Source organism: Rhea pennata, chromosome 7, assembly GCF_028389875.1.
Source record: "Rhea pennata isolate bPtePen1 chromosome 7, bPtePen1.pri, whole genome shotgun sequence".
Taxonomy (NCBI): Eukaryota; Metazoa; Chordata; class Aves; order Rheiformes; family Rheidae; genus Rhea; species Rhea pennata.
This window is the reverse complement of record NC_084669.1, coordinates 2,457,500-2,529,588: the sequence shown is the minus strand read 5'-3', so window position 1 is coordinate 2,529,588 and position 72,089 is coordinate 2,457,500. Positions and strand designations below refer to the sequence as shown.

General features: G+C 43.5%; 1 long non-coding RNA gene across 1 annotated transcript; it reads left to right on the top strand.

Moving 5' to 3' along the window:
• The first annotated feature begins 34,863 nt into the window (after positions 1-34,863).
• On the top strand, positions 34,864-40,990 carry LOC134143035 (uncharacterized). Its single transcript, XR_009959008.1, has 3 exons — positions 34,864-35,359; positions 38,628-38,820; positions 40,771-40,990. It is a non-coding gene; the product is annotated as an uncharacterized LOC134143035 (long non-coding RNA).
• The last annotated feature ends 31,099 nt before the right edge of the window (positions 40,991-72,089 follow it).

The following is a 72,089-nucleotide window of genomic DNA, read 5'->3' as shown; positions in this document are numbered from 1 at the left end:
GCATCCCACTTCGAGATGCCTTAGCTTGAATTCTTGCCAGATTCAGGACAGAGCAAGAACAGTCAGCCGAAACGCAGAATATCCATATAGTAGGGCTTCCTTACTTAGATTTACTTACGCAGTGAAGAAATTCATCATGCAGCTCAAAGACAACTTATCCATTTTCTGATGGAGTATCAATTATTCTTAACTATTGATAATCTCTGTAACCATTTTGTCTTTTTCTGAGCTTTATCGAGCTATACCTAATATCTTCATATTGTATATGTATCTATACGTCACAAATTTATATATATTATATATATATATATACCCAAAATATAGATAAAAATATATAAAAATCTTTGCCCATGATCTGGAGGTTCAAAGTTCACATGTAAATTTACAGTTCAGATTTCTGCCTGTTGTGAATTATTCCTAGATAATTTTTTAATCAGTGCAGGGCGATAAAGTGTGCTAACATCCTACCTCTCTTCCTATACTTCAAAGAGATATTGTGTATGATGCTTGCTCTGTGCTTCCTCTGAGGCACCCAGCAAGAGATAAAGACTTTATTGCAAATTAGTCGTTGACATGTTCTGCTGTCCGTTTTCTCCTAGGCCTATCTCTGTCCTTATGTTACCTTCTTTACATTTATATTTGGTTTGCTTACGGACTTTCCCTGCTTCTGACTTCCGTGGACTAAAGCTTTTCTTAAGTTATTTTTGCATGCTTCTTCAGGTCTTCTGAATAACATTGATGAAGTTTGGGTTTGTGCTTTATTCGAAGGGCACGTGATTTCCTCAGATGAATGCGTCGGGTTGCTTATTCCTGGCCAATCTTTCATTCAGGACTGCTTTTGGGAGAAAGATGAGGGCTCTGTCCTGAAGCCAGGTGACCCTTGAGCTCGATTCCAAATCCAGTTCATCCAGGTCAGAGCTGATTAAAAGTTCTTCAGGAGAGATTTGTTTTGTTTCTCTGGGGACGTATTGGTTCCTTGCCTACAGTTCAGCCTAGGGGTTAGAGTTCAGAGAAAGAGAAAACGCAGAGCTACAGCTGAATGGGGCTGTTAATGCAATTTCTGCTACCTTTTATCTTTGCTAAATGGAGTTTCTGCTGGTAGCTTTTTATTGTGATAACAAAGGATTAAATGGTGGTAGCAGTGGACCCTCCTTAGTCTTGCTAATATCAGTCAGTAAAGATTGAAGACTATCAGCTGCAGTCACAGAGGGTATGGGTATTCGAAAAGAGTCTGATCTCTTTGCTCCTGGGGCAAACAGTCATTCAGAAAAAAAGTAAAATTCTATGAACAGCCTAATAACTCTGGGGAAGTAGGAAGGAAGAGGTATTTTTGTTAGGGTTGGGAAATAACCACCTCTTTCATTTGGCTTGCAGAGTTTTCTTATGCCCCTTGTTCCTTCTTGAGGACTTGTGCAGCAAGCAGAATCACAGCAAAAAGCAATCATACATTCAGGAGTCAAAGAGACACCAGGTACTATCTTGGAGAGCTATGTGAAGATAAGGCAGCTCGTTGATGTTCTGCTATTTCCCTTCTTTCAACAGGTCAACCGTTCTCTCTTCATCCCTCCTTTTCTTTTACTGTTTATAACTATTTCACCTTTTAAAGTAAAAATGCAGAATGAATTGGTTCATATAAATGTAAAAAGAACCCCTGTTTTCCATATGATATTTATTTTTTAAATAGTCGAGTAAATGATAGATGAAGTAACAATAACCTATATAATATTTTCAGGTTATGGAGGCTTTTCAGAAGACCATTGTCATTTTAAATGTCTTTATACAATGATCTTGAATATTGTTAGTCTGTGATTCAGACTATGTCCTTTGTGTATTCAAAAAAAAAAAAAATTAAATAGTCAAGTCACAATTTTGTAAAGTGGCTGCTGTGAATAGGGAGTTACTATATTTTATCAAAAATGTAATGAGTTTAACGTACCTAGTTATAAAACACTCGAGTGGCTCTTCAGATTAAAGCTGGCCCAAAATACATGTTGACACAATAGGCTGCGGTTGCTCCAGTCCAGTCCATCACTGCAATATCCTACAAATTGATTCTGAGCACATATTGAGTACAGATCTCCAGAGAGCTGCACTTTGGTGCCTGTTCAAAAGCAGTAGCAAAAATGAAGTCTGGTACTTGTGGCCAGAACATAATTTTTGATCACATAGTTTTATCTACAAGCTAAATTTCTGTAGGAATTCAAAATATTGGTCCTCGGTGATGGTCAATACCAAGGTTTAAAAGTCAGTTTAATTGTTCTGTGCTCCAAAGAGCACTTCAGGAAAAAAAATAAAAAAAGTGTTTTGACATTCACCTAAATGAAAACTAGGCCAGATGAATTAAAAATCTTTGCAGCAAAATCATTGGTCAAAGGTTCTATGTTCATAACTAGGTAGTATTATGGGGATTTACAGACTTTTCTGTTCTTACTTACTGCATCTAAGCGGATCATGTAGGGGCAGCAGGGCTTTATGGAGAAGGTCATTAGACCAGAGCTACCAGGCTTTGAGAGTGATGCCCAAAGTGCTTCTCAGCAAAAGCAGGGAGATAAAAGCTGGGTCAAGGTTGAGGTGAGTCGCAGGACAGGCTCACCACCAGCTGTGCTCTCTTCAAAATCATAAAAAATTGCCCCCCTGGCATATTTCTCCCCTCTTGTGTTTTAGCAGGTCAGTTCTTCCTGTTCCCCTACACTTTAGCATTATCATTCAATGCTTTGTGCTTATTTTGTGTTTTCTCGCTCCTTAAGTGTTTAATCTTTGTGTTATAGGTAGCAAACACTAACTTACTAAATGTTGTAATGTAGCACTCTAATGATTAGAGATGTTAGGAAATAAAGCACAGCCTGGAGGGAAAAGATACGTCGAGGGAAGTGGCTAGATCTGTTTAAACAGATCCGTCCTAGCTGTTATACATGCAAATCTGCTAAAATCTTGGTCTTAAATGTCTTAAATGACAAATCAGATAGCTTGAAGTACAAAAATAATGTTGACACAGAGAATAGGATTGTCTTACATATAATTTAGTTTCCTGCAAATGCATGTGCATGAAAAATCATTAGTAATGTGGCACGGTTGGTAAAATTGTTGCACTAGGTAGAATGAAATTTTAGTGATAAATAGAGGACAAAATGTTTGTGTGCATTGGTGTTGGACACTAAAATGTGGCCACACAAGCGCATGCTTAGGTGGTGCTGAAAATGCACAGAACCACGTTGGTATCTGATCTAAGGTAATTTATGCCAATATGCCCAGATGACGCCTGAAGGCTTAGTCTATGAAATGTTTCAGGGCTGTATTACCTTAGTGTATTAACTGTTGGATGTTGCACCCTGAGTGTTATACAGTTTACTGAGGTTCCAAGAAAATACTACATAGTTCAACTTCACTGGGTATTTTCCATTAATCCCGAACAATTCAATTAAGAAATAGTAACTGAGATCTTGATGAAGAACACTTTTTATTATCATCAGAAAAGTCTGTGATTATATCCTCGCAAGTATCTGAAAGTGGTGCTTCAGGATTATGTTCACAGAAAAACCGAGACAATGAAAATTTGTATGTGGGTTTATACCAAAGCTGAACAAATATGTCCAGTATCCTGCTGTGATACATGGATACTATTGTCAACCCCTGTTCCAGTTTCATCATAACATTATAATGTTTGGGCACTGTCTAGGGATAATCGAGGGTATGATCACCTTTTCTCAAGTAAACACTCTATGCACTCAAATCAAAGTATGTGAGTTGGTCAGATAGTTGAAATAAAAAAGGAGAAATGAGAGCAACTTTTCCTTCTATTCTCTGACGTGGAATTACAACAAAGTCACTTTTTGAAGCTCTGTAAACATTGGTGGAACCAATACAGTTGCTCACAAAATGCTCAACCTTTCAAAGCCCAAAGAGGAGCAGCTTGAGAGCTGAACTTCCATTTGCTTTTCTTCTTGTTCTCGTGTAGTCTCCTATAGTAGTTATCCCCTCAGTTGTGGGGACAGACATTGTGTGTCTCCAACACAACAGCAGAAAATTATAAGCAAATGGAAAAGTGGGATAGAGAGCTGGAACATTTCAGATACCTAGCAATTACTATCTTTGATGGATAAAATAACATGCATTTCCAGGAGTCAACTCACAGTATCATTCGATGCTTTAGGTCAAGGTGAGTTTAACTGAAGGCAATATGAAGGCAATGGAGTGACTTCCGGGGCTCTGTACGAGATCCATGAAATCCCAGTGCATTCCAAAGAAGAAAGACTGACTTAGGATTTGTCTCATGGGGAACCTATAATATAGTCTAGTGTTCACAGCAGCCTTCTGCATATGCGTTTATGTGCAGTGGAGCTCACAGGTTTGTGTGTGTATATATATGTGTGTATATATTTATGTATATGTATATATATCTATGTATGTATGTGTGTGTGTATATATATATTTACAATTGGAAGTACAATCCTTACAACATAAGGAACAGCGTGCATTTCATTGAACATATACTATTTTACATGATCTGTTTTTCAACCACCTGTGCATCTTGCAACTTTCCACTGATGGAAAACCTCTACCAGAACAAAAATCAGTTTTTTTCATTAGTGAGGCTGCTGTAAAGATTCCTGCAGAAAGTCGCTTCGGCTTTCAGTCCTACCTGTGAGTTTTGCTGCACTAAGTAAAACCTTCATTATCAATAGACACAAAAGCTTCTGCAAACCTCTGCACAAACTTGGGTGCCCAGAAAGATTGCAAAATATTGTTTACTTGTTCCTTTATTGCAGGTGATAATCAAATTTGATCTAGGCAAAGTCAGAGTTCTTACAGTCAAACCAGTGTAAAACAGGGCTTGTGCTGCGTGTGGTTAACACCTACTGCTCTAGAGACAACTGATATTTAAAGCCACCTGAAGGCAGAGTGAGACTCCATGCCTGTCACAGGGCAGGTGGCCTTCAAGAGCAGATCTCCTGGCTGCATGTCAGCTGCACACAGACCAGGCACCTTGTGCCAGGGCTGGTGCGTGTATAGCCCAGTGGTCTGAATTTAGCGTGTGAAAGCTAAGGCTTGTATCAGACTGCCGGGTGAGAAGAGCCTTGAGCAATCTTACAGGGTTGATAATGCAGGAATAAAACCTGTAGATAAATTTTGCTATCTCAAAATAAGGCATAATCAGTGATAAGACTATGCAGCAGATTGAAAGAAAAAGCAAAACAAAAGAACCCCAGCAGCTTCAGGACACTAGAGGAATACATGGTGTGAAGTCAGCGGCACCTGACTTCAGATATAATACACACCTATCGTCAAGCTGTCATCACTGTTCTGTATGACTGTGAAATCTGCACGACTACAGTCGTTACATTAAGCTCTGTAGTTGTTTCCATGTGTGTTGTCTTCATGCCCTCACATGTATGAAATGAGGTCCTGGCGATGTATGCTGACAAGATCAAGAGCAGCAACATGCTAGAGCTACAAGGCAGCATCAAAACCATGTTTGCCTAGCTTCAGCTGTATTGGTCTAAACGTCTGGTTTATGTGTTGGGAGGCCACCAGAATCCATTCATTATGGCTAGTTAAAATACAGCGAATGTCTGGCTGTAACTGAAATTTTACAAAGGCAAGCTCAACACTCATCGTTACTGTGGTATTAGTCCCACAGCATGGAATTAAACTAAGGCAAAACTGTCAAACGGGGACAAAAATATGTTTTGAGGCCACCCAGTCGGTGCAAAAAACCCCTTACTGTAGATGTTCAGCTCAGAAGGTGTTTGAGGAAACCAGCTGTAAAGAATGCAGAAAGCTATACTGTTGTCACACGTGGCAAAAGCTTCCTGCGAAGCTTCCTGCAGCTGCTGGGTGTGAGATTTTCCTAGGAACAAAGGCACTTGTTAGAACTTGTTTGGGTTAGAACTTGTTTGGGTAACTCTGCGCCTAAGATGGGCACTTTTTAGGCTACACCAATGAAGAAAAGGAATTTTTCATGAACAGGGCTGGGAAGTACAATTTCTGGTGTCTTCTTCTATGTGCATGATTATTAATCACTAGGCTCATATCATTCAACAAAGAACTTGTGATATAAAGAGAGATTATATCTGGCAAAGGCAATAGAAAAAAGAAGTGCTGAGAAAGTTTTAGAGGAATCTTACCTCTGTACTTCCTTACAGCTTTATTATTATTATTTTAACTTTAACACAGTTAAATACTTTGCGTACCATTTTCCTTTTGTTTCTCCTTATAAAGAAAAGCTGAAAAGTAACACTGGAACTTCTAGAGCTATTTGGTTTGATATTTCTGAAACTTAGTTTTCCCCTGAGTACCCAGGAAATCTCTTAATCTTGATTTGGCAACTTGTATATTGAAAGATCAGGTTGGATAATTTTTGCACATTTAATACCTGGTTAATTCCTTGGCACTAGCTGAACACATTTTCATTAAGTACAAGTTGTGGTTGTGTTGGTCCAATTAACTATCATTCCCTTTCAGTGTCATTTAGGCTCCATCTATTTCCTAGGAGGTGTCTCCTCAGGATAATATTCAGTTCAGCAGGGTGTACTGCGATAAGATTTTACCAAAGGTTAGCACAACACCACCTTGCATTTTAACAGTCCTTTTCTTTCCTCTTTACTTACCCATTACAAGTGAAGCTGGCCACAACTGTTTCTTGGGGAGGAGAGCGGCGACCCACTGATGTGCAGGATGCTGTCTAAAAACTAGCAATAAAGGAGTTTTGCACAGGGGCAGTGCTGCAAATCCCTTCCTCTTACAAAAAACACCATTTGCTTCCTAAGCCCTACGGAGCAGAAAGACTTTCAGTCTATATGACAGTCTCTGGAAAACGCGTGTCATCTTCTGTACGTAACGTACTGTATCTGGTTGGAGGAAAACGACCGCTTTGGCCCTGCCAGAGGCTGCAGCTGGGGCTGCTGGGGCGGGCAGGTATTAGAAACCAGATGTTTAGAAACCAGATGTTCTGATGACCCGGCCATCCGTCGTAGCGAAGGGCTGGCCTGGCACAGCGTGTGCCGCCTTTGCTGTCTTCCTAAATAAGCTTCTGCCTCTGGGAAAACATCTCCGCTAAGCTCCTCCTGAGAACGAGGAGCTCCGTGTTTGCTTCTCTTCGGACCTCTGGGCTCCCAGGAGAGGGTGGTAAGGTTTCCCGCTTTCCCCTCCTTCGTCTGTTGTTTGAAAAGCCTAAATATTTGTGTGTTTTGCTGTAAGCAACAGCCAGGTGAGTTTCTGATTGACCAGCGTTCCCGGCTGCAATCTAAATCGAAAACCTGGCTGAAAATCCACTAATGGCAATCACCTTTCCGACAAACTTTGGGAGAACTGTAACGTCAGACCTACAAAGATACTTTCCTTTAAACTTTGCTCCTCGTAGCCACCGAGACCGAGGGAACGGTCGTTCCGTTCAATGCTCTGTCGTTGAATTGCACGTGGGCAAGGTTTCTGGATTGCAGTGCTAAGTAAAACTTTCTCTCTAAACATTTGCGGAAATCAGAGCAGGCTCTGCTGACTCTTTCAACAACTAGCTGTTCGCCTCTGGGCGGCGAGCAAACACGGAAAATTTCAGCCCCGCAGGGATTTATCTGAGAAAACTAAGAGCGACCGAGTTAGGAGAGCTATAATCAAAGTTGTATTTCGGCTTTAAACGTCGCGTTTGCCGTCGCTGCTGCAATGCGTTCTGTTAAGACGTGAAGACTTAGTGCGCTTTGGCCCCGAGAGCGAAACGGGGCGCTGTGCCAGCTATGAAATGGAGGTAGGACCTCCACCTGCTCTCCACCTGACGCCAGGTTCGGCGTTTGCTCTCCCTGCTCCGCGCCAGGCGGGGCCGTTTGCTCGAGGACGCCGTTTGTTCGGGTGACAAAAACGGGTCAATAACGTGGAAAACGTTATTTATCATTTAAAGCTGCAGCAAGCTGTTTGACAGCGGTTCAAACTCTTCCGAACGAGTCTCGCCGGGCTTGCAAAGTCGCTGCTGTTTAGGCTGCTAGGCTTGGGTGAAATGCAAATCTGAGAGGTGCCAGAATTTGTGTGCGGGATTCGCAGTGGGGCTCGGATGAGAGAAACGGAGGAAAAGGCATGGGGAAAGAGAGCAGCGGTTGTCTGTCTCTGTCAAAGCAGCAGCAGCAACGAAAAAAAAACCCATCTGGTATTTTTCGCAAGATCTCAAAATGTTTGCATTAAAGCAACAAGTGATACTTAGCCCGTTTCTAGACAGAATTATGAATCACGGTCCTTTGGGAGCGCTGGCTTGTGCACCTACGAAATTCCAATTTGTGCAGGCTTGGAAACGAGCTTACTTGTAATACTTGTGTTTTATCCCGCAGCCTAAAGAGAAAGGTCTTGCCCGCACATGAAAATTGCAGCGTGCTCTAGAAGTGATCTGTTCTTTCCCTTCCGAGGGTGGAAAAATGGAAATCTTTGCTTTCAACCTGTTCTGGTGTTTTGTTGACTTAATTTGGCAGCTGTTCAGCTAAACATATTAGCTAATACATTTAGCTAAGGAAACCAACCCAAAGTCTATGGCGTAACGTGGGGCGGACGGATTGTAGCCAGGTTGCCAGGGAGGAAGGTACTCACTTCGTGCTCCACTATCGATCAGCAAAGCACGCTCGTAAGAAAAGCCAAGAATGCGATCGCATTGCGATTAGTTTTGTCTTTCCCAGTGGAAAATTCAAAATCTTCTTCCTTGAGAGATAGGTAGCATTTTTATTCCCACGTTCTTTATTTTGCTAGTGACCATCCGGTACTTCGTAGACACTTTACTGAGGCTGGATTATCATTTCTGTAATGATTCCTGTGCAACCTGGCTCTAATTTTGGAATCTTTCTCTGTTTAGAAAGTAGATTAGATATTATTTTTTTTATGTTGGGTCAGATCACTTCTTTTTTCCTACGTGGTGAAATGAGAACATACTTACACATAAACAACTACGCTCTTAGAAAAAGAAATCACAAAAAATATGTATGTTAACAAATAGCAACAAATGCCATGGAAATTGTGCTTTCACTTGTTGTACTACGTGGGCATCTAAAGTGCTTTAGTAAGAGCTGCAGCTTTCCACAGGTTTCTCAGCCTACCTGAATGCTGAGGAGCAAGAGCTACGTGGCCCTGGGCTCAGGGCACTGTATGCTGGCAAAAATACAGATTTTTGTGGAAACGTTTTTTAAAATATTTATGCTGCACAGTTCCGTTTTATCGTTCCTCCATCAGTATTGAAGTTTAATGTCAGTATTAGTAGGAAGTGTCTGTAAGAGTTTGGAAAATAAGAGCCAGAAAAGATCAGATATTTTATTTAGGCACGGTAAATTTTTCAAGTCTCTCTTGTGTTTCAATTGAAAATGCATATTACGGAACAATTTAGTTAGAGAAAAACTTTTCTCTAAGGTGAGATTTATTAAATATCCACGACGGTCAGATTAAAACATGGGCAAAGTTAAAGCCGACCTTACCTGCCTCTCATGCAGGTTTAAGGGTCTCTGCCACGCTGTTTTTTTTTTTTTTTTTAGTTTTTCTGTTAAAAGGGGCGATCATTGCAAGCTCCGTTCGCACACCGTGGCAGGCTGGAAGCAACGTGCCTTTATTAATCAATGCTAAATAGCATATTCCCTTCACCTCCCAATGTACGCTTGAACACAAGTTAGTTATAGGAGGCTTTTGGGCAGTCCCCGGGCTGCCCACGTGGGACGTTTGTGCCTTGCCCCGGGTTTCGGGGGCACGCGTGGCCTTCTGCTTTCCATCGTGTGCAGCTCTAAAGGGACCGGCCCCGTCGGCGTCCTTCCCGTCCGCTCGGTATGAAAGGCTTCAAAGCCTTTTTTTTTCTTTTTTTTTTTTTAAACTTAGTAATGATTTTTTGGCACCGAAAACATCTCCACTTTTCCCAGGCGGGCACCTTTAAAGCACCCACGTAGGCATTAAGCGCGCCGCTTGCGCTCTTCGCTGCCACGGTTGTTTATTGGCATGGAGAGAAACAGTCTGTGATTAATCAAACTGTTCATTATAGCCATTTATTGTAAGTGGGAGCACCGCAGAGGTGTTTACGGGGGACGGGGGCAGCACTGCGTGCTCACGATCCCCGTCCTAGGGTTGGAGTATAATGATATAGAACCGCGGTTATTTGCACGGCGCCAGGAAGCTGCCGGTAAATATTAATGGATTACTTTTTATTCATTTAGCTTATGTTTTTGAAAGATGCCTAAAAAACAAAAAGATCATATCTGTATGTTGTTGTTTAATTTATTTTCACCTTTTTGTCTCCTTTGGAGACCCCTAGTGTATCAGCACTTTGTTTACCACAAATTAAACCTTAGCTGATTGTTTACCAGACTGAAGACCCTTGTGCATTACTCTAGCACTTTCCCTTTTTTTAATAATCACAACCTGGGATTCATTTGCAAGAGGCCCTAATCTGCATGAGAATTATACAATTAACTTTTGATTAACCGCCTAGTTCTTTTGGAAGCCACAGTGTATAGGATACTCTGCATTTAAATAATTTTCCTTAAATTGGGAGCAGGCCTTTCATTAAACCGGCGAGTTTGACTAAACAACAACATTTGGAGATAATCAGGGTCAAAACAATAGGCGAGGCTGCGAGGCTAGAATGTCATCTTTAAATATAACAGCTGAGATAAAGGCACCCAGATTGTGCCTTATCAAAACACAAAAAATCAAAGCGCGCTCTTGTCTGTGGCAAAATACGAGGCCCCAGCGTTTCGGGCGCCCATTGTTCGGGCCTCCGAGTGTGGCAGGATTTGCATTCAGAGAGCCGGTTCTAACACACATTACATCACGTAGGGTCCTTATCTCGGAGTCTGACAATAATTATCGGGAAGAATATACTCAGAATGACTTTTTTTGTGATTTTTATGCATCCCCAACACAAGGAAGGGGAGATAACAGCATTAGGAGAAAGGGGAGAGTCTCAAAAGGCTCTCCCTGGAGCTGCGTTCTTCGATTAAATTTGCTATGCCACTCTGGTGTGCTGAACAAGTGGAAAGAAAGACCATGAGGCTTTTATAGAGGGTAATAATAGTGCTGAACACAGCCCTTACCAAAAGATAAGATCCATTGTCAAAACAAACAAAAGAAGCGGTATTAAACACCACTTGAAGAATATATATGAGCAAAGTTTTAAATCCTTGGATTTTTTTTTTTTTTTTTTTTTTTAATACCTCGAACCTGGTTCTGCCGCGTGGCCATGTTCTAACCAGACCCCTCGGCACGCGCGAGGTGCTTTGCAGCCTCTTCCCCTTCCACCCCCCGCGCCGTGTTTTGCAGTGGAGCGTTTCCGCGATTCCAGGAAAGGAGCCTCAACCCACAGGAGCCCGAGCCCCGGGTCTGCGCTGATCTTCTGACGTGTTTGCGGACGGCTCAGTAGCCAGCCTTTGGTTCCCCAAACGCCCGCGGTGAACGTCGCTGGGTTTTCGGCAACGCCCGGTTTCAAGTGAAAGCGGACGGGGGTCCTGAGTCTGATCCCAGCCGCGCGGCGTTTGCGGATTTGGCAGCCGGATGCAGCCTTCCCCAAACGCGCAGGGGTGATGGTTTGCCCTAGCTGTGCAAAGGAAACGTGCTGCATGTTACGGATCTGTATTGGGAAAAATCGCTACCGCAACGGCCAAGTCATAAATCTCGTAGGAAATGTAGCAACGTGTGAAATAAAGAGGAGGAGGATTATTTTTCAGGGGCCTCAGGGCAAACGTCCATCACGACTGCTTTTGGAAACTACAATCCTGGTGGCTGCGTGAAAGAGACTGTCTGAAAACGAGCGCTCATCAGCACCATCCATTTGCACTGCGAATTCATTTACCGCCGTTATGAGGGAACTGGAATTTTTCCAGGGTCAGAGGCTGTAGTGGCGCAGGGTGGTGGCCGAACAGTTTGCAGAGGTTGAGAGCTCTCGGTACCGTTTGTCCAGGCAAACCAGAAGATGCTGATGTTGGATTATCTAGGAGCAGCTGTGAGCCGTCGGGCAAACACCGCAAGGTGACTACCGACAATTTCCAGTAAAGAGAAATATACCCCAAAGTTTTTCTAACAAGAAATGCCAAAATTTGCTATTGCTTTTATCTCTTTATTTCCTCCAAAATTAGCAATGGGATGTTCATCTCAGAAAGCGGTGTGTGCCATTCAGAGGCAGGATTGGCGGAGGTGTTCTGCCAGCATCGTGCTAAATGCGCGTGAAAATTTTTTCTTGTATTGCATCTTTTCCTAAGTTATCCCTAAGTGTCTTTGTAAAGGTTTGACCCTCTCCAATCTTCATTTCATCCTTCTCCTGTCTCCTTATCCTCTTTCCTAACATAACCAGCTCTCGTTGCTTTCACGGCACCCCTTTCATCTCCTAAATTGAATCCAGGACCTCGCTTCTGTTCCCTTCCCCCTTATTTTACCCATTTTTTCCCCCTGCAGACTATGTACCTTTTTGTTAGCCCGTCGTCAAGTTGCTTGCACTGTTCAAAGCCTCCTAATGCGCTATATGCCGAGGACAGAGCGTGTCTCATAACGCACGAGCAGGCCTAAGCAGTCAGGAATTGAGGTGAGTCTCTCCGGTCGTTGAAGAATAGGATCGTAAAACTAAAAATGTCTTTGGGTTCTCTGTATTTGACTTTTGTTCTTTTTTTTTTTTAGCCTTATGGATACTTAAAAAAAAAAAGAAAGAAAGAAAAAAGAAAGAAAAGGAAAGGAAAGAAGTCTGAGATGTATAAAAGCACGGCTTTGTGAATAACACGAAGTATCCTGGGGCTCGTGATTAAATCTGTATATAACGTTTGAATGGAGCAAGAGAATATACTGTATTTTGTAAGTAAATCAAAGTGCTTTGATATGGAATAAACTGCAAGAGCGTATTTATACACTGCTCTTGGCTGCTCCTCTACAGCATCATGCCCTCTCCAGGGCTTATGGGTCTTACTAACACCTTTCAGGACTGCCTCAGGGCAGATAGGTCCCTTTTGGGGGGTTTTGATTGACCTTTTTGATGGTTGACCTAACATCGGTTCTAAAGATGTTTGTTTAGCTGCGCTTTACAAATTTTTTCCATGATACCATGGTTTTTCTGTGTTTTTTTTCCTTTATTTATGGAGGGATGAAAATCAGGTGTTCTAATGGCTTGCAGATGGCCCTTTGCTCTTCTAGTGATGTAAAACCTCTTTTTTTTTTTCTTTTTTTCCCCCTAGTTTCATCCTTTTACTCCAGTCCAGCTTCAACAGACTTAAGCGCGGAGGCTTCTGAACCCATCAGTGCTGCTTCTCGCATCTGTCCGCTGGGCATGTCCTCTCCTGCTGTCCGACGGCGGCTAGCGCACTTGCTGCAATTTGAGTTCTTCCTCTTTCTGCATTTTCATTTACTTTCAGATAAAGAAATTGCCACTTACACTACTGCAAACACTGAATACTGAGTTATGGTGATGATGACGTCATCTCACCAGGACCTCAGAGAAGACTCATGTCTGTAATACTAAAAGCAGCACCTGTTTAGAGAAATTTGACAGAATATTGGGGATATTAGCTGAAAGAATCTATGTATTAACGTTGCTCTACTTTATTGCATATAACTCCTTGATCTGGCCTGTCTGGAGTTGTTTTACTGTTTTGTTTTCTCTTTTTTTCCCCTCAGATAAAAGCTCATCTGCAAGGAAAGCCAAAACGTGAATGTTGATAAAACTTTTCTGCAAAGTTATGTCTCAATTTCAGGATGAAATTCACGCTCGAGGTATGAGAACACAAGAACAGCTCTGTGGTCGGATTACTCATCTTGGAGGCAGGAAACTCCACCTTTATGTTTTTTTCATCTGAATCAGGCAGATCGCAGGACCAGACTTGAGTCCCTGCAGCCCAGATGAAAGTCCTGATCGTTCAGCAGTAGACAATGCTGGGATAAGCTGTCTTTTTCTGTAAAAATATGTGAAGTCTTGCTTTGCACTGGCAACACTGCTGGAATCCCAGATGATTCTTTGATTGGAGAAGATTTTTCAGCTCTCCTCTCAGTTTTCTTTTGTGTTTTCTAGGAAGAGCTACTTTCTTTTTATGCAAGCACCCAGAGTCATTGCGAGTTCATCTAAGCCAGATGTACTTGCACTGAATTAAATGAGCTCGCTCAGGTGATGTAAGACTTTAATTTGTCTCATCTGTGCTAGGTATCTTTGCAGGTATTGATACATTCTCTGCAAACCTGCTGTCAGTGATTTCACAGGGAGGATCTCTGCCCTTCGTGAACTTTGAGCGCTGCTCTTTGACCCAAACGCAACTCAGCCAAGACAACTTTAGCTAATGCTCCTCAACCAGCTGCAAGTCCTGGCAGGCAGCAGAGCGTGTGTTTCCTCCATTGAAAGACAATGCCTTAGTTCATTCCAGAGCTTAAATTAAAAAAAAAAAAAAAAAAAAAAGTTAGAAAATAACATCTTGCACAGAAACAAGATGCTCACTTATTTTCTGACAGAATGGAAAAGCCTTTGGGGGATCTTGAAAGCGTCTACAGCCAGAAGGCATGTGCGAGATGCAGCAGGAGGACGGTCTTGTGGCTTCTTCACATGGCAGAGGCTGGCAGTCTAAGTCTGTAATTATTATGTTTAAAAAACTGTTGTAGCAAGTAGGTAGAAAAACACAAAACCTGGGAGATAGTAGAGTAACCGTGATTTTTTTAAAAAACGTTGAAGTGAGAGTTTTCACAAGAATTTCTGCTGAGGCTCACTAACCCTGTGCTAACAGCCAAGAACAGACTGTCGCTGCGTATGGGAGGGCTGTCGCGGGACTTCGGAGGCGTACTCTCCTTTCCGTGCCAGTCCTTGCACCAATTTCCTTGCGTGGAAGAGCTACGTTTTTGGCTAACGATGTCCAACGTTGTTTAACGTTTCCCCCTTGCACTTGGCTGATTTATTCATTTTTTTTTTCCTCCTCTGTCTAGGAGGGAATAACACGTGGGTGTGGATCAGGGAAAGATGTGATAGCTGCTGAGACCCCACGGCGTGTGAACCTACGCTTTGTCGATCTACGCTGTCCTTAACAGTCCAGCAAGATCCGGATCCGAGAGAGTCTGGGCGGAGGAGTACCGATACTGCTCCCTTCAAACATGGGTGGTCAGTTAGCTGATTAACGATATCTGTATTAATTTAATTTTGTGGCCGCACGTCTGCGACCTCAGTCAGGTCCCCGTTGCGAAACGGCGTAGAAAGTTGGAGGAGTTTCGTTCTCACTCGTTAATACCGCGTGGAGCTCGCCTCCTCTGCAAGCCCTTCCTGGAGTAGTAAAAGGATTAGGTATGCATGTGGTTAATGTGAATGCATTACCTTTCTAAAGGTTCAAATCTAGCATATAAACTTTCATGCTCCAGGCTATAAACCATCCATTAGCATCTTCTTGTAATTAGGGACTCTCTTAAACCTTTTTTGTTAACACTTGACATTTTTTTCAGAGAAGTTATGGGAAATCTGTAGCGGTTTCTAGGTTTTATTTCCACATTTTAGATTTAGCACGTCCGGGTTTTAAGGCTGAATCTCTGTATTAATATAACATTTTTCACTGGTAAAAATCAAAGTTCTTACTGAGCGTGGGTACATTTGCAAATAATAGCACGGATACTCATTATCTTCATTTCTGTCATTCTAGTCACCATTAATTGGCTAAAATATTAACAGTATAATGTCATCACTGATGACCACATGCATTACAGGTCTGAATGACAGAAACGATGATGGTATTGACAGGGCTGACAGTGAATCCTGGAAGAAGGGTGTCTTAAGAGGAAAGATCAAGAGTCCAATTTTGGTCACTTTACATTTGAGTTTGCATGGAGACATTCAGAAATAGATGTCAAAAGAGAGAATGAAAGGCAAGACTGAATGAAAGTTGACAAGTTATGACTGGAGAGGTGGATCGAAGAGTAATTTGTATAAAAATGGGCATTAAGCTGTCTGTGTGGATAAGCTCCTGAGCTGTAGACCGCGTTGGCAGGGAAAGCAGGAGGGCCATTCTGCAGGATAACACAAAGAGGGCAAAAGAGGGTGCCGAAGAGGGGGTGGAAGGTGATAACTGAATGGGAAGAGGAAGAGAAGAAGAAATGTCCAGAAAGGCTGATCAGTCTAGGGATTTAGTCAGCTGGCGACAGGATTAGAGAACCGGCCCTAGTTTTCCTGAGAAAGAAGGTCTTCCCACTGATGTACCGCGGTGTTGACCCATCCTGAGCCCCACTTCAGATTAACTAACAGACAAATGTATGGTGCTGCTTCATTATCTGGGAATAAAAGCTTCGAGCTATTGCTCTGGGTGAACTGGATGACCTCCAGAGGTCCCTTCCAACCTCAATTATTGTGTGATTCTATTACAGATACCAATTATATATGATAAGGCTGTTTGAAATCCTGAGCGGCTTCTGAGCCATATTCACATAGATTTTCTTCTGTGCATTTTTTAGAGAACTATCTTCCACTGCGGGAGAAGGCCATATCTGTATTACACAATACCTAAGAGGGTTCAGGAGAGGTGCTTTCATGTACTGTCCAAAGATAACCGATGTTGACCAGTACAGCACAGAGATGAGGAAGGAATTATTACTGTCTCAGTCGCGTAGATAGGGAAAAGGGATGAAGAGAATAAGTGGCAAGTGCCAGGTTGCATCAAAAGCCCAAGACAGTGCCGGAAAACGAATTAAGGCTCTTTATGCCAAAACCTGTGTGTTAGTAACGTCAATGACAACCTTGCTCAGCTCTTTTCCCACGCATGTTATCTCAGTGGGGAGCCTGCACCTTTTCAGAAAGCTCGTGAAATCACTCCTGGAGTACTACTGAAAACATAAAGGCAGTGGTAACGGCACCATTTTGCAGTTATCGTTTAATTTTGGCTAAAATGTAAGGGAACGAGCGGTGCTGATGGCATTAAAAAGAAAGATGTTCATTGCGGAAATAAGTTGTGATTGAGGCTGACTCATATTGTGTGCTCTCGCAGCTATAAACTATCTTGCCTGGCCTTAGGCAAGTTAGCAGAGAGCAGGTGATGTATTGCTGATTGCTGCCTCTTAGTTTTGCAAAACAACTCCGAAAGCTGCTTTGGATTTGTTACAGGACCATCACTTACAGTGGAGATACTGCCAGCGCTAATGAACAATAACAGATATGATAATAAATGATTTTAAAGAATCTGTTTTGCACTGCTTCCAATCTGACAGAAGGGGAAGACAAAAGAGTCGACAGATCGGCTGCTGAGCAAAAGTTGTTGCTGAATAGGTGAATTCACAGTGTTTGCTTAGTTTTGTACTGCATTTTACATCAACTTTCATTTTTGACTTCCCAGGTGAGAAGAGCCTCATTCTGTTGCTAGCTCTGGCTGAAAACTGTACGGTTACATTTAGCGGTGTTAGAATAGGTCTTCTCATGTGTCACCGCATTAATTTTGCTATCTGTCCAAGAAAATGGACACTTGAGTCATCTTCTGGCATATATTCATTTAATCCTCCTTTTAATTTAGCGCTGGAGAGTGCTGTTAGCCTCTACTCACGTATGCAATAAGATAATATAACCTGATACCTCCCAATCCATTATGGAAAAGTGATAATACCGTTTTGTTTCTATATGGGAGGATCTATTGAGTTATTCTCCTCACCTGTGCCTATAGCAGCTGCTGTCGTCAGTGCTATATGCCTTAACAGCACCTCACCTAGCCGGAGTATTGATGAAAACTCCCTAGCAAGGGCAGAGACAAAGACACAGGTAATGTCTTTTGTTCTAAAAAGGAATCCAACTCTTCGCTTCTAATTTTTATTGTGTGTGTTGAGGTATCCTGCAAGGCGAAAGCTCTCTCTGCCGCGACTTGCCGTTCTCAAATTGCACGTCTGACGAAGCAGCCCCCCTCACGCCGCGAGCACGGCCCGAGTCCTCTGCGGACCGGCCCTCAGCCACGTCACCCTTAGGCGGGCTCCAGCACGCTTCGGGTCTGCGCATCGGATGCTTGATTAGATCATCCAGATTGACCGGTGTACCTGATGACCGCCTATTTATTTAATGCATTGCTTTAAGCCCGTCTTGTTTCACTGGAGCAAGCAGTTTTTGCTGTTGGTGACCCCACGGCGTTTGATGAAGCGCCTTCCTCAAAGCGCCCGTTGACTTCCCCGCTGGATTATTCACTGATGTTGCTAGATTATTGACATTAACATCTTTAAAGAAGTAACTACAACTACATGGCGTGCGCTGATGGAAGACCCTTTTCTTTCTTTCAGAAACGAGTGATTTTGTTTTGTCTTTTTTTTTTTTTTTTTTTGGAAAAGTTATGGGTAGACACACCACTGACACTACATCCTGCTAGTATCAACGCAAGCCCTCTTAGCGCAGAGAGCGTCTTCACCTGAAGAAACGGTGGCTCAGTCACGGTCCTGCAAGAAGCCGGCGAGGGGAAGGGTTTGCTGCTGGTGACAGTCACGCTCCGGCGACGCGGGTGGCTCCTCGAAGGAGGAGCGGTGATCTTGCCCGTGTCTGCACCCCTCCGACGGCAAGTTCTCCCTGGGCTGTCCAGAAGACTGACCCAACGCGCCGACTACGCCCGGGTTTGTTCCGCGTGCGTAGTTACGAAAATCACACAGCAGCCAGCACCACCCGCTGCATCCCTCCCTGCCCTCCTAGAACTATCCACAGACCGATGATTTATTTGCAAGGAGGAAGCGAAAGATATATACAGTGGATATATATTTTTTAATAAATATTGCCCCAAGCCTGCCTTTACTTGTAATACTGTGACAGAAATCCATTTTCTATCCATTTCTGTTTATATCTCTCATACAGTATAAAATATATCAAAGATCAGTAAAATTTATAGCTTTGGTTTGCCAGGAAAAACATGCTGATGTGTATTGTGCGAAGCAACACTTAAAGAAGAGAAGTAATTGCATAAAAAGCATTTAAAAATCCTGTTTCTAATTATTCTTGCTATGGAAAAGGTATGACTGAATTAAATTAATACATAGGAGACTTGTTTCGTTCAGTTTCCGCAGTAACTACTGCTGTTCTTTGAAAGGCCTTTCTTTTTTCAGAGTTCCTTATCTGAAAAGGTTTACCATGTCTTCATGCGAGTAGTTGTCATGCTTTAGAAAAATCACAAGCAGCAAAAAGTCAGAATTGTCAGTTCAGAAGACACTGCTTGTTCCACTGGGTAAAACTGAGAAAGCAGTGCCGGCAAACGATCTTTAGGAGGGAGAAAAAAAGATGGAAACAGCAGCAGAATGAAGATAAAAAGGGTTGCAGGCTTTATTCTCACTGAAGGTTGGCAACAGGAAATCTGTTGGAGTAGAAGAAGAATATCTGATAGGTCATCTGTTGTGTAATGAAGAATAGAAGACAGAAGACAAGCTAGGAGAAGCAAGGTGATGCCAAACCTCCGAGGAGTGTCCGATCTTCTGAGAGAAACATGAAAGCAATACCTTTATAAACTGACCAAATTTAATTTACTATCAACGAGCCTTGTAAGACTGCAAGCTGACAAAATCCATTTATAATGGTGTGGGTAAGACTGAAGTCATACATTTTTCTCTAGTGGAATCATTTTATTATGTATTCATTTCTTTTTTGTGCAGGTCTTCTGATTAAAAATTACCACTAAGATGTCAAATATTTCCTTGTCCTCTGATATCTAGGCTTAGCTCTCCAATAACTTATTCTGACTATCCATCTTCTTTAGTCACAATAAAACGTGTTTTCAAAGGACAAGCAAAAGCAGATAAATATGCTGTCATTTAATATGCACAGTTTGCAGCAAAACGTCCATATTGTTCTGCTCTGTATGTTCCTTGAGAAACGCTGGGGCTGTCACTGCCTTTTGTTGCAATATTTTAAATGCTTGGCCTCACGATCGATGAGCATCATAGCAAGCGCATCTGTGATTTCAAGCAGCAATTCAGGAAGCGCTCTGCGTGAGGCTTTCGTGGCTTTTCTTTAATTTCTGACGCGTTCGGAGGTGCAAAAATTGGATTCTTTACGTTGGTGCGACATTTGGATCGGATGTGATAAGAGCTGGTTTGCACTGCGCTGTTGGAACGCTCTAAACATGGGAATTCCCGCGCTACGGTTTGTGTGCACCCACTTGTCGTGCGAAGAAAGCGAAGGAGAGAAAGTGGTTGCCAAAGACTGAGCGAAGCGTGTTGCAAACTGCCCTGTCTACCCAAGCTGCTCTCTGTATTGAATGCTGGCTTTGAGATTTTCAAATTCAATTCGTATTTCATAATTCATGAAATATTTTGAGGTTATTGTTAAAGACCCCGTAGGTGCCTTCGCTCCCTGCCCGTGGAGCTGCGAGGAAGGAGCTGCTCCCCTTGGAAAGAGGAGCTCCTCGTGAGGCTGAGTCCCACCAGCTTCTTCCCCGTCCAGAGCTTCCGGAGCAAAAAGCGCAGGTAGGATTAAAAGTGCAGATCTGCGGGGAGAGAAGCGCCTCCTCCCCCCTCGCTAGAAAAACGGCTAGAAACCACGGAGTTATGCTTGGACACGTTAATTTTACTAGTCTTGTTTTAGAAATCTCACAGAAAAAACAGCTAAATAAGGCTAAGCCATCTGATGATTCTGCTTTGTGCTTTTAAATACCGTCAGGTTAGAAGATTGCATTACCCCCTTCCCTATAAATCAGGACTCCTCTTGCATTTTCAGGTTTTTGTGCCAACAAAATCCCCAACCTGCTCTGCTCAAGTTCTCTGATGTCGTGGCACAGGCCAAAAGCAGTGATGTGCTTCAGAAACGGCAATGGCCCTGTTTTATATAATGCAAAAATTAGAATTTTTTCCTGAACTATCTGTACGCTACTCCTTCTGCACCGGAAAGAGTACGTTTCTTACGCCCGTAGCTGCTGAGCGCGTGCAGTGCGGTCCTGGTCGCGTCGCCTTCTTTCTCAAGTCGTCGTATTAGAATTAGGAAATTTCACCTGCAGCATAGCACGCATCTGCTAAAATCTGTGCCAATGTGCTTGTGTTATTTTTAAAAGAATGTAGGTTTTCCTTCATAAAATTCCAGTGGGCAATGAATTAAAAATGACAACTCTATATACAGCGAAAACAAGAAAATAAAATATACAAAACATTGCTAATGATCAGTTCTTGAAAAATTTACCAGACACGTACTACCCAGGGAGCGAAACTCATTAGCAGGGGCTGATCGGAAAGCTGAGATATTCTGGGATGAGGCTCAGACACAACATATTCAAATGCAATCTCTTTAGCAAAATTGTTTTGTTTCTTTCGCAGGAATATTTGGCAGCAGCAGCTCTTCCTCTTGAAAAACTAACGCCCCGCGGAGCTGCGCCTGCGCTGCGCGAGTGCCGACCCCTCCTAGACACGAGGAATTGTTTCACGCCTCATTTGCAAACTGGAGGAGATAGGAAATGAATTAAACTTCCCGCAAACACTCAGGAGGTTTACAAAGAGTCCTATCTCTAAGTCTACTGTACTCTTTGCATAAAAGAGTTCGGTATCAATGTAATTATTAATGATAATTCTAAAGCAGTTGCGCTGCTGCAGGATTTTTCAGATTAAGAGCGTAATGAACTAGTAATAAAATCCTAACACAAATGTATTCCTAAATATAATTTCCTTTCTGCCTTTGAATCTCCTTGTATTTATTACAGAAGATGCACTTGTTGGAATAGCTTTTCTTCCTCGCTTTGGCTTAAAGATACACATCTCCCGCAACGTCAAATTGCGTCAGTATGCCCCTCCAAGGTTTATACATATACATATATATCTATAAAAGAGAGAAGTTTGTAAGATTACAGTGGAAACGCGACTTTTGCGTAAGACCTGTATAAACCGGGATGGGTTTGAACAGGAGCTTCGCATCGCCCAAGGAAAAGGCCCGGGCGGCGGTGGCGAAGCAGAAGCGAAGAGGCCACGCGGCGCCGGGTGACGCGAACCGGCCCCGCGAGCGCCCCGAACCCGGCCGTAATCAGACGCCTTATCGTCCCCCCCCCGCCCGCTGCCGCAAGGCTCCTGCTCAAGTGGGTGAAACACTGCTAAAATATTGATTGCTCGGCGCGATGAAAATCCCGGAGGAGAAAGTACTTTTGTCCTGGTACGCTCCCTGGGAAATTTTGCACTGACAGGCTTGTTTAATGATATTACCATGAAAAAGAATTGATGTTTGCTGAAAATGAAGATATGCTTTTATTCCACTCTCAACTTTGGCCTCCAGAGAACTAATTTACCAAGACATACTTTTTCTTGTATTTAAGACCACTGGAGCACACACTTTCCATTAGACATTCTGATCTGTGTTAATGACGGCTCTGGTAAAATTTTCATATGTGAATTTATTTTTCCTAGTGATCCAATTTTCTGTTCAGATTCTATTAGCATATTTAGTGGGAAGAATAGTCGATTCCCGCTTGTTTCAAGGCACAGCAGGAGCTCTGGAAAAGGGGGCTGGCTTCTTCCCCAAAGTTCCCGTCGGAAATGAGAGCTCCCGGACATGTCACTGCCTAAGCCCGGGCGCGCTGGCTCGCTCTCGCGCGCTGCTGCGTCTCGGTCTCCTAGCAGAAAGGTTAATTGTCTTTAAAATTGTTTGCACACGGGCCGAGCTGAAAGCCCGCCTGATGATTTTACTTCCCTTCCAAGCTGAAGTGTGCGAATCATCAAAACGTCCAAATTGGTTAGTTCAGGTCCCCCTCTGGAAGCGGCTTATGACTACCTCGAGGAGTCTTTCTGGACTCGTGCTGGAGGAGCTTTAATTTATACCTCCGGCAGTGCAAAAGCAAGATGAGTGACTAATTTTATCTGAGCTTCGCACGACCGTTCGGAAGGCTTTTGGGACGTACGTTTAAAAAAAGCAGTCCTTATTTGCCTTATTCCAGGAGCGGGATCCCGCCAGCTGCAGCCCAGGAAAGCCGGGCACACGTCCGTGCTCACCAGCAGCTTCAGTGTAAAAATGGTCCTGGACCTCTTCCTAGACCCTGGGGTCATTTCTAGACCTGGAAAGGCTGGAGAGTTCAGGAGAGTTCAGACTTGAACTTGTGGGATTTTTTTTTTTTTTTTTTTGAATGAGAGAGAGAGAAATTTTTTTACACAAATTATATATGGAGCATTTTGCATGCCTTATCTCTCTGCTTTCACTGGAATTTCTCATTCACTTAAAATGAATCTGAGAGGCTTTTGTAGGCTTCAGATGTGACCCTCCAAACCTGTCGATTGTAAACGTCCAGGCTTGCTGCAAGAACAAGCACAATTTTACAAGTTCCCTGGACTTGCTTCATTAAAATACAGACCTGGTGTTGAATTTGCTTTATAAAGCCCCAGAACCGAAAACATTTTGGCTGAATCGTGGTGATGGCTGCAGAAGCAACGTGCGCTCCCACAGTTTCACAAAGAGGAGACAACTCTGCAGCAGTCTCCTCGTCCCTAACTCAGCGCAGTTTGCTAAGATATAATTTAAGACCCACAGCCTGGGAAATTGTGAAGGGGGAAGTTAGTCTTTGTAAGATTTTCTTTTTAACATACATATTTTTCATCAGGCAGCTTCTTTAAATTCTGAGAAGTGTTGCAAGCTTAGTATTTGAAAAGAAATTCTTGGGTTTTTTTTTCTTTTCTTTTAATCTTGATTTTTTGTGTGTGTGTCACGGAAAAGGTGTCGCGGCATCCCTGGCCGCCTGCCCTCTCACGGGATTTTGGTTCAGCGCTGCGTTCGTTCACTTCGCCTCCCCATCTCCAGCCACCTGCCGCAGGGTCACGGGGAGGACTGGCTGAGGAACCGATGCTGCGATGCGGTAAGTTCTCCTGTGTGTCCTTGAAGATGCTTCTCTCTCTTCCCTCTCATGTGTCCGGTACCTCCTCGGATCAGACCCTGGCTCATCCGTTCACATCTCTTTTGGAATTGAATCATGACCCCACAAATATTAAATCACCATATTCTGGAAGAATTATGTGCCACACTAGACCTTGTCTCCGCTTTGATTGCTTACAGATGTTGGGGCTGTCCTGAAGAAATAGTCAGTGTCTTGACTCATCCTAAAAAATGCTCAACATCTGTGCAAGCACTTTAAGATGTGATATATATCAGGTAATTAGCAGCACATGGCTCCCTCCTCCCTTTCTTATTTATTGATTTATTTATTTTTGCTTGCTCTCTAAGATACTGGAAGAATAAAGCCGTTTGGTGTCTGAAATGTTATGTTTTTCAGCCATATAATGCATTCTTACTCCCGCCAGTTATGGGGCTTCTCTGTTTATCAGTACGTTCTTTCACCTTTCGTTCCAAGCAGTTGTTCTACTCACAAAATAGCTCCATTATCTGTGCGTTTGCCTGTTTGCTGTAATGAAGACAACTGGATTCGTAATAGTCTATTAAATGGTCTATTAAATAATGTAGTTGCTGGAGGGACCCTGGTAATACTGTATGGAGTGACAGGGTAATAATTCTGTGATTCAGATGCTGCGTGGATTTCCTTTCTATTACAGCTGTTTGAAACATTTTCTTGGGAGTTTTCATAAATCTTTCTACTTCCCAGCTGGCCTGCAGCCAGCATGGATCCACTCGTTTTACAAGAACCCGAGATACTCAGCAGATAAGGCAAGTTCTTTAGTGTTGGAAGTGTTAGTCCATTATCGGGTTTAACGACTGCAAGAGGCAGAAAACGCTCTCCCTAGACCGAAGTCCTAGAGGACTTGGCTGAAGCTAAAATCACAGTTTTGATTACAGGAGGTATAAATCCGCATCAGCTCCCGTGAACAAAGGCGCACCTTTATTTCACGGGATGTGATAGCAGAATTGGTCCACCTGACCCTGGTCTGTGAACCTCTGTGAGCTATCTATCTGCATTATGGTTTCAACCAAAACTAGATCTCGACCTTCAAGTATCAAGCGCCTTAAAAACCTGCTGAGACGCCATCTCAGCGCTTGCAAGGTTTTAGCGCTAAGTATGGGAGTGAGATACTGTTTTATAAGGTTGGAATTGGTGTAGGGAATGCATAAGTGACTCACCCAAAAATCACAGAAGACACGTATGTTGAAGTAGGGCCGGGAAAGCATGTTTCTTGAAAATATGTTCCTTGATTCACACTCCAAGGCTTTAAGATCGAGACTTAATTTCCCTTTAAGAAGCTGATCTCAAAGGCATGCGAATGGTCCCGTTGAGACTACGCTTTAAGCATTTTTCCGAGCTACAGATTGATTCCCTACCTTGTCATCTACAGAGGAGCCAGTTGTTGGGTATCACTGCACTCAGTTTAAAAAGTGCACTCTACTAAAAGTCTTTGGAAGGTTTTATTTGTGTACAAAAAGGAATAGTTTTCCTTTTTCCTGAGTTCTCTGGTTTTTCTCCTACACTACTGGCATATTGCATTTACACTTCAGTTTATGCATTATTACCCAAAATTGGCGTCATGATAAAGTGCCGTAGGGAGCTTGAACAACAAAATGTTTTTCAGGACAAGTGCTCGTTCTTCGTTAAAAGACGGACGCTCGCTCATGACCCATAATGAACAGTACTAGCTACAAATTATAACACTCCCTCTCCTTCCCGTTCGCTAAGTGCACACGATCCTTGTGCATTAATGATCATAACAGCACATAAGCGATGGCGAAGGCAACTTTGCTTGAAGTGTTTCTGTTCTTAAGACTCTTAAGTGATGTGACTGTGTTTTATATCACTAGCACTTAGCCAATAATTTTGTTCTCCGCCCTTTGAATTGAACAAGAGAGAACCGCTCTGGTTTGGTGGTATTTTGCTTCAGTTAAAGTTAGATTGGATACTCTCTTGCTACCTTACGGTCTTTCTCAGGGTGTTGAAGATAGCTTTCTGCCATGCTGCTGGTGTGCTGAGGCCAAAAAGCATTTTCAGATGTGGCATCTGCTAGGCAGAACGGGTAATGCTGTTTCCGAACATAAGGCTCCTCAGAAGGTCATTTCGCTTTTAGGGTAAGAACTTGTTTCTAGCCCAATTTTGGCATGCTGTGAGTGACTCTGTACTCTCATTGTGTGGCGAAAGAGCATGACAGCGGTGTTTCTGTTGTATCTTGTCCATAGTGGATGATTTGACAGCATTATTCCTTTTTGCCATCAGGTTTTGTTCTGTACTGTAATATTCAGGAGAGAAGTCGCCTCCAGAGCGGGTACGAACAGGTGCTTCCGTGCACGTCGTACATCTTTTCTAGGAGAACCATCTGGCAATATTCGTACTCTGGGTCTCATTTCCGTAGTATTCCTCGGCCCAGGAAATACAGCAGTGCTGGGAGAGCTGAGACCCCGTGGATGAGCACCTTCAACTGTCTGCACCGCTTACAGTCCTGATTCTTCCTGCCCCACTCGTTCTGCTTCTTGTTTAAAAATCAGTGTGCCCTTTCAACGGTGTTGCCTTACTTGGATGTTTCTCTGATACGTCTATGTACTAAGATTTTGTTTTTGTTTAGACTTTGTAATGACGGCTCAACACCTAATTTGCTTTAGTGCTTTTGCTTTGGCACTGCAGCATGTTCTGTTTGCTCTGCAATTTTTAGTACATTCAGAACTTTCCGGTGAAGTTAAAATTCAAACTGCTGCTGACTCTGGGGACAAGCAACCTTCAAAAGCATTACAATTCTGTCCTGTGCCGAGACTGCACTAAATTGCTAACGTACACATACGTTAAGAGAACAGAAATTCAAAAATGAAAATCTTGGAGTGATATCTTCAGAATTTCAGGTCAACGCTTTTTCTTGCTAAGTGCATATGAACTCAGCTCAAGGAGAGTCCACTCCTCTTTGCTAAGGTGGTTCACACTGGACACGGTCGAAAGCTTTACATCATCCTTATGAGAGCAACTTTACAATTACATATTTCAAGCATTGTACTTGCAAAAATCCAGCGCATGCAGCGAATGAGGTTGTGTGTTAACAGCCAGGAAATAAAATTTATTCTGTGGTTAAGATACGGTGAGATTTAATTTTGAGAAAATGTTGGCTTTACTTAAACTGGTTACCTATAATTTGCCTGCAGTATTGCTTCAGTTGGCAACCGTGTTTCCCTGTGTATATAATCTTCCTGCGGATTTAAGCTGTGGTTCCTCTAGTTACTTCCTTAACCTTATTGGATACCTGTAGGTGAATTATTTGGCAAGGATAGGTGCAGCCAGTGCCGCTACCTTTCAGAAAGGGTGTCTTTGGAAAGACTGTTCAAAACGGTTCTGATAAATTCAAAGTTAGAAGGTGTGTTTGTTTGCTTTCCATCTAAGAATTATAAAATAGAAGACTATTTTAGAAGATCTTGTAGAGGAGTTTGCATACCCTGTTGCCCATCAAGTGGGAGATGGCAAATCGAATAACGGAAGTCTTATGTTTCGGTGATATCCAGTATGTTGTGCAGTGTCCTGCTTCCTGTCTTCAACACATCTCTAAAGGTAGAGGTGAGATAGTGGCAAGATTACAACCCACATCGAGAACCTGGGTTTGTGCTTGCTTTCCATCTGACTGTATGTGTATGAGTATGCTGCCCAAAATTATCTGAGCATTTTCACCTACCATTTCCCCTGCCAGTCTGGAGCTACGGGACACCGGTGAAGTGCTTGACTTCCATTTCTCCGTAACTGTGGCATATTGCAATTTTGGTCACTGTGTTTTCAGCCAGTGGTCTGAAGTTTGTGTCTAGGTGCTGCTATATTTTTTGACATGGTGCTTAGGAATGTGGAGTGGGTGTTTGGAGAGCGTTTGTGGTGAAACATCTATTATACAAGGCCCTAGCTGCAGCAGGATGGGTTTGGCCCCAGAAGTTCCTCTTGGTTCCTGTGAGTTCCTCTCGACTGGCTGTTAGCAAGGACAAAGGCAGAAGACAAGCTGAACGTAAGAGATGCTTTTGCTAACTTTCTCAATATGCCTTTTCTAACGTAACAGATAATTTTTGTGACAGTTAAAGAGATGAGAGCCTCATTTCCCCGAACATCTCAAGTGGGTATGTACGCAACATTTTGCTTTGTCTGATTCATGAGTACGTGTTGCCGTTGCCGGTAGATCATCTGCAGTGACGATGGATTTTTATTTGACACTATGGAGACTTGCTACCGAGGCACGTTTCCCGCTCTTCTCCTCCTCCAGAAGATGCGTGCTTTCTGGCAGACATGACAAACTTTCTTTTTTTGGCTGGGCAGGCAATTGAAAGGTTTTATGCTACTGCATGCATGAGCCACCAGTATCAGCTTTCCTCCAGGTTGCCACTTGTTTAGGATTTGCTTCTATCCTGCAGTCCCTGGGAGGAAACTTTATTGCCATCATGGTTCATGAAGCTGGATCACTTATTCCCTCACCAGTTTGCCTTGCTTGCATTTGTGACAGCTAGTAAAGCTCCAAGTATGTCTCAAAATTGTGTTAGTTTATTTTTAGGTATCAAGGGCTGGTCAAGAGGCACCCTATAGCTTGATTTTACTTACTTCTTCGTGCCAGCCTTTTGCAGATTTTCTGTTGCCCCAGTGTCAATCCTTCATTGTCAGGCTTATCTTAATATGCTATGTGCACAGTAAATTGATAGTTTCACTAGGTTTTGGAGTGCTTTATCCACACCAGACCTCTGGGTGCCTGGTGTCTGTGCATCGGAGCTATCATGCAGCTCTGCTAACCAGCAGGCGCGTTTGCGGGGAGCGGACCTGCTCCGAGTGTTGCATGGCCCCACGGCTACCCCAGAGCGAGCATCATCAAAAATCCGACTCTTTGGGGCGGGGGGAAAGGGTGAAAACGAGCAAAGCTGAGCGCGCTCCCTCGTGCCGCAGGACCACGTCCTGCTGCGGGAGCACCTCTGCGGTCGTGCAGCGAGTGCCCGGCGTCCCCGCCGCTGGGACCCTCGGGATGTCCTGACCCCCTGGGGACGTCCTGACCCCCTGGGGACGTCCTGACCGCAGCGGTGCCGTGGCTGGAGGGCGAATAAATAAACGGGAGCTAAAGCTGCTCCTCCTGCCGAGTGAATTGCCTCTGCTTGCGGAGGTCTCGCAGGAGCGACCGCAGAGCTGAGCGAGGAAGGTGGTCCTCCCCCTCCTGCTCTTCCTCCTCCTCCTCCTCCTCAGGGATCCCGAGCCTAAGCCGGCGGGGCAGCCCGGGAAGGTGACTGTCGCTTTCGGCGACGGCCACCTGATGGCAGCACAGCTGCGACTGTGGATGGTCGCATCGATCTCGCCCTGCTCTGCAGCTGCCGGGGATGCGCCGCACGCTCCCCGGCTAACGAGCTCGCCTTCCTTTACACCCGGGGAATAATTCGGCATTTTCTTTTTTTCCACGATGGTATCCAAAGCTTTCGTTTCCATCCTCTGTTAAGACAAATCCTTAGTAAACAATCCGCAGAGTTCAGGCTTATGGGAAAATGCAGCCGCGAGGATCAAATTGACCTAAGAAATTCTCAGTGTGTGGTCAAAATATCCATTTTCTGAGTGGGTGAAACTAGGTTTTAGAGTTTTTACTTGCGCTACTGCAACTAAATTAAGTCACGAAAGAGGATAATACAATGCACCACCACTTTGAAGTAATTTAATCGTGAAAGCTAAAAATTTGGAAGCAAACAGATATTTTACTTAATAGAAACCATCTGCACTGTACAGTAGGCAAATTGTATAAAAATGAATAAAACTGTCTCTGGAGGAAAATGACTCAGGCACCAGCTTATATAATGAAGATGTATATGTGCCTTTTAGCATTTGCATTGTCTATTAGCCGAGGTAAATCGCAGCACTAGTGCAAGTGAAACAGTTAACAAATTTTATTACCGGCATATGACTGATGGCAAAGGCGGTAATAGAAGGGATGCATATGGGACAGGGCTTGCTCCGGACCCTAAATCTCTTTTGCGCGCCCGACCGGCCCACGCGGGGACCTGGGCCCACGGGGCGCTGGCTGACGAAGGACGGCTCGCACGGCTCTCCCCTGCTGCCCAGAGAAGTCGATGCTTTAGCCCGGCCCGATGCACTTATTTGACAGAGGGATGTTTTTCTTCTCCTGCAAACGCTGCTGCTGTGTCTCTCCCCCCCTCCCCCCGCCGTTGTTGAAGGACAGTTTTCAGTACTTTTCAAAATATTTATTTGTTCCCCTTCAGCAGCTTTCCTAAATGATCACAAATAATATGAATTATTCAATTGCAGGGCTGCAATACCCCGAGCCTAGCCTGCTTTTAAAATGAAGTTTGTAAGAGCCACTTTCAGCTGCTGAGATTTAACACTCGAAATAAATGTGCCCTGTGTTAAAAGCTTTGTACTACGTCTTCCAGATCCACAACAATATCTGTTTAGAAAAGCAGAGCGCAAGAATTTTCTGACACAACATTTTTTACAGCAGGGGGGAAACCCACCCTCCCAGTGACATTTGTGCCTGTGCTTCTCAGCTGGCATTTTAAAAGATTGGTGCACGAGGAAAAGCTGTGTAATACAAACGCAGATTTATTTTTCTTGTGTGAAGAGTAAGGAGGTGAAAGCAGAATCAGTTTCCACTTGCATATTAAGCGTATTTGGCAACGAGAACATCTCGCATTAACAAATATGTAAAGTAAAAATACGTCCCAAAAGATTAAGACTTCTGTGAATTTAAAACAAATTAGATGCAATCTTCTACCCTGATATCCCCCCTCTCTCTGCTTTGCTCCGCGGTGTTGCAAGAATGCGCTGGTGCCAGCACCTGTCCTGCGGGAGCGGGCAGGGGGCCGTGGCTGCAGCCCCCTCCCCGCTCGCCGGCTCCCACCGCGGCCCCAGCAAGACTGGAGGAAGGAGCCTCGCTTCTCCCCTTTTATTTTTTTTAAAAAAATGCAGCCTGCTTTCAGTGAAAAAGAGCAATAATAGAGCTCTGGCAAAGGTCTACTTAGAAATTTCTAATTAAAAATATAATCTTTTATGTGCTGCTAAACCATAGGCACAAATAGCAGTTTATCTTTTGTCATTCAGTGATAAAATTAAGTAAAACGGGGTACTTTGCGATGCAGGAACTCCTGTAATCCGAAAGCACAAAGGAAACAGCCTCAGAATTAAGACATTTTCTCCTTGCTTCCCTGCAACATGGTTTATTTAGTTTCCTAAGATCTGCGGCGGGACAAAGAGCGTCCTATGAACGAACAAAAATCTAAACTAAAAAGCGCAACAATAATAAAAAATAGCAATGATGAGCGTGCTAAAAAAAAAAAAAAATAGCGGGGAGCGAAGGGCGCGGCCGGCCCGCGGGGAGCCGCCGCCGCCGCCGCCCGGCTCGGCCGCCTCGCCCCGGGGCCCGCGGGTCGCGGCCGCCGCCGGCGGCGTCTGGGCGGCGGCGGCGGCGCCTCGGCGCCTTCCCCGCGCGATGGCACTCTTCAGCTGCCAAACGCCCGGCCCGGCCCAGCGCCGCCTCTCCTGCGAAACGGGTTTTTATTTTATTTATTTATTTATTTTTCCCCTGCCGCAAGCTCCGAGGAGGAGGAATTGGAGCAGGATTGGGGGGGGGGGGGGATGGACTCCCACCACCCACCTCGGAGCCCTCCCCCCCCCCCCCCGCCAGCTCCTCCGTGCATCCCCACGCGCGGCGCCCCGAGGCGCCCGTCAAAGCCAAGCCCCCCCGGGCGAGCTCCTGCTTGGACACTCGTGGGCAAAAGGGTCCTGTTTTTTCCCTTTCGCAGCCCAGTTTTCGCAGCCGAGGCTGTGCAGAAGTCAGGCGTGTGGGCCAGTTTCCTCAACAGCTTTAGCTGTTAAGTGTCTTCAAAAAACAAGAAATCACGGCTGTCAACCTGGCAGCTTTGAGGAGCACGAGATCCACTCGATACTGGTGCATGTGCGGCCGGGGAGGGTGGTAGCGGGGGAATTCCCTTCCCACCGGGGTCATTTTTGTGGATGCAAAACTTCAGACTGCTCCATCAGGGCTTGAGCGCCAGCACTAAATGCCAATGCTGCTATTAGGGCAGCAGATGCCAACCCATTTCTCTGCGAGTTTCTTATCCCCATTTTACTGCTGGAAAAATAATTGCCTTATCATCAGCCGGCAGGACGGCAGCTGAGGCGGGCAAGGAGCTCAGCACGCCTTAGCCGTGGCCCTCACGGCGACTGTCCAGCTGCCACCCAGCCCACCCGCACTGCTGGAGCTGCATTAAACCTTGCAAAGCTGCAGCCGTCTCCCTAGCAAAAGCTAAGCCGAGGGCGGCCGCAGCCAGGCGTTGCAGCTCTCTGCCCCCGTGCCCGAGGACGGCTCCTGGAGATCACGCACCTCGCGCTGTGCTGAGAACGGTTAAAAAGCCGGGATCTCTACAGACCTCCCTGGCTGTTTTCCGGGGTTCCTGCCCTCCGAGCATCTCCGCTGGTCTGGGGGGCGTTTGCAAGCCGCAGGGTCCCGCGATCGCCGCTGCCGAGCGCCAAGGCGGCTGGGGAGGGAGATTTCAGTGCCGCTCTAGGCTGCACCTTGTGCAAGCGGCCAGGCTGGGGTTAGAGGCATTCTCCAGAGAGGGTCCAGAATCAACACGGGTATCTTGATTCTTAATGTTTGCATTGGCAGAACTACTGTATATATGTGTGTGTAGAGACACAGCCCCTCCAATGCTTCTTGCCACCTGGCTGTGGCGCCCGGCGAGGAGCAGCTCGTCCGTCTAAATGGCGGAAGATCTTATTTTTGGGCTTTTTCACAGATGTCAAGACAGTCTAATCTGCAATCTGTATTAGCAGTTGGCTGGCAGCCCTTCTTGTGGGTCAAATCCTGCCATTCACCCCGGGGTGAGACACAGTGAGCCCTGTGCGGATAGCCCACCAAAATTCCCTGTTTGGTGCTTGAAAGGACAAAGAGGGTCTGTATTTTGTGGGAGAGTTGTTGCATATTCGAGCTGCACGCCGGGGGTATCGGCGGGCTCGTAATCCCCTCTCTCTGCCATCCGCAAGCAGTTAACTTTTGCACGAACTTAGTCCCGTGCCCGATGAGGGCCTCGTTTCTTAGAAGACCCACCCGACCTCTCCAAAGCATGCCCCAGCGTGCCAGAGGTTAAAAAAATACTGCGCAGTCGTGAGTCTCGATCGCTTAACTGAAAAGGAGATTGCTTGTACAGAACAGGAAACCATCGCGTGGGCAGGTTTCGCCTGCGTGATGTTCTTCTGTCTCCGTTTTACTAAAGGAAGGCTTTTGCCGGCAGCATCGCGCATGCTCCGGCCGCGTGGCCTCCCTGGCTCTCTTTTTATGCGTTATTGAAGGGAGATGCGATGGTGGGAGCTAGACTGAGGAGCTGCCAGAGATGTATTTTGCCGCGGATGTACAAATACTGGCTGAAGGCCAGCCGTTATAAAATGCCACTTTTTTTTTTCCATCCCTGGCTCGCTCCTTTCTGCATCTTATTGTTAGTGGGAACAGGAGACGACACGGTTTTGTGAAGATGTGGTCAGATATGTTTGGAGAAGTCACTGAAAGAAACAATAGTTCAGTGTGTGCAAGAAGTTAGCGCTGTATCAGTATGAAGTTATTTACAGCGCTTTTATTTCCCTATTAGTTAGAAGGGGGAATGCGGCAGGGACTCTTCACTGCAATTACCAGCTATCTCTGGGGGTCACCTGCGTTTTCGGTTACATGTATTGCAAAGGGAGCATAATTTATTCCGGTTAAATTTGGATTTGAGGAGCAAAGATGCACACGCTATTAATCTGGCAAGTGTAAAACGTGTGGGCAGGGGGTGGTGTTTGCGTTAGGGATGTTTTCCTCCGCTCCCAAAGTCTCGGGCGGAGAGGGCAGCTCCGGAGCTGGTTTGGGGAGCAGCACTGATCTTTCACTTAGAAAATGCAGAATGTTCAATGAATGGCAAAAGTGCTTTTAAAAGGGGCTCGTGGAACACTTTGAAAATATTAATTAGTGTGTTGAAGCGTTCTGCATAGCATATCATAGTAAAATTGCTCCAGGGGGTAGCTTGGAATGAATTATTAATACGAATCCCTCTCTCCCTGATGCTTCACACCCTGATTTTATGGGACTTGGCGTGGGTTGGGGTGTCTATTAGATTCACTTATTGCCTGTTCAGAGGGAGTACTTTGTAGGCGGCATCAAAAGGTCACTTTTTTTTTTTCGGAATCCCAAAATTTTAATCGGGAAAAAGACTAGATTCCCCAAAATGGGAAAGGCAAGCTATTGGGGGGAGGAAAAAAAAAAGACTCTCATCACAAATTAAAACTGTGGCGTTGTTATGTAATGGAAAACGGGACCGTATCCAGACTCCCTGCGACCCAAACTCCTTTAGCGGGTGGCCAGCACTTGGTACCGAGCTCGCTGCGTGACGCCGGCACGTGCAAGACTCAGTGACCCGGTTGTCCGGGTGGGTCCGAGAAGAGCGTTCCTGCCCAAACTGCTGCTGTAACACGCTCCCGCCTTGTAGCACGAGTATCAAACTCATTAAATTCACGGCGTACAGCTGCTTTCCCCCTCTTGGCTTGCAATATCACAAAGTTGAACCTGTTAACCTAACAGTGTGGGAGAAAAAAGTGTGCTTAAGAAAAGAAATGTTTTTTCGCTGGTCAGGTCTGTTTTGATGATGTCCCTTGTGTACAAATATAAACAAATCCATAAAGTAATTTGACTTTTAATTCATACTTGGATTGTGGAAGCACTTGTATTTGCGACGGCTGTTGGACCGAATCACAAAGGGTCTGGAGGGTCTAATATTCATTTCTACGAGCGAAGACGCGCAAAAAGCGATGCTTTACCAACCAGGGGCACCTCCAACGCAGCGATTCTCAAAGGACTAAGTGTCGTGCCAGGAGAAATTTGTTATTTCTAGTCCAGGAAGGCAGAGGAGAAGGAACTTGGGGCTGGATGTGCGGCCGCTGCGCACGCAGCGTTCCCGCTGCCTCCAGTTGGCACCGCGAGCAAGCTGGCGGGGAGGGAATGCAATATCAGGCATTTTTTCCCATAAAATTAAAGAAAAAAAGAAAAAAAGAAAAGGAAAGAGTTTGTTTCTGCATCTGGAAGTAGATGCTTAAAAATAGATCTGCGTGTCGTATTTGAAAGTCTAAGAAGACGGTGCATTCAGGCTCTCTGTGAAAGAAGAAAAGGGAGAGGAAAAAAGGGAAAAGCTCCTCACAAACAGCTCTGCCACCCTTGAAACATAAAGGTCGTAGTTTATTTATGATGTTAAAAACTCCAGGTACCGTCATCATTTTACAAAGCAAATCACAGAGCGGTAAACGCCAAGGAGATTATTAATAAAAAACCTGTTTTTCTGGGAAAAGGGGAAAGACAGCGCATAACGTTGGAGCCTTACAGGCGGCATAAATCCGCATCGTCCGCAAAAGTTTGAGGCGAATATTTCTTTGCTGTTTTGCTGTGGTTCCCGCGAGCGCTGCCCAGCCGGGTCTCGGCCGGGGTTTCGTGTCGATGACAGCTTGGGGCAGCTCCGACGGAAGCTGACCGCTAGCATCAGCCATCTCCCGCCTCTAGCAGAGCGAGCAGATGCTCCGTCTGCCCAAGAAACGCGGTCCTGAGAACCGGCTCTGCTTGTGGAGTTAAAAAGGTGATGGATTTTTCCGAGGAAGGGGTCGCCTTACGGTTTCTCAGGTTGTGAGCGTGCCTGGCTCTGTGTAACGTGTCTTTCTTCTCCTTCTCCTTCTCCTTCTCCTTCTCCTTCTTCTTCTTCTTCTTCTTCTTCTTCTTCTTCTTCTTCTTCTTCTTCTTCTTCTTTTGTTCCGGAGGAGAAAGGTTGCCAACCGATTAATATTTTAACCATGTAGACAACCTGCAGACCTTGCTGCTCAGGCTCGGATTTCTTCCTCATCCCTCCCCAAAAATGGTTTCCCTGCTAGAATTTCGTACTCCCAGGTGAAACGTAATTATTTATTCACTTTATTTCATCAAAATTAAGCACACATGATAATGAAAAGAGTTCGGCAAACAGTTAAAACAATATCACATGTGATCTCTGTGGAGTTTGGTTAAGATTTCAGCTTCTTGCTTAAAATTATGTGGGTCAGCCTTATGATGTGGGCAATGAATAGGAAAATACAGTACACTGCAGGAACTGAATTTTATCTCTCTGGTAAATGTTTAGTGTAGCAAAGTAGGAGATGCCAATTTAAGAGTTTAATATGTGCACCAGGTACTGCAAAGCAAGTTGTAGTGTGCTATGGTACGTTCCTCTGAATAATTTATGGGGCTTTATTTTTATTTATTGTTCAGATGAGGATTTAAATATTCCGTATTCTAATTTGAAAGCATAAGCTGAGAAACTGAAAGTTTGCTCTATGATAAGAGAGATAAAAGAGCTGAGAACAGAACTTTTAATGGCCCCTCTGTCCTGGCCGAGCTCCAGATCCACGATTACTTTTTTTCCTGCCTAAAATTCCGTCTGTAATTTTGCTTGGGAAGCTGTTTGTCACTGCCACTCTGAAGACGGGTGTGACGGTGCGGACTCGGCTTACTTTCCAAGACTATCTGCCTGCATCTCATGAGCCAAATTTAGCACCTCGATATGTCCCTGCGGATCTGGAGTGCTCCATCAACATGCGGAGAGCCTCTCCCGAGGGAACGCTGGTGTTCCCACCAGTCCACCAGTGGGAACACTGGTGGCTCATCAGAAAAAAGCACCTCAATACCACTTGCTCTGAAAAAATCTGCATTAAAACTCCCTACAGGGCTCATTTCTCCTCCCATCACTGTTGTTTCGCTGGAGCTACTTTTGATACATATCTACGTGACCACTTTTGGTTAGACTGAATAAGCTCTGAAACCAGCCTTAAATTCTGACCCTTCCTTCTTATTTTCCCTCTCTTCCTCCCATCCCCGGCTGAGCGTATGTCAGAGTCCGACCTTGCATCGGTGATATGCTTATGTGCAGTAACGTATAGACCGAAGCAGCCATGGCAGATACGTACACCCGTTCATTTCAGTGGCAATATGATCAATCCTGTTTTACAAACAAGACAGAGCTAGAGGACTTCTGCATATTCAAAGTCCTGCCAGAAAGTCACTCGCCCAAGATGTGCTGTGCATACGCTACGTGAGATACCTACAGAGAAACGTCCTTCGCCAGTGAGTGCCAAGGAGACGTGTGGTTCGGAAAAAGGCGGTCTGAAAGATGTTCCGTGGAGCTCTAAAGGAGCAAAATCCGAACAAATTTGAAAGGATTCAGACCTATAAAAACACAGTGGCGGAAAAAGTTTGTTAAACGTGTTCGAGGTTCTCCGTTTCGTTCAGTTCTTGTGAGTCTGCCTTTTCCTGCCAGTCCTTTGCGATGTTTGAAGTCTCGTTATCAACTTTTAGTGCTTTCCCCAAGATTAATGACTGGCTTAGGTGCATTCAACCCGGGCCTACCTGAAAGTTTCAGCTGTAATCAAGCTGGATGTGTATTCCTTCTAGTGGTAAAATCTGCATCTTAAATATTTGCGGAGATGCACACATCTGTTGTAAAACCACAGATGTGTGTCTCTACAGATATATATACTTCAATGTGATATACTATGTTTTATAATTAAAATTTTATTGAATTTTAATATAAAAACAAATTCATACATTAAAAATTAAGTAGAGAACAAACATGTGCGGTATCAGGAGGATATAAGACGTGGTACAGTAGGACAACAACATCTGACCCATAAAATCCACCCTGGTTTAGTTATAAAATGCCTTCGTGGCTAGGAGATTAGTGTGCTATGTTACTGAAGTTCCCATATCTAGGGGAAAAAAAACTATTTTGTCACTTTCCTTCAGGAGTAACGAAGCAGCTTTTAAAGTCCTTTTATTAAGTACGTGAAAGCAAATGGATTTAGACAGAACAAGCACGGTCTAACACCAAGCAGAGTAAGTATTATTTATACCACCCCGATAACGTTTTTGAACAGACCGAGTGGATACCGAGAGGGCGTGGTGTAACACGTCCCTTCCAGTTGCAGAGCTGCGTGATGGAGACCGGTTACACCAGAGGACCCAGCAGTGCTTGGAGCAAGAAACAGCCCAGACTTTGCTGGCAGTCAAAGCCCTCGAGGAGGCCAAAGTAAGGGCTGGTTTTGCATGAAGTAACTTAGTCTCCTTTGGACATGCAATAAGTGTATCCTCTCCGAGGGGTCCTGAGTACTTTACTAACAAGTTTTAATCTTCACATCACCTTTGGGGAGAAGTATGGAGAAAGTGAGTGACCCATCCTTGGTCACGCGGGAAGCCTGTATATGAGAAGAGCGACAGACAGGTGACTTCCACCTGCCGCGTCCACGTTACGCTCCCGTCATTGAAACAGTTTTCTCCTGGTGCGGCACTACTGATTAAAAGGAAACCACAGCACAGGATGTATGCAGATATGGGAGAGAAAATAGTATCGAAATGTTTGAATACTGTTACATAAAGGGGTGATATGCCTTTGCCTTGAACACTGCATGCATTTCCATTTCAAAAAAAAATACGGCTGAAATATAAAAAGGTTGATGGAAATGATTAGACACAGGGCTAGATCTGTGCATGATGAGAGGCTGTCAAGTTTGGAAGATGAGTTTTGTGACTAATAGAGAGATACTGAATAATGAATGGTGCTCGGAAAGTTGTCGAGGGTACCTTTTTTCCCATTTCTGCCAATGCGAGAACACCGGACTGGCCAAAGGCAGCGAAAGGGACCGTATCTCCGGCTGCTAGAGACAGGCGTTGTGCAGATGGCAGGCGTGGGACTCGTCACTGCAAGAGTTCCCGAAGTTTAGGGGCTGAGAATTTAAAAAATAAACGATCAGAAATTTGCAAGCAAGTGAGAATATTTGTATGAGATGAGGTAAAGCTAAGGGATCTATAATTTCATCCCGCAGAGCTTTCGCCATTGACCGTTGGGAGCGGGGAAGACGCTCCCAGGAGCTGCGTGATCCCTCTGCAGCATCGCTAGACCCTCTCCAAGGCTGCTGGGGCTTGTCCTGCACTGCCAGCCCTGTCCCCTGCCCCTGCCTTGCCTCCTCGAGGAGCAAGAGAGGCCCAGCTCTGCACCGGAGACGTGCACCAGAAAAGGTGAGCATCAACCGGTGTTACCAACAAGCGCAGCTCCTGCTCTCACTGTAAGTGCTCCTGCAAGTGCTGCAGACCAGGGTTTTGGAAAAAGAGATCTTCCTGAGAAATGCACACAGGTGCCTGCGTGCACACGCGTGCACGTGCGTGTGCGCGAACTTGGTGTGACTTGGCTCCTTCCACTTTTAGCACGCTTCCCCCAATTAAGCTATTCAGGGCTCGCACTTAAAGAGCTGTCCGCAGCTGCTGCAAATTGATTTATCCCCCGACGACAGTCAGAGCTGCTGATTGCTGGGGAGAAACGGGTTCTTTAATTTAAATTTTGTTTTCTTTCTGACTTTTTCCTTTTTATACTGACTTTAACTTACTTTTGCTTTATGATTAATTCAATATTGCAAATATAGCATATGTCACAATGTATATCTCAGCTCCATTTGGCATAAATAATATATTTTTTTTCCTGTTTCTTGAGTGGATGAATTGAAATACGGTTTTGTTGAAGTATATGAAACTGTTTTTTGTGAGAAAAAGGATTTTTAAGAGAGGACTGCCAAGACATCCCAATGTTACAGATATATTCTTAGTGGCATCTTGTTATTCGAGCTCTGCAAATTTACTGAAATGGTGGTTTTGAGATTGGAAATGACATATTTATTCAGTCTATGAAAAGATGATGGCTTCTATCTGGTGAAAAAGTGGTATTTTCCTCTGCTCATACATATACTTTGTTAATCTGCAAACTCAACAATACATCTCCGCATGCAGCTGAGTTATATACCATTTACAGTTTATATAAAATGTTGCAGCCCATCCAACATAAACCTGCGATGAAAGATTGTGTTATGCCCAGATAATCTATAGCTCTCTCGAATGATCGCTTTATGGTTGCACATACAAAGGACACACTCCTTGCTTATTTTTGGTTTAGAAAAAAAAAAGCCCTGCAGAAATGATTAATAGTAAGTGTCAGTAATTTGTCTTGGAGAGGGACTGTCTTTACGTTATCACACGTGCCGTTAACCTGGCAGGGGGATATTGATTATACGCAGGCTTAACTGTACCTTCAGTTCTTTCACTGGAGAGGATCAACAAAAAGAGAGTCAAACCCCACGTTTCAGCAGTGAGAGATCTATAGATATCTTTCTGACGAGTTTACGGCAAAATAATGTATAGATAAAAAGGAAGGCGAACCCAAAATTTCTGTGCTAGCTGTGCTAGGTGTTCGTATCCAGTATATATTTAACATCCTGCTGGTGCCAAACTGTGCAAATTAAAACAAAACTTCTAACACCTTCTGCTAACTCAGAGTAATCAAAAAAAAAAAAAAAAAAAAAAAAAAAACTTGATTATTTTTCAGGTAGCTCGAGAGCTTGGGATGAGACGCAGCCCGCACCAGGAAAGGCTTTTTATTGACCTTAGGTTTCACTTGACTTTCTAGAAAATTCACCGTAGTGGCTTGGTCTCAGCCCAGGCAGTCTTTTTTTTGTTGTTGTTTCCCCCCCCTTTTTTTTTAAATCATGCCTGAGAAAACACCTGCTGAGCAATCTGAGAGCCTGCCTTCAGGAAAAACCTTAGAGTGCTTAATAGAAAATAACAACCTTTGCGCGGCTTTTTTTATATCAGCTTGTAAAATTTAATAGAGAGATTCATCCTACTGTTAGAAATTTGGGTTTTTTTTCTAAAAATCCCAGATAACGTTATCATTTCTGTTCAGTTCGATAGGTTCTCTTCCTTTTTTTTTTTTTAAGTAATGTGTATCAGAACTGACTTTTTTATTCAGACGCTGAGTCGTGCCCACTAAACTCTAACGGGACTCTTCTGATGGCAAACTGATTTTCTCACAGGATTTAGAAAAACTTGAATTACGGCGAAAACTTTTCATTTCGCATAGCTAACCTAATAGCGTCTTGGGGAAAAAAAAAATAACGAATAAGCTTTTATATTTTAATTTAGTCTCTGCGACTCAGAGAAGGAAAACAAGCTGCACCCCTGGAAACCGCCCTGCGATAAAGTTTATTCTCTCCGCTGGAAACTCGGCAGCGAAGCGCTTGCCGGGAGGCGTCGCCGGGCCCGGTGGAGGACGGCGGGAGCCGGCGAGGATATTCCCACGGGTTGGCCTTACGCAAGGCTTTGGGGCATTTTTGACGCTGCTAAGAATAAATGCAATTACTCGTTGGCTGATAAATAAATTACAGATAGTTGATTTTGCCTCTCACACTCTTGTTTTCTCTGCTTCCATAAGGGACTGTAGTCTGTTTACGATTTTTCTCGTAATTTTGAGAGACTTAGGCTGAGTGACAAATTTGCCCCCCTAGGTAGCGCGGGAAGGACGGGGCAGAAAGGCAAAGTTATTGCAGCCTGAAAACGGACGGCGTGCCTGCAGGGAGGGGAACCTTTTAGGAATCTCAGTGGTTTGGATTCGTTTCTGACAATAGATTTGCGTAATTAGAGCATGTAATTCCACAGCAACGTAAACAGAATGAAACAGGAACAAAGGAAAAATCGCAGAAAAAGCAAAACGGAGCAGGTTGCCGTGAAGGACCAGATTAAGGCTCCGGTGAACTTCCCAGGTGCGTGCGTGGCTCCGTGGGGCGCCGAGCGGAGGAGGGGAGCGGGGACGGGCAGAGCCCTTCCGACGGGCTCCCCGTGCGACGTCCGCTCCGAGTTTGCTTTGCAAAAGCCGTCCGGACCTCGCAGCCGCTGAGCGGAGAGCGGGGGCGCGCGGCGGAGCAGGTGCAGCCTCTGCAGCTTCCCCCTCCATCGCCCCCCAAAAAATAGCTAAAGTGGGCAAGAGACACTCTTGCCTGGCACCAAGCAGAGGCGGTAAGTTTGTAATGACCTAAATTTGTCTAAAAAAGAGAGCTACTGATTTATATATTCAGGTCAATAGCACTTTCCCCAGGTTTCAATAATCGGATCAATTATCTGAATCCAATAAAACCTTATTAAAGAAATTCAGAATTATCTTTAAAATAGCTGGCCTTGTAGTCCCTGAGTAGGTTACAAAAACTGCTATGAAGAATTACTGTGACCTACTTTCTGGGCGGTGCAGATATCATTATCATATCAGAGGTGCAGCATGATAAGCGCAGATGACTTCCATCTCTTATTGAAGATAGTTTGGGAAATGATGAACGAGAAACTTTAATCTAGGTCTCCAAATTAATTTTTTGCCGCAAATATTGGTTGAAATAAAATAAAATAAAAAGAGTGGAGTGCGGGAGAAAAGAACTGGTACGTGTAATAGCCGGCAGCATCGTGAACATTTTAAAGCAAACGTGAACATTTTAAAGCAAACGGGGTGGGCCGAGTTCCTGCTGCTATAGATCACATCTGCTTGTTTACACCTCGACAGGGTGCAGCACGCAGCCACGCCGGGCTGGGTGCGCTTTGCACCTCCTTTCCGCAAGCGCAAATGTCCACTTGAATTGCACGGCAGCGGAGAATCAGGACGGTTACGGTGTAAGAGCTAGCGGAAAACCTTTTAACCATGGTTTCCGTCAGGTGAGCTGTCTGGGTATTGCATCGCTCGGGAGAAAACAGCTTGCTAAAATTGGCCTGCCGGCGGGCTTTGATCCGCTCGGTCTGGAGCCGGCGGGCGCCGCGGCGGGCGGGCAGCAGGCGCCGGCGTGCGGCGCGGGGCGGGCGCCCGGGCGCGATCCGCGCCGCCACATCAAGGCAGGGCCGGCCGACTGGCGCTTTAATTAGGAGGCTGAAATTATAATACCGCGCTCGAGAACAAAGAGTCTCCAAAGGAAAAAAAAAAAAAAAAATACGTGCTGCATATCTGACAAAGATAAATTGGATTATTCAAAATATTCCTGATGAAATGTTACATTTTGCAACTAATTATCAATCTGTTTTATCTCCAGACCAGCTGGGCATTTTTGTGCATGCAAGACCTGCCTTACCAATGATCTTAAGATGTCACTGTAGCGTTTACATCTTTTATTTCAAGATTTAAATAACTAGGAAGTAGCTAATGTAATTCACTGCTGAGAAGAAAGGCTAGTTAGTTGAATGCTTTCCAAAGTGATCTTCTCCTAATGAACTTCTTTGGACCATGAGTAATGAGGCTTTATTCAAATAATGTTTAAGAAAGGTTTTCTATAACGCGATTTTTAAAGAAAGAGCAGTATTTAATGCATTTAAAATATTTTTATTAATCCTATATTGCCTCGCGGAGCATTAAAGCATTGTGAAAATTTGGCATTGTTCTTTCTGAATGCTACTCTCAAGATTAACACGTTCTAGTCGCGACGGACCCGTACAAATCAGGCCATTAGCTCATAAATGTTCAGAGATACCTTACAAATTACAGTGTGACCTGATTGCAACGCCGTTATGCTGTCAAAGCAGGTATTGTTTAAGTGTATTTATATATCATAGTAGTACACAACTCACTCGATCCCTAGTCAGATAGCACACCTGCCTCCATACGGTGCGCTTTGCTATCTCCAGCACAGCTTGCCGTTAGGGACAGCTACGTTCAGATTAATGTACTGGTGGTGTCCTGAAATCTTCTTTTGTGTGCCATTTCATGGTAGTTTTGAGTCGAAATAAGAGACAATCTCAGAGAGGTTCCTTTGACTGGCAAGCTTCTGCGGTGGTTTGCATTCTACCTTGTGGGACTTACTTACAAAGCAAAACGTCGGAGGGGAGCTCTTTGGGCAAATCATCATGGCTTTTTCATGGGACTGAGCTGAAGGAGTGGCCAAAGATTTTTTTTTTTTTTTTTTTTTTTAAGTTTGCTTGGGCACTTGTGAGGAAGGGACAACTGAAAATGTGTTTGCCCAAGCTCCCACATTTTTGAGTAAGCAGTGAAATTTGATCGTTGCGCCCTGGTTGATCCCACCTTCCAGCAAGGGCGGGTGCCGCTGCATCAGCGAACCTCGCTGACACCCGGTGTAATTAAATGCTTCTGAGGTCAGCTTTATTTAATCAGTAAAGGAGAGGATCCTCTCAAAAAGGAGTACGTAATTTGGGAACTTTTAACTTTTGCTCTCCTCTCCCAGAAAGGCCAGCAAGGTACAACGGCCGGCAGCGTGGGAGGATGCGAGCTTTCCTTCCAGTTTACGTGAGCTGGACCACGACTGGTTTCCTGGAGCCAGGTCAGCCACGCGGAGAGTTCGGCCTGCAGAAGACACAGGATAAAACACCATCAGCTTTCTCAGCTCGCCGTGTTTTCCCCCGTTCTGCAGAATAAATTGCGTCCCAACTAGCTGCGTTAAGTATTCGTAACAGCTTCTACTCCGTTGTACAAACAAATGCTTCCTGCCTTTTTAATCAGGGTCTTCCTCAAGCTGCTCATTAGCTTCTGGGTCTTCCTGCGTGATATCAAGAGCTGATCCTGCAAAGTGCCAACCATCTCCGCAGAGGGGCTTAGCGCGCTCGGCACCTCCTGCAATTCCTATGAGTTAAGTGGTCAGCATCCAGCAGGATTTGGCCTTTGCTTTGCACAAAAATCTCTTTCAGTTTAAATGTTTCATAATGTATGTTTAAATAGTCACAGCTAGCAGAGAACTTTGATGAGGCAAAGGGGTAATTGGATTTTCTTGTTCTATAATTAAAAAGGTATATATTACATCCACATTAATACCAAAAGAGTTCATCATGATCAATGTTATTACAATGAATACCAAAGGATTTAACAGTGATTGGCCACTTAGTTTAAAGGGTACCTGAAATCATTAAATTGTTTGCTGGAGGGCTTATGAAGGCCTATTGGATCGCCAGTGACTAAATTTTTTTTACTCCTGGCCTGCAGTGTAAGGTTTACTCTTGCAATGCAGGAGCAACAGGGTGATCATTTTTCCTTTATTATTCCCTTATTGACTTCCAGTTAATTTTAATCTTTGTCTTAAGTGGCCCCTATTAACCATGCCATGTATCTGATTACACTGCCAAGGTTGCGACCAGAAAATGACCTATTGCACCGTGCCGGTCGTCCTTCACAGAAGCCCTTACCGTTAATCAACAGCGGGAGATTAAAGGAGATCAGAACTACTACCAGTCTGAAGTGCGTTTGGTGTTTCACTCTACCTTTCCTCCAGCACGCATTTGCTCAGCAGTGCTGAGCAGAAGGTGAGCTCAAGGGACCAGACGCCACTAAAATCTCGGACGGGGACAGCTTTCGAGGTGAGGTTACTTGTGCAAAGTTCTGCAGCTGCGGCTTGGAAATGGAAGAAGATGAAGCTCATCTAGAAAAATGACCCATGTCATTAAGCTCAGTAAACTTCATGTCTGTCCTACTTAACTGGAGGTGATGGTTGCTCTGCAGGTTGTTTTAAAAGAGAAGGCTCATTTGCTTCTTCATCAGCACAACTGTGTGTCTGGACCTCGAGTGAACTGCTCGGGCAGCGCGAGGCTGGAAGCAGAACCTGGATCCTCTGGGTGAAAGCACTGAGGCTCAGCTTTACCGGGATGTGCGCTTTGCAGACCGCCTTCCACAGAAGTGAAACGGGGACTGTCAGAATGAGTTATGCCTCCGGGATGTGTGATTTTTAAAGATGCGAACTTGCCGCAGTCAAACCCGGTTTTCGTCACAGAATACGGTAACACTGTTTGGCTGGCTGTTCTGCTGCTGCTGTATTTCAGCTCACTACTCCCAGCTGCTGCAGTGCTAGAGCAATTCCAGAGAACCTTCTTTACTGTCATGCAGCAAACACAGAAAATGTATGGTATGAACAAATGAAAGCAATATTGCCACCTCAGCTTACTGCAATCACGCTTGTTTTAATAACCGTAAGTGAAACTTAATACAACGCTGATGTCTGAAATCTTCTTATTCTAGAAACAGCACTCTGCTTCTAAGCAGACAGTCCCCTTCCTCTCTTTCTTGGCTCAGCACGTTTTCAGCTAGCTTCCAAAAAAGTCGTTGCAATGTGGAAGCATTTTCCTGGAGAAATTTGCAGAGGCAGCAAGCAGAGTGGACCGAAGAATTCATGAAAATATATTTCTTTCATCCCTAATACTTTCTCCATGCGAATCATGATATTGAAAAATTGTCAGGTCCTCGGAAGAGAGGTTATTTATCAATAACCAGGATAACTTCTGTTGCTTGTGTGCTCCAAATATTACTTCCAAAATAGCTGGCTTTGCCAGTATCTTGTCATTGACAGATGTTTTATTGACCTACGTTGTTGTTCTGTGGGCTTTTAAAGAAAGTTCTCAAGTTTATCCGAAAAATGCATATGTTTAGCTCCTCTAAAAGGCTTTCTCTTTCACAGTGATCATGTTACTTTTCAGCTCTTTGAGTATGCTTACTAGATCATAAGACGCAGATAGTGGAGTTTGTTGCCTCTGTTGCAGGAGACGTGCGAACATTTTCCTTGACAGAACTGGAAAACGTTCCCGAGCGTTAGAACCCGCAGGGATGATAAACAGACGCGTCAGTATTTAACACTAACCAAAGGCATTTGAGACCAGACTGAACTAATTTTACTAGTAGTTAGGGTAATTAAATGTTTTCACCAGGATGGAAAGTCATGGTTTGATTTTGGAAGTAATTTGCTTGACAAATATCAGATGTTAAAATAATTAAAGCGTAACCATTTATATTTAATCTCAAGTGGATCTGTGAAAACAAGCTTCTAAATTATATCAGATTCATACGTTAATTGACTCATAGATTTTTAGACCAACAGGGACTGTTATGGTCATCCAGTCTGGCCTTCTGCTAAGCGGTCATGGAATGCCACCAAGTAACTCATGTATTTAACTCACAACCACTATTTTTAGAAGAAATCTATGCAAATCGAAAAGTTTACAGTGAATTCATAGCTTTTGCAATCCTATTCGAGAGAAGCGACGCAGAAGTTCTAGGTGAGCATGGAAAGATATGTCACTTTTATGGAGTTGTTCCCCAAACTCTCGAAGTCCCGTTGAAGTGATTTTTGATCCTGCTGAAGTAGTAACTATCAGATTGGCCCCATTCTTAGAAACAGTGATATTCTAACAAAGCTGCAAAACTCCCTTTGTTTCAGCTCCACATTCCGGTTTGCCTGTTGACCCAGTGTGACAATAGCTCGGTTGCATTATTCTTATGGTGTGTCACTCACGGAACAATTTTTGACTTGAAATTGAGGTTTGACGTCGCTGTGTGTCAGACACCTGTTGTAATGAACCTAGGTAAATAATTTACTGAATTACTCTCAGGGAAGTCAAACTGGTAGTCATAAATTACAGGAATTTATTCTTTTGCTGTATCTTTCATGCAGTAAATCCCAGTGGTTCTAGTTCATTAAATCATAAATTGTTTATACAATTACAATTTTCGTAAAAACCTAATGTGAACTTTATTGCATTTGAATCTCTTTCTGCATTTTTTTAAGCTTTATAAAGTAAAAATTCTGGTATTATTAAAAGCTATGTATAGATTATGCCTAGAAAAACACATATATTATGACATGTAGATAAAAAAGTACCAATTTCTCCCTGAATATGTGTTACTGCAGTTTTTTTTAAAAAAATCACCTTTCGTCTGCTAGTAACCTTGTGTACATTACTTCACCTCTTATGATCTACAGAGACAGAAAAACTGTTAGTGTCCTTGAAGTTAAACAAGAAAGTGACTTAGTATAAAGTCAGAAATGACACTAATGGAGTCTTACGTGTTCTAAATTGGCTTTGGATATATGGAATTAATAAATACATTGGTAAGAAAACAAAGCAGAATCAGCCTCTTTCTAGTTCGCACTGTTCTTACAGAATCCAGCGAATGCTTTAACAAATGAGATGATCTTTTTGGAAGACCTGCTTCAAAGGCCTAAAAATACTCTCTTTGGTTTTTTTGGCATCCCCAGCCTTAACAAACCTTCACAAGCTCAGACACTTTGTTTGGCTTTCCCGGGAGCTTGTTGAGCTTAATTTCAGTGCAGGGAATCCCAAGAGCATTTAGCTTTTATACTCAATTCTACATATACTAGCTTATTCTTAATATAAAAATGATCCATTGGCACGTGATAACGTCAGCTTATTGGGATTCAGGTCAATAGCAAGGTTTGCTCTCTAGACAGAAGAGTCACCTCCAAAACACTCTGACGTTCATTAATTTGATCTTTGTGCTCTGTGTACGCATGCTGAACAGAACAGAACCAACCAAACTCAAAAATGCTTCTGGTGTAGGGTTAATTTCTGCCCTGAAAGATAGTTTTGTATAGTATTGATAGTATAAAGGCCACGCTCTACTTTGATTATACAAAAAAGTTGCATGGCTTTGCAAGTCTTTAGGGAAAGCTGGGAGTGTTTCTTTTCTTTCTTTCTTTTCTTTTTTTTCCTTTTTTTTTTTTAAAAAAAAAAACATGTTTATGCATCTTTTTGACTTAAATCGTAGCTGATGTATCTTTTAAGACACTGAACATATGTTCTTCCTCTTCTAAGATACATAAAAAGTATGCCTTGGCTTTCCATAAAATACCCTTTATTTTTACGAGTCTAACATGCACTGTGGCCAGTTACAAGGCATCTTTAAAGTAGTCAGCTCTGCTTGTTCTAATCAACTTGCTGTATGAACGGGAGCACCAAGGGATTGGCGAGAGTCAGGAACAGCATTTAGCACTTTACTGACCTTGAGTCCACCTTTTCAGAACTCCTTCTGGAACTAAGATTTTTTCCAGCCATTTTCAAGTGATTTCTTCCACTTACTCCTGAGACTGAAACACTTGATTGACTCAGGATCTTAAGCCAAATTCTTTCACTGGAAGATAAAAATTGTTTATAGTCCTAGGCAAGAAAATATTCAAGAACTTTATTTCGTGGCTAGCATTAAAGCCTTCAGAAAAGTTTCAACATTCCTCATAACTATTTAAAACCTTTGCAATCAGGTATTCTCAAATTTTTCTGTTGTGAAGGAAGATACAGGAGCTAGCATGCAAACACATCCATAGCTATTAAATTCTAAATATTTGCCTTTTGCTGTATCTTAGCCTTGTAGATACCACGATTATATCTGCATAGTAACGTTTTGTCTTATTTGAGAGTTACTAATAACAATGGGCAAATGTTTACTGGGAACCTCTGAAATTATGCGACGTAGAGAGTTAGGGGGCAAGATGACTTTTTTAAGAAATAAAAGCTTTTATAGTAGAGCTCATAATAAATTATTTCTCAACATTCTTTAGAAAGAATAATGGAGCTGAAGTTTGTACCATGTGTATACTGTTACTTGATAAATCTCTGTCAAAGAGTACCTACATGAAAACATGATTCCCTCCAGACTTGTGACGATTGTATGCTATATAAATGAACACGGGTAAAGTTTGTTTTTATTTCAAAGCAGTCCCAGTTATGTCTTATATCCTTTGCTTAAATTTGGTAGACCTTGCACTGAATCAAAAAGGCAACAGCCTCTCTGTTTTAAACTTATGACTTGTCCATGCTGAATAAATTAAGTGGTAGAAATGGCTCTCGTGATTGATCTGTTTTCTAATGGTGAAATTAGAAGTATCAGTTTCCATAAAGAAGAAAGCAAGCAAAAAAAAACACATTCTTCATATTCAAAGCTTAGCATTAATTATTTGCCAAATGACATCATCATTAACCAATATAGAAGGCAGGTACCAAAGAAGAGATTCTACAGCAGTTGTATTTTCACAGCTGTACTGTGGGTAATGGTGTTTCACATTACCCTGCTAACTTTATTCTCTCACTTTATTTTCCTAAAATTCTGGATGTTGAAATTAAACTTTCTCTGCAGATTTCATCTAATTTTTCTTTACAAATATCCTCCTAGCACAGAATGACTTTTTCTTGTTTTCCTGTGCAAAAAATGGGCCAAACCCTGAACTAATCAATCAAAGTTTAAGATAAACATTTAGGAAGGAGTAATTTAGAGCTTCATGTCCATCAACACTTTTGTTTTTGAGACTCTCTCTTTCTTTACTCCAAATAGTCATCCTGGATGGATGAATTGTTGGTTGTGAGGTATTCATCCCGACAAACATCTAAAATCTGCAGCTTTCCATTAGCCTCTGGGTACTAGTGAACTAGGGTGTTAATTTTATTGGTCATAGGGGTTTCCTCCTCCTGGTCACTTTTCCATCGAAATAAACAATGTAACAGCCAGGACCCTCAGCTGCATCTCGTCTGCGGCGTATAAAACAGAGCACAGCATGCACAGTATATGTGATATACAGTCTAAGCTGTTATTCTCTAATTCCCTGGCTCAGCCTGTGTCAGCACCCGGGACTTGAAGGTTTGTCTGGGTTGTCCGTATTGCAGAGGTGAAATTATGTTAGTAAGACAAACAAACAGACAAAAGGGAAAAAAAAGATGGAAAAAAGGAAGTTGAAAAAGTTGCAAAATAGCTGCATGCTACAAGAAAGTGTATTGTGGTTGAGGAAAGGATTAGTTTTAAAGCTCTGGAGACAGTCCAGCCTCTTTCCAGCAACGGAAAAGGGTTTCAGTTCATGAGCGTGTGGTACAAAAATCTGTGCAGCCTTTGGTATGTCATTTAGGCTGTGTTTGCTCATCTATAAACTGGGAATATTGATTCCTATCTCTCAGCACCTGCTGTGAGGTTTAAGAGTATATATAAAGCACCTATAGATCAGTACGTTCTACAGAGTGTGCCACTTTAGAAGTGCAAAGGGCTGTTAAATGGTGCAGGCGCATGCTGTGGTGGTTTGTGTTTGAGGGTTAATTCACCTGAAGACGCTCCATTTTTTATGGAGTGGCTGCTTTGGGGCTTGTACAAGGCCACGTTGCACTGGAGCTAGCAGCACCTACACGCTCAGCCTTGAAAGCAGAGCTGGAAAAGTCGATTCGGCTGTTGCTCAGGTTAAAATGAAGATTGCATTGTTATACCTTTAGTTGTGATTCTAAGGCAGGCTCCGGCTGAATTCAGGCTGTATTAATGTGCATCAGTCATCCATACAGTGAGGCAGTCAATGACTACATTGATCCGGTCCTGTGTTTTCTTACAGAGGGTTCTACAATGAGGCAATAGCAATCATTACGACTTGTGATATTGAAGTCTTCCTGGTGCTGGCAGACGTGGGGCTCACATTTCAGCTACGGTTGCAGCATCTGAAGCGCGGTCTTGCCTAGAATTTTGAGTTAAAGCTTTCATTTATATTTTTTGAGTAAATATACACTGTTCAATTCTTTTTTTTTTTTTTTAATTCGAGTTATTTTACTGAGACCATGTCCTAAAGACTCTCCTTGCATCTCTGTATAGGCTGGGAGTGCTATGATGTAAAATGGATAGTAATTTGTAAGCCTGATCACAGTGCATAAGTCCGAGCGTATCTGAGAAAATCTGTAACTTGCTGGTAAACCCAAAAGCTGCCCCTGAAAATCTGACATAGATCTTCCAAAAGTTTAGGACCTCAAGGTTACGGTGTTTCCTCTGCCTGAGGACTCAGACTTTCTCAAAAGTTGTCACAACATTTAAAAGAGTTAAGAGTTTTGATGCCTCAATTCTTCCAAGAAACTTCTGCAAATGGCAGAGTGTCTGGACACTTAAGATCTTGACTTCCATAGTTGAATCTTTTTCATTCTTATTCTTAGTAGTAATATATATATATAAAAATACTTTTTTTTTTTACAAAAATGTATATGAACCCTTCTATGGAAGGCACTGCAGGGGCACAGAACAAAAAATGGTTCTTGCTCCGATCTAAACACAAAACAATCTGTAATGAGCAGAAAATACAAGGCACTTGTGTGACGCTTACCAGTTAACATAACACAAAGCAGTTTCAGCAGCCTCACTGTTGTTGAGTTCTTTAGCACCCATCGTAAAAGAAGAAGGTGCATAATCTGGAAGTGTTGGGTGTGAGGCATGAACCAAACAACATTAAAAAAGCTGCCACTATAGCTTGGGCAATATGGCCAAGGCAGGTCTGAAGTGGAGAATGCTAGCTGGCATGGTCGTGCAGGTAACACACCCCACTAAATATCCCGTGCCACACAGGCTAATAAATCTGTGTTCAAGAAGTTGAGTTGAGTTGCCAAGAAGTCACTGCAATTTTCAAATTAAGTTTGTCCTTGCAGGTTTTCTTCACACCTCTCCTGATTGCCGCAGGATTAAAACTATAAAAAAGCAACTCTAAAAAAAAAAACAAATTGAAAAATGCCAACCCGCTCTCTAGCTTCAGATTTTCTTTTAAGAAATTGCCAAAAAACAAACAAACAAACAAAAAACCCTACTAAGAAGACAAGGGATGGCAGAAGTAGACGATGGATGCTTAGGAAGTGTTTCAGGCTATTGGTAGGTTATGGAGTCAATGCAGCTAATCTAAGTAAATTCTGTGCCAGCCTTTAGGAGCTACCATGCTTGAAAATGCTTGAAAATACTGCTTTTGTTTCCTGCAGTGGACCTGAAGAAGCTTTACAAGGCAGCTTTCTCTGCCTGAGATAACAGAAATATCCTAAGAAACGTTGTTTCTCATGGTAACTCCACTGCAGGCTTGCAAAACCAAGGACCTTTGGAGAAAGTTTTCATTAGCATGAAGTTCAGGAGCAAAACATTATTGAAGGTACTGCCGTTCAGATGCGACACTAACCCACAGTCTTGACCGTTTGCTACTATTAAAGATCCCCTGGCACTTTTCACCAGAGTAGAGGTGTGAGCCCTGGTGTCCTGGCCAAATTCCAGCTTGGGTAATTAAATTCTGCCTTCCGAAAATCCCCCCTGTAGTTTCAACTGAGTACAGTATTCTTCATTTCCCGTCCTAAACTGCTGTATGGAATTGCTTTGTGCTGGTAAACAGCTGCCACATTTCACCCCAGAGGAATTGCTGCGTTTCAGCGGAGAATCTCTCTCTTTCTCTTTCCCTTTCTCTCTCTCACACGCACGACAAAATATTGCCCCCGAGTGCACGGAGGGGCCCTTCTCACGGGCGGTGTTGGGGGCAGGTTGTGTGCAGAGCGAAGACGCTGTCTCCGTGCCTGTTCTGGTATCAGTAAGCCATGCTCGACTTTAGGAATTCGGACCTAAAAATTCCTTGCTGTTTCTAAAGAGCTCGGGAGCTGAGGTGATGCTGGTGCAGTTGCACTCGATTTCTACGTGTTGGTCCTACCTGGTAAATGGTTTCATTTTCTTTGCAGAGGAAGAAATCTTGAGTCCACTTCTACTGGGGCTTGTTAAGCTGTTGCCTTGGGGGCCAGTTGATCAGTTCTTAAGTAGTAAGCAGCTCTGGCAGTCAACTTGCACAGGATCCCCTGCAGCTACTCCAGCCTGCCCCTCCGATCTTTCTTTATAGAGGTAGCAGCATATTGTCTTAGAAGTGCAATAATGATAAAATAAGAGCAGATACAGTTCGTTCGGTTTTGCATGCGCTGGTATTTTAGAAAAGTGCATGCTATCCGAATGGGCAAATATACATATATTTACTTGTCAATAGCAGCTATGAAAATCCTACGGAGAATTTTTTACAGGATTTTTTTTGATGATAGATCAGGGACTAAAACTGAAAAGGCAGCTGCCTGAGAGCTGTGAGCGGTATCTGAGAGCTCTTCAACTGCTTGTCCTGGCTGTTACCAGCCAGGTTCAACTCAGCAGGAAAAATTACAAGAAAATACGGCGTGGAGTACAAACTTCTTTCTGTGCACTCCAGCAAAAATCACGGTGAGGCCACAGAGAGCCGCGCTTGGTGCAGGGCAAATTTGATGCACTTTTGTCTGCCAGCAAGGAAGTTCTTGAGCTGCAATGTCTTCTCAGTATTGTCTTATCAAATAATCCATTCTTATTTACTCTCTAAAGTACTGTGACATACTTAGATGAAAGGAATGATATGTGCTAAATACTGGGGGGGGGGGGGAAGAGCCAGCTTTGTTCTGTATCTCCAAATTTTTTTCAGTGGTTTCAAAAATATCTATTTCACAATTCATATGCGCATTAAGAAATTTTGTCCCTCTGATTTTTACCAAGCCGAAAACACCAGGAATAATTCAAAGCAGGCTTGACAACTTTGTACTTTTCAGATGTCAGTAGGGTTTTTTTTTTTTAAATGTATTTTATGCTGGGGTTATTTTGTTTGGGTTTTTTTGGTTGACTGGATTATCTATATTCCTTGAAATGGTGTTTAGTAATTCTCAGAGACTGCAGAGACACCTACTGGGAAGTGGTCAACTGATCACAACAAAACCCACGGACTCCGGGCTCTCCTACTGCTTTAACACAATTGCACTTGCTTATCCAAAGCCACATCTCTTAGGAAAAACCCAGAAACGCTGTTTGCTGTGAAGCATGGTTTTAATATTATCGCAGCTATTTGAAAAGACAAAAGATTAGAAAGACTCCTTGGTACTGAAGGAAGAAACAGTTTCAAGGGATGGATTTACCGAAAACAAGACTCACATTTGCTGTTAATGTCTACTCTGTAGTGTGTCTTCAGCTAAAACACTCTCCCCTTGGCGCTGCGTGTAACTTCTGTGGATACGACAGGGCATATCCATTCTTCAAATGAGTCTACAACTCCTGCAATCTATAAATAATCACCGGAAAAATGGAAGCTTGGGAAATTTATTCATTTGTGTCCTCTACCGGTAACACGCTGTCTGGATCCAAAGCCCCTTCAGCGCGTCAGAAGTGTGGTTTGGACGTGATAACCCAAAGGCAGACAAACCGTGGCGAAAGCCGGGCGCTAACACGGGGGCTTGATGCAAACAGCAACATTTGCATCCTCCAGAATGGCCACGGACCTAGTTATGGTTCCTCCACGGAGCTACGGTAGAAGTAGGCCGTCTAGTCTGAACAGCCGACTTTTGTCACGTGTTTCGTGAGACGGTGCGGAGATTGCTGCCCATACTTGACAAGGAAAAAAACCTTCGGCGAGGCTTTTGGAAGTGACTAGCGCTCGTGGCCGCTCGGTTTCCAGAAGCCCGGTTGGAAAGCCGAAGGAGCAATGGATACGGTTCACGTTACGCCAGTTCGCGCCGATGGGAGAAGGACGGGGCTTTTGGCGATGAGCGCCGCCTCGCGCAGAGCGAGCGCGTGCTCGGGGTTCCCTCAAAATGTCTTTGGCCAGCTTCTCTACTGGAGGAGATGGATGCTCCAATAAAGGGCAGAGAGGAAGGAGCCACAGGTGGAGGATGGAAATATTTTAATGAGGAGGTTCTCAAATTAAAACAGCTAACGGCGCTTTGTAGACATAGGTCTTCATTCCTAAATCAGGATCTCATCTTGCAGCTTTCTGCGTTCCTCCCCCGTGATGGTCTTTTGGGGCTCGTGCTTGCTTTATTGGTGAAAACACCACTACGGTTTGCTCCTTGCCCCACAGGAGACCTCCAGCAGATCTATTAATACTCCTCTGCCACATCATTCAGATGCCCTGTCTCAGGACCGCTTCTTTTTCTCCTCCCTCTGAGAGAAAACTTTCTTTTTCGATTTTAACATGAAAACAACCAAACAAGAGTCTCCGTTCTGTGACTTTAGACCTGCTGATGGCAGGAATCACAGTCCTGAAAGCAGCATCCTCTGCGTCCCGGTTCTCCAATACATCAAACGCCAACGCTGGCATTGTTTTGAGAGGGTTAACTAAGATTAATGAGAAAAGAAACATGAAGCCATAGAGGATCAACATTACAAATCAATGACTGAATAAATTTAATGTGTATTCCATCTGTACTTTACCTGGCATGAGACTGACTCTTAAGAGTGTATCTTTTATGCTTCTAAATAACCCACTAAGACATGAACACTGCTTCCAGTTTAATAATGCTTTATTTAAGGTTTATACAGCAGTCAATGTATTGATTTAGGAGGAATTTGTAGAATAAAAAAGAATGTTTAATAAGATACAAATAAACTCCCCCAGCTTTCTTATTTCTCTATCCTTAGCACTTGAGAAATGTAGCGTTGGTGTTTTAATTCTCCAAAAGAAAGTTATTAGAAAACAAGACCAGACTTGCGTGCAGAAAGCGTTGTTTTAAAACTTAGACTTTGCATGGACGGGGTAACTTTCCTGAAAGGTGGACTCTTAAATTGGCACAGCTTTCCCTAGTGTCGTTAAATAACTTTTAAAAGCACCCCTCTTAGCAGCAGATGAAAAGAGAACGCATATTTTATTTATTTATACCTAATTATTGCTTCGAGCTAGGAAATGCGACTCGTGTCTTTGAGAATTAGACCCTTTGCTGTTCAACTCCTCGATGGAGCTGCTTCACCTTGTTCTTGTAACCAACGCGCCGCTGCCCGCGCGTCGCCGCCGAAAGTCGCCGCTTGCCCCGGAAAGGCGCGGAAGCGCCGGAGCCGCGCCGGAGCCGCGCCGGGAGGAGCCGGGCTTCGCGGTCCGGCCTCGTAATCAGATTCCAGAAATTGAACTTGCGGAAAGTTTGTGCTAGCCTTGTGGATTTTCATTTCAGATGTTGTCAACTCAAGGGCATTTGGACCAATCAATATCTGTCTGTCTTCTCGCACAGAGAAAGTTGGCTATTAGAAAAGAGAGGCTTACAGCAGGCTCAGCCAATACCATTAGCCCTAGCCTAAGGGCAGTTGTGTCCGTGTGCCGGGGTAGGCACCTGCCCCCTCCCCTCCCCCACCATTAAGAAGGCCACTGGGGATGTCATTTGGACATAGCGGGCAAAGAGCACTTCTTTATTCTTTCTCTTTTTTTTTACACCCAGACTTCACCAAAAATCAATAAATCTGTTCTTTGCTTATTTTCAGAACTTTGCTTCAATATAAGCAAGGACTTTCCTTCCAGCTACGAACTCCAGTAGCACCAAGTCAGGGATTTTGTGCGTGTGTATTTTTTATTTTCCTTTCTCTGTTCCAATTTGAGAAATAATTGGGAATAATATCCACTGCCTTTCTCTTCCTGCTAAAGATTTTATCCAAGAAAGACCTTGATCTGCTGACTCTTTTTCATGATTCAGCACTGGATTTTTGTCTCCTTGCTATCCTTTTGCTGCTAATGATTTTGTGATCAGGTGTGAAATGGTTTTTTTTTTCTTTGTTTTTCAGTCAACAGACTTTTCTCCATGTTGAAATAGTTATTGTTATTGTCCACACCAAGGCATTATTACTGAGGCTGCTGCTGATAATTCTTTAAAAAGGAAACCATTGCCCTGCAGTTTTAGGCACAGTAGCACCTCTGCACCGGGGAACCGGGCTGTGCTCTGGAAAGGCGTGAAGGACCCGCCCGAATATTGTGAAATTATTTTCTGAATATTGTGAGATTATTTTTTGCGAGAAACTTATTTTTTTTTTAATCTACTCTCTTTCTTGGAAAGAACAGATAAATTAAGGGATGTTTAAATGCCTCAACCCAATGACCAAATTAAGCGACAGTGCCATCAAGAGCATCAAAGTATAGATAGGGAGCCTTGATGTTCAGAAAGCTGTAGGAAAGGCAGGTGACTAACACCCAGCACGTGACTGTCACAGGAGGGCTATTCACCTGGAAGAGGATGATGGAAGGTAAAAGGAGAGGACAAAAACACGAGTGGAGCTGATATGGAGAGGTGAAAACACTGTAAAGATGGCCCACTAAAGAAGAGCAAGTGAGCCGGAGAGAAATTTAGAAGCCAGTCTTAAGGGCTGAAAACTGTTGGTCGAAGCTAGTGAAGGTGTATGGTGCTGGCAATTTCATTTAACAGGATGGAGTTCATTTAACAGTTCATCTGCAATGAACTCTTATAGGTATCCTAAACTTTGTCCTTCTGGCTGTGAGAATGAAGTCAAAGTGGACAAAGTTCACCTTCTCTGTCCGAAAATTATGGAAAACCCACCGCAAGCGCAAGTCCTGGATGTCCCAGAGTTGACAAGACATTTAACGTTTTGATCCTAAACAATAGAAATGAATATATTTAGTAAATATGGCTTTTCTACTTTGTGATGTGCTGTCCTTAAGCAGCTTAGGGGAGCTTCATTTAAACAGGGAGCCTCAGGGTTGGCTCGTGCAGCTCGGCGCAGCTCTGTTGAAGTCGGTGAGGCTGCACTGGTTACACCTGCCGAAGCCCTGGCCTGAAACGGCCCATTTTAATAACCAGCAAATAAACTTCTTATTAACTGTTCTCCAGACAGAGTTTTGAGACCTTTTTAGGGTTCGAAGATTTCCATCACCCAAAGCGCTGCCTGGGCAGGCTTGCTGCAGCGGTGGAAAGGTGCTGCGAGCTCAGCCAAGCACCTCGCGTGCAGCAGTTTGAGCTGGACAGAAATCTTTTGAGTTTAAATGGTTTCACTGATGCTTAACAACCTGTTTTAAATCAGCAGCAAGATGCTCCAAGCGGGAGCATCACGACCGGGACATTTTCTCACCTTGCCACCACTGAAAGGACACAGTTTACAGGAAGCGTATCAGAGGATCCTTGCAGCCGGAGTCCCAGGAGATGTTAGGATGAGAAGGATGTAGAGAGCAGAGCCAATGTTATCCAAGAAGACACCATTAAGTGAGTAGGAAAGGGGCTGTTTCCTTAAGGGGAGGGTTTCCATGTGGTCTGTGGATATGAAATAGACTTTCTAAAGTGGCTCTAAAAACAAAATTTGGGGTTTTACATGTTTTTTTCCCCCTCCCATTTCTCTGAAGTGTACAAGGTTCAGGTTTTGAGTCCCCCTCAAAACCTGGCAAGACTCCTGTATTTTCAAGTGCTCACGTAGTGATACTTGCTGCTTCACTGAAAATAATGGGACTGCACTAAACAGCGTAATCTTGGGATCACTTATGGGATTTAGCAGTGTTTAAGGGGTGAAGGCTAGGGTACTGTAAAGTGAAAAGTCTCTAGTGCAAAGAAAGTAAGGTGAGTTTCTTACAGCCCCCTGAAATAGTTGCATTTCATTTAAGTGATTGAAATGTATATGGAAAAAAATATACTAGCATAACTGTATTTACTCCCTAGGTTATATATAATGACTTGGTGGGTTTTTTTGGAGACTGATGAGTAAAGGGGTAGATTTCATGGCTACTTAATCTCCTGAGCCAAAAATATTTCTTCATTTGAGTGAGGGAACTTACTTACTATGCTGCTGGGTGGTTATTCATTGTATGGATTATTGTTCTGAGCTGGAGCAAAATCTTTTATTTTTGATATTTAAATGGAAAGAAAAAATAAATAGCATGTCCTTTTCAAAGCAAACATTTCAAAATGACTAGTCAATACCGACTATTAAAAAGAAAAAGATAGGTCCCTTAGCCAGGCTCCCACATCATTAAACTCAGGGGGAGTTTTGTTATAGACGTTATAGAGCATGATCCTAGCCTTATACACCTGTCACAGCAAAAGATCTGAGCAAACCAATCACTTCTAAAACCACTATCTAAATGTCATTATGATCACTGAGTTATTTGTTTTAGCTTTTTGGTAACATTAATGTTTGTGTTCGTTTACATTTTTGTATTTGCTTTGGAAGGGGCATTTTGGATTAATTAGATTTTCGAGTTACCATCCATGAAATGGGTAAATATAGCAGAGTCCCAAGCAAGCACCGCATAGACCCACTGTCCTGTCACTTCTGCTAGGTGCATTTCCACTTGATTCTTCCACGGACTTGGAGCAACTCTCTTATGTACACATTGTACTTACGTAAAACCAATGAGATACAGCTGTTGAAACAGAAATATCAAGTGATTCAACAGCGCTTGCTTTCTTATCTGTGTGCTACTTGCCACTTCAGCTAAGCCAGTAAGAGCTGATTTCAAATCCTGGACATTCATCTGTCAAAAAGTTCAGCATGTTGAAAAAAATGTACAAAATAATCTTAATAATGCATTAAAATGCAGTAAATATTTCCTTAAGGAAAAAGTTATATTGTATTATTGGCATTACCTTTTACATGAAATCTTTTGCCTAAGTGAGTCGAGTGTAATTTTGAAAAAATTACAGGAGTAATTGAGCTCTCACGACTGACCTATTACTGCAAGAGCATGAGAAAAACATACTTACTTCTATATATCGAGAGAAAAACATGCGGGATGAGACGGCACCGGTTTGGAACACACCCTCCAGCTCCTTGCTTCATCTCGAGCTAGAGACTTGAAGCTTCAGCATCCAGTCTTGGACTTGTTGCTAAACCGGCATCTCCGTTACGTTTCTACGGGCTCCGCTGACGTGGTCCTCTTCTGTTTGTGTTGCACAGCAATAGCCTGTTTCAGACTGGGAGGAATCTCCGTAACGGTGTAAATTAGGAGGCCCGTTGAAGCTGCTCATGACCTCAGGTCCGTAGACAACACGATGGCATGAATTTGCCACGTGTAGTTTGCTCGCAGGTTCATATCACACGTAAGCATGACAGCACTATCTAAAGCCAGCATGAATTCAAAGCACAACAGGAAACCGATTAGACACATCCTAGGCTGTACGTTGAAATAACTTGGGTTATTTTTCGGTAGGACATTTGGAAATTCCAGCATTAACTGAGCACGAGCAGAGGGACAGCTTAAGGGGGGGCGATGCCAGCTCCCTCTTTTTTTTCGCCACCGGTTCGCTTTCTAGCCAGGCACGTAACTATGGGTATGAACACATTTTCCAGCGGGTTCCCCAGCGTCGACAGTTGAGCGCGTAGGTGTCACCCGCGGCTGCCGCGTCCCCGGTGCAGACGCCTGTCTAATGGGCAGCGGTGGGAACCACCAGACACAAACCCCCGGAGCCGGGCGCCGGCCGACAGCCGGCGTCCGATGTGTCAGCTCCTGCTCCTGTGCGAGGACGATCCTTGTCGTCTCCTCGCTTCCCGGCTGCAGCGCCGGCTCCACTTATGCCGGTTATTTTCGTATCAACATCCTCGTAACAGTCTAAAGGCTTATATTTTCCCTGATAGTAGCTGGAATATTCATCTTTGACCGAATCCTGATTTCTTTCTTTCTTGCTCAGGCAGAACTCTGATTGAAATCCCTGACTGGAACAAAGAAGGCTAGATTCGGCCCTATTGCATATTAACACTGCAAAAAAATTAGATCTGTGAAGATTTTTTTAATAATCTGACCCATCAGAGGTCTCTAAGGAACGAGAGGAATCCATGTCGTAGAATTTTTAAAGACCTGATAAATAATTTGCCATAACCACAGGGTACCATGGTATATTGGCGCTAAGGTAATATTTAACTTGCTTATTTACAACATTAAGTAAAATATTCCGTTTCTTTTCTTTGGAACAATACTATTTGTTGTGAAAAATATTTGCAGCCGCCATGCTCAGTTCTCAGCTGATCTTCCTGGTATGTTTTGGAGCCTCACACGGTTAAAATTATTCCATTATGCTATTAAAGCCTAGAGCGTGCAACACGCCGTACACCTCAAGGCATTTCTCGGCTCGTTTTTATCTTTTCGAGTACCTGTAGCTTCCTTCCTGCACCAGCGTTTTACTGCAAGCACCCGCTCGTATCTGCCAGTTGACTTCCCCTTGAAGCCCGGTGGCCTCCTCTGCTCTGGTGGCCACTCGTCTCGCCCCTTTCAGATCTCGGAAAGGGGTGGCAAGCAACACAGTGAACGAAATATCGAGCAAATTCACACCAAATGGCAGCACGACCCCCCCCACCCCCCCAGGTAATAAACAGGCACCAGGAGTAAAAGCGCTCTGCCCCGTACCGTGCCGTTCTGCTTGGTTTTTGTGCAAAACCTTACCGCCAGCTGATTACGGGGAGCTTCACGCGCTGGCCGTGCGCGTATTTAAGCCTAACTAATTCGGAGCAGCTCTGTGATATTCGTTACCGGATCGCTGCTGTTACGGGTCTTAATTAGAAATGCAATAGCGGGTAGACGGCGGTCGGGGGAAAGGCGAGGGGAAGAAATGAACAGCACACAGCAACTGTTTTGTTGATGCCGGTAGTCTCAGCTAAAATACAGCTCCTGCCGCATTTCTTCCCGCAGCACAAGCTGAATCTTTTCCCTCATTTGATACAGTGACCTCTCAAGTGCATCATTGCCCTGAGGGCTGAGGGCAGTCCAGCAACTGTTAAACCCCTTGGGTTGATAATCTTCTCCCACATTTGCCCTTAACACCAGACATACCACCATTAGCTACAGCTCCACTGGTGCTCATTAGAGCCGATCAATATAGACTAACATAAAGAATGCTGCTGCACCTTCTGTTATTTTTCAGTTACTGCAGATTTACAGACTTTCACCTACCATACAAGGCTTTGCTGCTGTGCTATGTAAAAAAGAGGATTTGAGACCAAAAAACCCAGAGAGTTTTTATTAGATGCCTAAATGTTATTTACCTTCCTGTTCAAAATACCTTGTTACGAGGAAATATACTGAAGACGGTCTGTACAAAAGTCTCCTTGGGTTGCGTCAGTGCAAAATTGCAACTTTTAAAAATCGCAACGGATGCACCGACAAACCAAACAAGGCACATTTTAATATGAAAGAATGTCTGAGCCGGTAAAGCCTATGCAAATCCTTTCATTAACTTGTCCTCTTGTTTTTAAGCCCAGCCGCGGAGCCCCGGCTCCGTGCGGCTGGAGAACGATTAGGCGGCCGGATTGATGGCCGGGGCCGGCGCGCAGCGCGGCCGCAGCACTGCGGACTGCCGCCAGCAGGTGCTGCCAAAGATCGCAGCAAGCGCAGCCCCAGCAATTAGCAAATGTATCATTCTTTTTACACGTTTTATCCCAAAGAGTCTTTCAAAGGATTCTCGTACCGGCGACCACGACAGTAAGCAACTAACTAAATGGATAAACGAAGGGGTGCAAACAACGCCTAGCATCCACTAGGCATTTTACAAGCAGTAATATAGGGATACTTGCTTCTGTAGGAAGAATAAAAATTGCTACTGCTGGTTCACATTCGGAGAAAAGCAAAGCGGAAAAACTTCAGGGGATTCGCCAAAGAAAGGGTAATGCCATGCAAATGTAGAAGCTGGGATGTCTTCTGCTTTCTTCCGTGGATGGCGAGATTATTCAAACTTTACAGCGCCGTTTAGGGCGTAAAGCATGGAAAATATTGCATCCAGCCAACTTCAGGGAAATTGTAATGAGATGGAAAACAAACACTCCATTCAGTATAAAGATGAGTATTATTTATTACTGGATAAACCTGGCCACCCTGCGCGATAGGATGGATAAATGGCTATATTAAACATTAAGAAAACTGAGACTGTTTTGAATTCCTATGAATCAAGTGCAAAGAAATCTTTGTCCGAACCAAGTTGTTCAATATTACTAGGGCTGAAAGCCTCCTGCACCTTACTAAATGTGGTAGCCTGAAGAGATCCATGTAGATTGCTGAATTAAAAGAAATTTCAGATTGTGGGAGCTAAAGAAATAGTACATGGTAAATTTTACCTGTTGTCATTAGAGACATCATTCAACAGTTTTTTTTTCATAGTTCTCCAGTAATATAGGTGATTAAATACTTCTGTTGAACAACCGATTTATTCGAGACCTTTTGGAAGAGTTGAAAGGGTATGAGAATTTCATTTTGCAAAAAGTATGGCTTTCTCAAAGTCCATCAAAGCACCTTTATTTACAGAACGACACAACTTCTCCAGATGCATCGTTTGCTTTAGTGGACCTATTTGCATCTTTGGTACTCCTTAGTGTGAGTAATGTGGTAGCACTGAGCCCCCGATGATAGGCTGATTAATGAAATCCGTTCTGCTGGGCGAGCGTAATGGAAAATGGGATTCTGTTGGGTTCGAAAGACTGAAATTCGTCTCCATGCAAAAGACACAGCTCTTAGTTTGTCGTAAGTCGTCTACTGGCCTATGGCACGGATGTGGATTTCATCCAGTGATGGGCAGGACTGTCGCTGCTTCTGTTAACGCTGTGAAAATGTGCCCAGGAAACCTTTGATTGCTTATGCCATCGCCCGGATAAACGAGAGAAAAGCAATCAGTAAATCAAATCTAAAAAGATTCGTTTGAGACCTTTAGAAAGAAAATGCTTGATTTTAAAGTGACAGAGCACTGACAAAATCACCTGGTGCGTAACACTCCAAGTTAAAAAAGGCAGCTAATTTCTAACTCGCTACTCTCTATCTCAGCTTACTGTTGTCAGGCCCCCTCATGCATAGCCTGCTAAATTAATGAGCTCTGTGATCCCAGTTTCTCTGTTTATTTCCATGCAGCTGTAAATCCTACCCGTAAACTTGTGGTCATTTGGTGAGGAGTTCCTCACTTCTCCCAGGACGCAGACGGAGAAGAGGCACGTTTTCCAAACCGTGCTTCATCCCTGCAGATCTCTCCTGAATTCTCTCCAGTTTTTCCCACACTCGCATTTCATAGAGCAGGCTCCAGGAGGGAGCACGCACCTTAGCACTGGTTTCACAAATCTTGCCGGCAGCAGTAATATTTCCCTACCACACCCTCTCGATGGTCCTTAATTTTCAATAATACCACAACATGGAACCAACAGTGCCTGCCCAATTGAGAGTAATATACTGTGTATTTTGATCAACAGGGAAAGGCTTTCAGGAACTTTATCTTGTCAAAACCGGATATATGTTGCAGGTCCTAATTATTGACCAAGCTGCTGCTTCATGCAACAGTATTTTTGGTTGTAAATTAGCTGGTTTTAATGGTCTGCAGCAACACTTTCAACATCCTCTTTAGTGCCACGTTTGAGTGATGGAACCTGGTATAGATGCTGACACTTTTTATTCTTAAACACCTAACGTGCAATATGTTCCCGTGAGTTTTAAAGGGTAAGATAAAATGTCAAAATTGTTCAAAAGTATCATGTGTATTTTTTACTCAGAAAGTTACATACTCAAAACTCTAATCAGTCCACCTGGATTTATGAAATCCCTTGTTATCATAGCTGTGTGAAAACTGGACTACAGATAAAGAAAATGGTATTTTTATAGAACAGTCCTTTGAGATGGGGCTGCTCCTCTGTTGTCAGCGCAGGCCAAAGTGCCACTGGGAAGTGCAGTACATGACCTCAGTCAATTAGCAGGGTCTCCTTAATCTCTCGAGATTACTTTGATCTGCAATATCAAGTCTAACACCTTAATGAAATTTTACAGATAGTCGCAGAAGACATCCATGTAGCGAAAAAACAATTTCATTTTATACCTAAACTCCTAACACATGCTTAATAAATCCCCAGAAGGGAAATAATAACTATAACCATATTCAACATAAATTTCTTTTTTTTCACAACCATGTTTATGGCTGAGAAAAACAAGATTATAATAGACGGTACTTTGCTTGTGAAAACCGGGAGCAGATCAAGCTGCTGATTCACATCTTTCTTGTGGAAAACAAGTAATTTGTTGCTGTTACGTTTTAAATCTCCTGAAATAAGGGTGGTTGCATTTGTTGTGCGAATATATTTCGGATATATGAAATTTCCATAACGTATCGCGAGGCTGATTTGTGCATTCAGCCCTTCTCGTTTTTAAATTTATGCTCAGCCGACTCTTGTTTGTCATTCTCGTATGAGCAGTTGCGATGAAGTTAATCGGGCACAACAACCCGGCCCGTTTGCGATGCAACTACTAAACAAATGCATGAAAAATAATTTTTTTATTCTATGCTTGTAGAGTAAATACCGAGTTTTGTGGTTACCAATTTGGTTATTACCAACTAACCACGTCGGAAAAGCGGCGCCTTGCACTCCCCGCTGCCTTGCAAAGCGCTTCACCCAGATCTCTTTTTCTCCAGTTTCCCTGAGGCAAACTGGCTTGAAAAGGGAATTTTACCCAAGGCAGGGCTCCAGGACCCACCACCGGACGGGCACCGTATCTCCCGCTTTACACGCAGAACCTACCACCGGTAATCAGACCTGATCTGAGGAACCAGAGACGTTCACGAGCTCGCTTCCATAACTTGCTTTCTGCAGTCAAATTGAGGTTTATCGCCGAGTGTCTTGCGGCTTACGCCGACTCCGATTTGCGCTGTTTTTTGCCGGCGTTTCGCTCGTCGTGCTCACGTGGCTGCCTAGCAAAACGAAATCGGCTCTCCCTGCAGGCCCAACACGGGAGCTCTCCAGCGCGCAGAATTCAATGGACGATCCCCATAACGTTTTTCTGGGGTTTAATGCATTCGGTAGCTGTGAAAACCTCTTAAAATTGCACAAGGTTATAAAACTTGGGCAGATGCAGATTCACCTGATCAACACGTGACAGATACGCGCAGTCACTCCGCCGCGCTTTACCCGGGTATCTGCTTGCCGCAGCGATAAAACGGCCGTCGCGGGGTAGCGCAGCCACCGCCTTGGTTGCGTTTTTAAAGCAAAAAAAAAAAAAAATAAAGTTTTAATTTTTAAAAATCTCAATTTTAATAATGCATGGAAAAAATGGAAAGCCCTGCTTTATTTTTGCGCGAATGTCCTCTTCTGCTCCTTCCCGCACTGCCAGAGGGTTCCGAACCGCTTCCCACCCCGCAGATCTCCCCGCCCGCAACTCGTATTTCTTTTCCTGAGCAAACTAGCTTTCTCTTGACTGTTTACAGAATATGCGGTCATTGATTTATAGCCGAAACACGGCAATTTAAGTACTTTTCACCAATGTTCATAGGCCATCCTAAATGAATTCATTTTCAACCTTTTTGGTCTTAATTTTCCAAAAATAGCCCAGCAGGTAAGCCCATAAGAGGAATTCTCGTCAAAACAGGGGTTTGAAACAAAGGTTCCAGATTATCGGAAAAAGTAAATTGTGAATATCTACGTAAGAATTTGGCTATTTTTATCTAATTTGGCTATTGTGATTTGGTATTGTGAATTGTTTTAACTGATTGATTCTTGGTTTTTATCAGAGTGTGTGATGAAATCCGTCTTGCTAATATTACCTGCTTCGTATTTCCAGCCTTCAGCTGAGTATGTGGCCACATTGTGGAAGGGCTCGCAAAGGCAGAGGGCGAGAAATCCCTTTTTTCAGAACTTTATGTATGTTTACACAGGCAGCGTAGGGAGAGGGCGTGGGATAGGAAATCACACCAGCCCCACTTTGGCAACGGAGGAGTGAGTTTTTTAAAGATTAAGTAACATCCCCCCTGGTTATGGCCAGCTGATGCTCTCAGAGGAGCAGACAGCAAAAGTAGCTTATCTCATCAGAGAAACCTGACAGCAAAATATTTCTCTTAATGCCAGGATTATTTTGTTATAAACTCTAAAAATATGCTCCAAAAATTACTTAGATTCATACTTGTGTGTTTGCTTATGCCTCTATGCTAGTATGTTCTGGTTGCACAGGTGACTCCCATGTGCGTTTTTATTTTAAAACCATCTCATGTAACAGTAAGAAATCTAAATATGTGAAATCTCAGTGTATAGGATTAAAAAAAAATATCTATATTCATTGTGGGAAAAAAAGAAAGAATTGCAAAGACCAAAAGCTCTAGGGTTCAAGCTAATTTTTCATCATCTCCATGGGGAAAAACACTGGTAAATGTTAAGAAACACCCTTCAAAAACCTTTAATTTGTTTTTCGCTCTCCAAGATATAGATTTTTCTCCTTTCCATTTAAGACAAAAAAAATATCCTTTGGGTTTGTAAGGTCGTTTGAGAAAAAATATATATTTTTGTATAATATTATATGCTTTCTAGCATGGTCTTGATTACGGCATCAGAACAGTCGAGTCACATATTGACTTGTAGCAAGATCCACTAACTTTTGCTGTCTTCTCAGTAGGTTCCTGTAGGTCACATGAATCAGCTGCAGGATCAGGACCTTACTCCAAAATCTTGCCAAAACCGGTGAAAATCGCTATAGGCTCAGCATGGGCCAGGATGCTGCCCTAAATATCCCGTCTTTTGAAGTTAGTGGGAACAGGACCAGGGCATTTTATATTTGCTGCAATTACGGAAGTAGTTTTGCTGTTGATTTCCCGCTGAATTCTAGCAGATACAAGTGACTCCAGTGCCCCTTTTTCAGCAAAATGAAGAAAAAGAAATAGAACTAGAGTGTAAGCCTACGTTTGGTGTAGCCAAAGATCCGAATTTGCTTTCATACATGCACATATGGACATTCACACAGAGGATATTTCGCCTTTTATAAAGTGTTCACTTTATATTTATCGGTAAGCTATCGTCCTATGCATTTTTTAACTGTCGAAAAAGGCCATTCTCCATTTTACAGGTGGGAAAAAGGAGGCGAACTGACCAAAGAGGCTGATGGCAGCAGGCTGTAGGCGGCTTCAGAGAAAGAAATTGTCCGTGAGAGCAGCGATGGTGGAAAGAAGATTTGCAGGCCGTAGTACTCATCAACCCCGGTCCAGCGCTGGTGTTTCAAAATAATCATCTGTTTTATATTCAGCAAGAAACTGGTGTTCTTGTAGAAGTCCACTGTAAAGCTCCCATACAGGTACGCAGAGGCGGGCCTGGCTGTCCTTGCAGATTGCCATCGCCGCCGCTCCGGTTCAGAGGAGGACGGGTGTGCGTGCAAATGCATGGGGATGCTGCAGAGATTAAAAAGTTGTGCATTACAATATCTAAGATCAAACCTCATTAAAAGAATTTCCTACATCATTCATCAAATCGAGGCGGAAAAGTTCAGTGCAGACTGCGGTAGCCAGTGACCTCAGCGTTAATTCCCTTACATCAGTTAATATAGCTACTATTGTGTAACGTGCAATTTCGTTTCGGCTCTGTGTGTCCTAAACACATGTGAAATGAAAATAAAATATTTTTGCCATTAAATGAGGTGCTTTTCTTCCAATTTATATACCATTGGCAAAGTCTCTGCCTCCACGTTAATGAGTTCCACTTGAATATTTGGAAGTTGCCTTCAGCTTGGCTTTATTCTCCAGAACTTACCCGTGGAAGCATTTGCAGATGTGTAAGAAACTAAGCTTTACATTTAATGAGTCGTACGCTGCATTTATGACTCTCATCTGCCCATGTCTGTATCTGGAAAGACATTCACTCCATAAATGCAGTCCTGGCTGCGAAGCAGAACGTGCATGGTCCTGGGTGACAGTTGGCCCTATGCAGAGGGCCAGCAAAAGGCCTGCTGACCACTTTGAAGTGCACTGCAGGGCCTATGGAGGATTTAATCGTGCCGAAGGCTTGCACTGTAAAAGTGTAGCTAAAGCAAGAAAATAATCTGCTAGCAAGGAGATGCTAGAAGATTTCAGTCTTCATGCCTGAAATTATGCCATCAGTGAAGTCAGTGGCAAAACTATGGGCTTCAAGAGCTGCAGGATTTGACCTCTGGGCTTTGGAGCTGTGTTGGCTAGAAAAAATAAATAAATCCTGAAAAAATGATATATGAAGTTCATAATCCAGGTCTCACTTCTTTGACAGGCTATACAATAAAATATCCTAAAAATCTACTGCTGGCTTTCTCTATGGAACTAATTTGTAGTCAAGCCAGCTCAGTACATGTTCTTAAACTCACTGAATAACCTGAGCAGTAGAAAAGTATCGTCAGCAGTGTATTTTTTAAGGCTTGGACCAAAACTTTTCAATGCCAGTGTGCATTGGATCAAACCCTAACAAGACGCTCAATTAGAAACCAGTTGCCGTCAACTTTTGGCCTTGCATTACTCTTTACATCAGATTTACTGTAATGCCAAATTTTACCTTCCAGAGCTCAGCTACTTCAGCATTTAGAACTGAAAAGTTGTTTTTAGGATTGAAAATAACCAGGAAAACGATTTTTTTCTTGCGCTCCTTTTGCCTGCAGAAAGATTATCAGCTTTTGTTGCGATGGAAACCAAAGACAAAAATATGAGAAACTTGCACCTAAATTGGCTCGGCTCTAAAAATGAAAGTGCCTGGCGAGGAGGTGATAACAGCGCAGACTGCCGCGACCCGCTCTCGCGTGCCAGCCGGCGGAGCGGCGAGGCAGCATCCCGGCTCTCTCCCCGGTCCTATCCCGGTCCAGCTGCTTACGGAGGAGCGTGGGTCCTGTCCCAGCAACACCAGTCCCAAGCCCCCAGAAGAAGGACTTGCGCCATTTCCCCTCTCCAGCTATAAATGCTTCACGTGTCATGCTAAAGCAACATCTATTCCTAGGACGTATTTGCTTATCAAACACATGTGGATGGCATATGCGCTTGTGGGCTGCCCTTATTTCACAGCTACATATTTATGTTTGAAATCTCAAGGATATGTTACCTGCTCCCTCATCCATATTCAATTTATAACTCAGCCAGCCAGTGTAAGAAGGACAAGGAAGTAAATATAGTAATATGACATATTTATTTTTATTTGTTTTATGTGTGTGTGATACTGCAATGTTTTATGTATTTTTCTATATCTGTTTTCAATTTCTCCCAGTGTTTCACTGTGAGTTTGATAAGTTTGGAAAATCATACGTCTTGCCGGAGTTTGAAAATTGCTGTTTTCCTTCCTTCAGATGTGTTCTGCTTGCAGTAACACTTGTAATTTTTATATTAGTGATATCTTTTCATACATTTTCATGGTGCTATTTTCAAACTATTAATTATATTTTCCTTTACTTTTTCCCTTAATTTTTCTCCTACCAGACTTCAGGTTTTTATCCATAAAATTGTCATCCCCTAGCTTCACCTTTTCTTTTTTGCATCTCGTTTCTTTCTGTTATTTTTACACGTTTCTTGCTGGGAAGGGGCAGACAAGCTATAAATTCCCAGTTGCCCGCGTGGGAGCGGGTGCGGGGATGACTCTTCCTTCTCCAGCGCGGCCGGCAGATCTGATTTCCAGAGCAGCACGACCCTGTGCAGAAGTCCGCAATGCAGAGCGCCCGGGAACCTCGCTGCAGTGCTGAGCCAGAACTTAAATGTAGAACGAAAATGAATTTCTTTGGCAGCATTGCCAAGGACTAACCTGCTCGCACTGAAAAAAAATGGAACAGCACTTTAAGGCAAACAGTGTAGCAGGAGATAACTAGGTGCGAGGCCATTAAGTACGGCAGGAATAACGTTCAACCATTTGTTGCCCAGTGTAAATGCTCCAGATGGACCAGCTGACAAAACACTCAGCCTGCAGGACCATTGCATGGGGCTGCAGCGTGCGACCGGAGATTTCCTGGTGTTGGTCTTTTCTGTTTGTCTGGTTGTTCTTTTTCTCCTTTTTTTTTTTCCCCCCTTCCCCAGAAGCAAAACTGGCCTTCAGACAAATCCATTGCAGGGTACATTGCAAAGCTAGCAACATTAAAAGCACCAAAAGGAAAGCCAAATTGCTTGCAGAAATGAAGACTGAAGAGCTCCCCATGGTGCATGAGATCCTTGGTTTAAGGATGAACATGCAAAGAATGCCAGAAATAGAAATGTGGATGAAAAAAAAAAAAAGGAGTGCTAATTGTAAAACATGCATCCCTGGAAAGTGGCGGAAAGGCTCCAAAGTTCATTGACATCCAGCCTTTCCCGGGAGTCTCCTGACAACGCACAGCAGGTCCACTGTGGCAAAGCCTAATTGACGAAGATCAAAATCTAATTTGGATAGCACCGGGAGCCGAGGGGGTCATGCTCCAAATAGTGCTTGAGCCACAGCCAGCCGTGTTTGCCGTTTCATGGGGGGAAATGCAAAAAAGATCAGTTCAGGTCCCCAGATGAGGAAGATGCCAATAACATTGAAAAGCGTACAGAGGGAGAAGGGTTGCTCCGGAGGGGCAATTACCGTGGCTGTGATGTGAAATGATAAAAAAAATATTAAGTAGATTTTAGTGTTGCAATAAAAGGTGGCCTGGCTCTGGCCAGCCACAAATAGCTAAGGAAGGGCCTTTTGGCTGGTGCAGTCAAATGCCTACACGAAAAAACACGTAACCACAGCTATTAGCAGAGTCCTTAATGCCAGCATCTGTCCCACACTTCATTATGGCCAGTATTTTCTTAGCCACAGTATTGGTCACTTCTGACTTGTAAGACGCAGGCACTTTATTGTTATTATTACCTTTCTAATTCCTTGGAAAGAAAGTAGTTTGACCTTGCCTGGGGCTTGAAATTGAAAACAAACAAAAAAAATCTGAGGATCCTCCCCCCCTCAGGATCCTCCTACACTTTCTGGGGTAAAGGAGCAGTGTGCAGAGTGGAAGTTAGGATGACGAAGGAAATGGAAAATCTGTAACCACAAAATATTCCTCAATTCTCCTTATGTGCGTTTCACAAGCTTTCCCAAGGAAGAAAAAAAACCCATCTAAATAAGGTAACAGGAAATAATACAGGTTTCCCTTTTATATGCACAGTATGTTATTTGCTGACAATAAAGTGAAAGTAAAGCTTACGACCCTAAATATACTTAATAAGATGAGAATGCCATGTTTGACTTGTCTTCCAGCTTCAGTGGGACTTTACCTGCTCCTTGTCTCTGCGAGTCAGATTTTATTTCCCATTTATAATATGCAAATCACATTAGGAGATAAATAATTTCAAGACCTTCCTCTGCACTGGGACTGAATTCACATCTGCAGCGCAACTCAGTTAAGACACCAGGCAGAGCCTGGCCTTTGGGGCTGTGGCACGTCTGATGGTTGTAAATTGCATGATAAGAAGCTTGTACGGAAGAGATTTTCATAAAAAAAGGA